The sequence below is a fragment of the Camelus dromedarius genome, chromosome 2 (genome assembly GCF_036321535.1).
Source record: "Camelus dromedarius isolate mCamDro1 chromosome 2, mCamDro1.pat, whole genome shotgun sequence".
Classification (NCBI taxonomy): domain Eukaryota; kingdom Metazoa; phylum Chordata; class Mammalia; order Artiodactyla; family Camelidae; genus Camelus; species Camelus dromedarius.
Window position 1 is genome coordinate 100,676,480 of NC_087437.1, and position 72,089 is coordinate 100,748,568.

At 38.0% G+C, this 72,089-nt stretch overlaps 1 long non-coding RNA gene across 1 annotated transcript; it reads left to right on the forward strand.

Moving 5' to 3' along the window:
- The first annotated feature begins 11,231 nt into the window (after positions 1-11,231).
- LOC135318965 (uncharacterized) lies at positions 11,232-55,776 on the forward strand. The gene is made up of 3 exons (XR_010377450.1): positions 11,232-11,286; positions 15,753-15,877; positions 55,743-55,776. It is a non-coding gene; the product is annotated as an uncharacterized LOC135318965 (long non-coding RNA).
- The last annotated feature ends 16,313 nt before the right edge of the window (positions 55,777-72,089 follow it).

Sequence of the window (72,089 nt, forward strand, 5' to 3'; positions counted from 1 at the left end):
ACATCACAGCCCTCTTCAAATATAAGGCTTACTTTTGTCTTCAGTGTTTCTACTCTGCTGGTCAACAAGTGGTAAGAAACTTTGTTAGAGGTTTTACAAATAAAGTCCTTGTAGTTCTGTCATAGAAGGATATAGTAACCTGCTTATACAAATCTATTTTTAAAATAGCTTCACTGCATTGCAGAGCTATGTGCTGAATACTCAGCTGCTAGCAGAATTTGGGTCTCTAGTTCTCAAAATACTAATAGTAAATTAGTTAAAAAAAATGTGTAATGCTCATTGAAAAGCAGCTTTCCAGACCTTGGATTAGTTATGAGACAGGATGGAAGGTGGCAGGGCACAGCCACTCAAGGAATGACAGCAATTTAACACCAAAATGGTGGAAGATTCACCTCCTAGTTGGCCTTGAGGATTAAGAAGTTTGACTTCTAGTAGACCTTGGGCTTCATTATATGCTCATTGTAACAGCATGATAAGTAACATGCCCGCAGGCGCCATGACAGCCCCAAGGCTAACTGCAAAAGGCCAAAGATTGGGCAGTGGCCCAATCCCTGGGAATCCCAGCTCCTTCCCCAGGGCAGTTGGAATGATTCCACCTTTAGGCATGTGAAGGTACTAAGCCCATAAAAACTGGCAACACCTTGTCTAGTGGCCCTTTTCGCTCCCTCCTCTTTGGAGACAGCCTGCGCTCTGTCTATGGAATGTGTACCTACTTTTACTTTAACCTGAGCACCCAATTCCCACATCTATTTCCTTACCTTTCTCTTGCCTTACGCTGTATGCAATATCTCTCTAAATAAATCTCAACTGTGGCTCACTCTTGAATTCTTTCCTGTGCGAAGCCAAGGACCCATACTTGGCGGGGCATGTACCAGGGGCTCAACAAGCCTGGGACACAGCTCTTCTCATGCTCCACATTTGTTTTCCTGCATCAGTTAGAAGCTTTAGTTATATCTTCAATGGAATTTGTCAAAATGTGCTTAGTGACAAACATTAAATGGCACACAGTTCATCATTTGAAATTATGGTAATCAATATTTTTTAGGGCAAGAATGGCAGTTACATGGATGAAACTTCTCCCACCCCCAACCCTTTTTATTTGCAAAGAGTTGACATTATCTGAAGGAAGGGCTTCAGATTTCAGATGAGGGCTGAGGAGAAAAGCTCTAGCAAAAATGAATTGGAAGAGTGTTAGAAGTTGTGCTCAATGTTGTGCCGTGATGGTGTGCGGGTTGGTAAAAGAATTTACCAAGAACCAAAGACCACGAGGACTTAAGAACAAAGTGGAGGTTTAGTAGATACGCTGCTGCAGACAACAGCGGGCCACACAGACAAGAGGTGCCTGGTGAGCGCTGGGGAGGACGTTCAGGGCCTTTTATTTGGTGTGAGGGGCTGTGCACATGAGGAGTAGGGGGCTACATGATCAATTCATGCACAGCTGCCTGATTGATTGTAAGATCTCTCAGGAACCACTCTGAATAATAGGGTTTGTAACTTGATAAAGGCAGGATTCCAGGCCTTTTCCCCTAGAGTGTTGTGAGATGGGCTGTTTCCTGGGGCGATGAGTTTTGTTAGGGTAAACACACAACAAGAGAGGATTCTTTTATCTTGTAGTAATGCAGGCATGCGGAGTGTCCGGCAGTGAGGAGTGGGGGTTGAGGTGTCAATAGCCTCCTGGCACACAGAAAGCCCAGGGGTGGGAGTTTTATGACTCTAGAGAGTGCCAGACGGCTCCACGTGTAGGAATTTGGTAACATTGCATTTGATAGTTGTATTTCAATGAGAATAAATTTAAATCTATGTAGGATGGTCCAATTTGGCGTATGCCTGGTAACAATTCTGCAGATAGTTTCTTAAGAGACAGAGAAATGTTAATTTAAGGTAACAGATAAGGAAGAAATAAAAAGCCATGTGTAGGGTAAAAACAATCTTTACTGACTGTCCAGACAATTACATGAATGTAACTTTGCAAATGGAATTCCAGCTGCTACGTATCAAGAGTCACAGTCTGCCACCCCCCTGAGGATAGAGAGGCTCTTAGGCTAGATACACATATGAAAAAGTTTTATTTTTATATTCAGTGGTCTTTTAATTTCAAACTGTGTTATATTGGAGTTCATTATAATGGCATTTAAATATGTTATTATCTCCGTGTGTTTTGATGTCTCATTTATTATTAAATTTTATATGTTGATGCTAAGCCTTTGGAAGACTTCTTATCAGTGTATGACCTCTTCAGTAACAATAACATTAGATAAGGAATTACTTGGGGGATGGGAACTATTACAGACCATCTCAGTGCAGCTTTGTGACACTCATCTCATTTACTGTGACTTTAGTCTCTTGATACTGGAGTAGCTATGATTAATACCACACCATGGAAAAAAAATTTTTTTTTTTTGAAATAGTCAAAACATTAGTGACTTTGATCTGGAATACAAGGTTAATACCAGCCTAAAGTTTTTTAAAGTAAAATTAAGGTGAAAATCTGAGAGCAATGCCAAGCAACCAGTTTAAAAAATGACATCCATAAGGTGAATAAAAAATTCAGGAGCAGGTGAAATTGGTTGCACTTTGAATTGGTTTCAGATTGTAGTTTTCCCTTAATAAATGCATCAATTGCAGTCTTCATGAATGATTATCTTTAATCATCATCCATCTTTTGCATCAGTAACATATGGCATGGCAGGAAGCCTTTTTATACTTCCAATGATTATATTACATTGGTTTAAACTTTCAGTACGATTCTACGATTTTTTTCCTCCTTTAAATTATTCACCGTAAAGCAGAAACTTCTTTTTTCATTTGCTTTATCTTTTTACCACATGAGTACATGATTATTCAAGCAGCATTATTTACTTAAATTAAAAAGGGATAAATTGGGAATTCGAGATTTGCAGATACTGACTAATATATATAAAACTGATAAACAACAACTTCATACTGTATAGCACAGGGAATTATATTCAATATATTGTAGTAACTTATGGTGAAAAAGAATATGAAAATGAGTATACGTATGATCATGTATGACTGGAGCATTATGCTGTACACCAGACATTGGCACAACATTGTAAACTGACTATACTTCAATAAAAAATTAATACACAAAAAAAGTATAATATTCACATTGAAATTTCAACTCATTCCTTTCTAAATCTGTATTTTTTAGGTAGAAAAAAATGTCTAAGGATAAAAAAATGGCTTTATCTGAGGGTGTATTTTACTTGGTTTCCATCCCAAATTCAGACACTCCTAATATATAATGTCTTTATTGGTAATTAGTCATTTTTGTTTGATTATTCAATTCACTCATGTGACATATCAAATACTACATTCTTTGCAGATTATATGTAGATTAAATTTATCCTGATGCAGTTTATTGAAGTGATAACCTCTATTTTTAAGGAATAAGAAATTAAAAATAAATTTCATGTATTTGGCTTAGAATCTCATTTTATTTTCTTATGATAAAATTTTAATTTCGTATCACTTAGATGTGGAATTTAATTACTATATGAACTGAAACGTTGAAAAAAAACCTAATTATTTCAATGCCGGAGACAAACGAATCTGATTACTGCTGAATGAACTGCTGGGCTATTGACCATCATAATGGCTGACGGAATTGATTATATAGAAAATAGCCACTCTTTACCGAATGATTGAGTGATGAGAAAGCTCTCATTTGCCAGTCAGGCTTCATGGAATCATCCCTGAAAAGAAATCTTAGCTGGCTGTTTGCATGCCTATTAGAACAATGAGAAATAATTGCTAAGTAACTTCTGACTTAGACACATGTCACTTGTCACGTGAGCAAAGCTTAATAACACAGATTTTAAGCAGTGATCGTTTCAATGTTGGAGTGCTTTTTAAGAATTTCTGAGTTAAATGGTTATGACTTGCTTGTGTTTGCTGCTCTGAGGAACATTAAGTAGCATTTATGTAGGTTTCTTTTTAAGATACTGTAAGAAGTGTGTATGAGACAATAATGTATATATTGAGACATTACTATATCTAGTCTTCAGTGGATGAGATGGAAGTAGATGAACTTATTGTGTTTTCTCCTTTTAAAATTTTAAAAAAATTTTCACTTGACTATTAGATGTAGACACTTGAGGAGGAAAGGGAGAGACGCTTAACTTGTGGTAGGATGAACTATTTTGAAATAGTATTCAGATTTTCCCCTGAAATTTCCTTTTCCCTCTTTTTCTTCCACATCCTATTATTAGAGTTTTCTATGTTTATTGCCTAAGAAAAGAAAAGAATGCAGAGAAAAATTAATCTACTCCTGCCTAAGAAGGAACATGGGAGTTTTCATGACGGGTGAGAGAAAGAATTTCTATTCAAAGTCTAGATTAAAAACACTGTTGACTGTGGGATGGGGGAAGAGAAGAGAGATGTGAGGAGACTTTAAAGAAGGAATGGAGAGTTGATGCATCTGCAGGACCAGGGACCGCGTGTATGTGGGTATGCGTTTTTAGCAAGCGTTCGTTTCTACCCCCTACTATGCTCTCTTCTGGGTAATGGACCTGGAAGTCTATGGATACACTTCTCAGCATCCTTTACCAGCAATGTTCAGCTTTCAGCTTCACCATAAAGAAACTAGAAAAGAAAAAAACTAGAGTGAGACTTGAAAGGCAGAAGAAATGAAGCCGAAGCCAAATCATTGCTCCTTTATCTGCAGGAGGCAGATGTGTGGGCTTTGACAGATGGGAAGCTTCTTATGGCCTCTGGTTGCCGCCCTGTGAATCACTCTCCTGGGAGCTGTAAGCAGCTCTGATCACAGGTTTAGGTTACTTCCAGTTCCTGAAGTGCTCAACCCTGTGAAAGCCAGAAGTCAACTAGAGAGTTTAAGCCACGGTATTTTTTTCTTTTTTTCAGCTTCACTCCTGCAGCCTTTTCAGGAGTTTTAAAAATAACTAATCCACTGTATTTGTTTCTTTCTTGATTGAAATACCTGGAGTGTTTTCTGTTACACTCCAGGTATAATAGAACCTTTATACCCGGCTACACCTTGACTGACACACTTTACATGTATGTTCAATTTTCTCTTACAGTCTCTCTAATGTCAATGGACACATCTGCCCAAATAATTTTCCTAAACCAATTCTTTTATCTGATCAGTACTTCAAGATAAAGTCCAACAGAATCTGACTCAATTTTGACTTCCTGATTTATAACCTGCCAGGCCTCTGTCAGGTCCTTGTCCTCAGTAGGGTCTGCCGAATGGGTTTATCTACAGTCACCAAGTGGGTTGCACCTTCTTATCTGAATCATGCACATTTGTCTCCTCCTGATGGGAACTCTTTTTTCCAACCATGCACGGCCATTTCCATTTCAGGCTTCAGCTAAAACTCCCTTTTTCTTTTCAAGGTTTCCTTAGTTCACCCTCACTCAGAGTGATCTTACCTGCCTTTGAACTTTTAGCATCTGTATCACTCTTTTTTATATCTTCTGCTGGCTGTTTACTGTTATTTTTTATGTGCATGATTTAAAACTAAATCTAACTGCAAGCTTCCTGATAGGGAAATCATGCATCAGTTTATGCTGCAAGCCCTGGAGCAAAGCCTTCCTTTTTCAGGTCCACATCCCAAAGGTAGGCAGGAACCCTTCTATAGCATCTCTGACATTACCATCCAGCCTTCAGTGATGGAAAGCTAATTGCGTGATTGTACTGATGGAGCTGTTAGGAAATTCTTCCTTATGGTGTGCATAAATGCAGCTACCTGCAACTTCAAGATCTGCTTTCTTTAGCTACCCTGAATGGGTCTACGCATCTCTCTTGTGTTATGCTTTCTAAAATTTAACGTCATTTTTAAGGCCCCCACATGATCTCTATCAAACTTTTTTGATTATATTCCCTGAAAGAAATCTTTATGTGGTGACCAATTATGTGCACAAACACCAACACATATATGTGAAACAGATGCTTCAGAAAAAAAATTTACCTTTCCTATGTATATTATTTTATCTTTTTATCCAATGTATTCAATTTTTTTTTAATGTAAATGTTTACTTGATAGTTTGAATTCATCACCAACTAATGTTGCAAAACACTGATTTGGACCTCATTTCCATTCCAATCTTGTCTTACACAATATTCTTCCACGCTCTTCCTGTATCAGCAAAACTGGCCTTTCCTCTGTTTTATGAATGGGCCTAAGTGCTTCCTGTGTCAGGGACTTTATGCATATTCTCTTGAATACCATCATCTCTTAATCCTTGCTATTCTGACTTAGAGAACTCTGGATCTGGTTCAGTTTTTTCATTTTGTAGACGAGAAAATTGAGGCATAGAGAGACTAATTAAATGATCTATATGTATATATATACTAAATCAACATGTATTAGAATTTGATTATCTCTGTGTTGCTAAGCAAGGCCCTATGGGTAATAAGAAAATAGCTTCCCCTCCTCCCCTGGGAACACACCCACACACACAGACACACACACACCCCTCCCAGTTATTCTCATCCCTAATTTCTTCAAGTTTCTGCTCGGATGTCATCTTTGAAATAACACCTGTCCTGACCATTCTAAATATTGACGCTTCTCCCAACCCTGGACTTAGTATTTTCTTTGCTTTGCTCTACCTTTAATTTTTTCCACAGCAGATATCATGGTCTAACATGTTAAATTTGCTTATATATTATGTTCACTTTTTATTTCTGTATCCTTCTGCCAGGATATAATCTCCATGGAAGCAGGAATATTTGCTTTTATTAATGGAGAACAAACTCTCAGCTCTTGGAATGGAGGGAGTAGGTACTCAGTTAATCATTATTAAAGGAATGAATGAACGCAAACATCCACTTTGTCAAAAATCACAGCTAGTAATTAGATGGTTAGAATGAAAACCAGATCTGCTGACTCTTATTTCAAATTTTTTCCTTTGAATCCCACTGACACATTAGTTTTTAAGTGAAGATACATTCCTGTGTTTATTCAATAAGAGTCTTACTCAAATGATATCTCAGATATTGAATAAATATAAGTTTCTCCCTAATACAAGTGATACCCAAGATGAAATAAGTATAGGAAAATAGTAAACTAAAATATTTAAATAATATTTAAATAATGATTTAAATATCTTGATTATTTCATTGAAGCATTATTGACCTCTCTTTATATGTAAATATTATAATTTCTTGATTTTTTTTTACCTCACAGATTTATTCAGTTTTCTTTAGAGCTCTGATTTTTTTTAATGGAAGTATAGTTGATCTACAATGTTGTGTTAATTTCTGATGTACAGCATAGTGATCCAGTTATACATGTGTATGTATATATATATATATATATATATATTCCTTTTCAAATTCTTTTTTGTTATGGGCCGTTACAGTGTATTGAATATAGTTCCCTATGCTATGCAGTAGGACCTTATTGTTTATCTGTTTCTTATATAGTAGTTAATATCTACATATCCCATACCTCCAATTTATTCCTCCCCACTGCCTTTTCCCCCAGTAACTGTAAATTTGTTTTCTCTGTCTATGAGTATGTCTCTGTTTTGTAAATCAGTTCATTAATGCCTTTTTTTCATGTGTGTGATTCCACATATAAGTGATATCATATGGTATTTGTCTTTCCTCTTCTGGCTTACTTCTCTTAGTACACAAGTGGACCTGGAGAGCTCTGATTTATTACTCTGCTCTTCAAGCCTGCTCCTTGCTACAGGCCCAGGGGAGGGCTGATTATCTCCACTACACGCCCCTTCCCACCTTAAACTTTACTCTGAGCATGTGCTGCTGAACTGTGCACCTTCTCTAGGTGTCCATCTACTCTTCCTACAATGTTCAGAGTTGCTGATTCTGAGGTTAATTGGCAGATCACTGATGGAATGATCTTACTCACAGAAATTTCCACTCCTTTCTGCTAACACAAAGTATGTTCCTAAGGATACTTTCATTTATTTCTCTGATTATAAGTCTTACAAACACAAGAAACCACAATATTAAATTCTTATGCAATATGAGTTCCAAACCAAACCAAAACTTTACAAACCTCTTCCTCTTCCATCAGTGGTGCCACAGTGTCTTATGGATTATCCACACTTTTCCCTGAGTGCTCCAACATAGTTATGTGCCAGGTTTGATAGAGTTTATCTATAATGAATTTGTTTTTACATTTCTGTCCCTGTCTGTAAGGTACTGTTCTACTTGAACTTTTATTATTTCTAGCTTGGGCCAGTAATAGCCTCCCAAAGGCCAGATCCTCCAACCTACCCCATTTTCACTCCATCTTTTATCTTGCTTCCAGATTAGACAAACTGAAGCACCGTTCTGATCATATTACTCCCTGGATCCATATTGTTTACTCATTAAAATCAAACTAGAGTGATGATTCTTAAATTTTTCTCCCATTATACCGCCAACTGCTAAGGAAAGTGAAGAAAAATTCTTAAGGGAATGCAGTGGCTAGCTCCATACCTAAAGTGTCTGATATTTCTTTCATGTTTTACATTAAAATTGAAATAAAAATGTCATTATATTCCACTAATGTTTTAAATTCTTACCATTAAATGTCTTACCTTGATGCTTCAGGAATATGTTCCAGAAAGAATGTGAACATCTGGCAAATATCTATATATTTCTGTGGTTTCTCAAAAACTTCGGTTGAGAAGCTCAGCCTTCCGCAACACGATCCTAACTTATTTTCCCAGCCTCATCTCTCACCATCGCCTCCTGTAGTCCATACTCCAGCTGGTGGGTGGTTTGATTTTCCCTTTTCAATTCTTTTGTTCGTTCTGTGCTTCCTGTTAGCAATTTTTTCTCCCTAGTTATTCTCTCATCTCCTTAGTTTCATCTTCCATTTCCATTACTTTTAAATATATAAATACCTTTAGTTTCGTTAGATTCATAATGTCCTTGTTCCGTTTGTAAGCATTAAAGCTTTGTTAAGAGTTCGGTTTCTCTTCTCATCATATTTTTGAAAGTGAGCAGAGACTATGTTTCTCACATTTGATATTGGCTTAAATTGTGCTAGTCATGGAATAACTTGTATTATAAACTTCTTTCTAACCAGTTGCGTTTGTCACAACATCTGAGATATAAAAGTACCATTAGAATCTCATAATGTATTTTATTTTATAATTGAGCACAGGAACATGTTTTACTTTATAATTTGCCCTATCTCTATCAAGCTGTGGTTTGTTCTAGTTTATTACATAATTTTTAGTTTCTACTTCGAGGCTACAGATTGAGCCCAGGTGGAACATATACTTTCTGCCTGAGATTCCATTAAATTTATGATAAAGATAAGAAGCTTTTAAGCTTACAACCATGAAGAGGGTAGGGGGAAGGCTATCAGGATATTTCAACACATTTATTGCAAATAGAAATCAGATGAATGAGTTTATCTTGATGAGCCAAGCACAGGAAACTTACAATGTAAATATTTATGAAAAGTCCTACAGTGGAAGAGGGTTGCAGACTAAGAGATTGTAAGATAAATGAATGGCATGCGTCCTAAGTCAGCCATAACGAAATACTTCACTACTGATACAAAAATGATGGTGGCTAATCAGAATGGACACTTAAACATTAGAGAATGACACCATCAGTGTAAACTGACTAATTATAACTCCTGTGTGCCTGTAAGTGTGACCGTTTACTTCACTTACACTTGAGCACAGAATGGTTAGATGCTTGGCGTTTTACCCTGGCAGAAAAGGGGTAGGGGGAGACAAAAACGTAAAACAAGGGCAAAAGACACGCAGAAACTAGCAGAGACTTCTCTTCTATCGAAATGGAATAAGCTGAGTGGTAATAACTAGGGCAGGTAATACGACTCGTGTCTTTCCAGGAGACACTGGTTCTGTGTTGATGGTCTAACTCGAGAATCACCCCAAGGGTGAAATAAAGATATTTCAGACAATAGACGATAAGTTAGAAAAGAGCGTAATTAAGAACTTCAAAACAATCGAAAAGATATTACATCTCTAACATGAGAACTGTGTGTAAATACACACATAAAAGGCTTTAAATTAGGTGGAGAAAATGTATCATAGGGAGAATAAAAAAGGTCTATAAAACATGAGGAAGAAGATAAAAGATGTCGAGTATCAATTCAAGAGTTTCAAAAACCAGAGGAAACCAAGGCAAGTGATAATACATTAAATATATTGTATTTGAGAATCTTCTTGTCTTGGGAATTCCGTCTTATATAGAAATAGTGGTCTTAAGATTTTTACTCCAGCTTTTTAATTTCAGGCAAGTTAATGAGTGTTTTACGATCTCCCTTTACTGAGCAGTAAATTGAGAATATTGAATTAGAGATGGTGATGGCACTTTTTGTATAGGTTTAATACAATACAATTTTTATTCTGGTTTTAAAAGTGTTTTGTTTTTCTTAATGAGAATCCCCATGGTGTCTTAATTTTCACCCTTAATTTCACCTTAATTTTCTATTTTTCTTATTCTTATCCAGTAGTCAGTTTTAAGATTTTTTTTTTAGTACTAAATGTGTGGAGATTTCCTGTTAATACCCAAAGAACTGGAAGGTAGATATTTGAATATTTTTGTAGTTTGTAGATGTCTGACCTGTGTTTGAAATACATTATCATAACAATAAAAACATGTCAATACTGAAAAACAGATAAGAGGTGAAGCCAACAGCTACATTTCCAACACCATTGTCTATTTCCATTTATCGCAATTTTTTTGCTTATGTCTGTGTTTGTAAGTATGTAAGAAAGTTTGTCATCCAGGGCTAGGGGCACTAATGAAATTACCGTGAAGCTGTCTTTGAAAAATGAGAGGAATCCACATTTGGTTTCCATAATGAAATCTATATTTGCTTGGTCATGGTCCAAATCAGTTTGAAATAGTATACATCTAATTGAGGCAGATGAAGTTGTCCAAAACTTAATAAGGATAAAAAAAAAAAAGAAGGAAAATTTAAGGAGAAAATTTCCAATTACAGATGAGTAACTGTTGATTACTCAGGCCCAAGAATTAATACTGATTAATGTTACATAATTCAGCAGATCTTGCCAGGATAAAGAGGTATTTGTGAGCTCAGTATCATAAGAGGCACAGAGCTGCTTTGCAACTTGCATTTTATGTCTGCTCTCCTCTCCCTGGTCTGTACTCTTGGGGTGAAACTTCACTGCAGTTAAGCAGACCTTCCCATTCTAGGGAGATTATTCTCTACAACTTCTGGGTTTTCATCCTTGTCAATCACCCGAAATAATGCCTAACAGTTTTTTTTTTTTTTTAACCCTTTCAGGATTCTGCCACATATTCCTTTACCTGAATATTTCCTAGATCTGCTCTTCACAGTAAGTTCCTAAATAGTGCCCTAAACACTGAATATTTATGTTTTGTCTGGATTTTTAACTGTACATGGAGACTGAGTGTGTTTGTTACCTACACCATCATCATGACGTAGGATTTGAGGGGGCAGTAGGCAATGTCTACAATGAATAACAGTGTACATGAGAGCCTATTTTTGTTCTGGTTTATTTAGAATGTGCTCTTTTGCTCAGCTTTGAAAGGGCCTTAAAGCAATTAATGATATCTTTTAAAAGGGTGGTTTAAAAAAACTCACTAAAAAGAGTGCAAGGTGTAGTGTGAAGCTCTAAAGAAATATTTATTGCTCTTTATAAGTGTTTAGCTCACTTATGGATTCCATAGTTTTTAGGCAAGTAGGACCAGTCATAAAAATGAACATGAGAGATCAGCTAGGGTCTAAAAGAACGATCAGAAAGAGGAATGTAACATTTTAATTGGAAAAGGTGGAGCTTAATGTTAGTATCAGTGCTCACGGCCATCAGCTACATCACTTTAACATTTGAAGGGGCTTGTGAACATTTTTGCTGATAGAAAATCTTTTTGTAGGTCTTTGCTGAGAAGCAAGATAGAACTATTTAGTGCAGGGAGGGACAAGTTTAGTAAATGGGATACTATAAAACTTAAAGTAAGAATTGGAACTGAAAGTGATGGTATTAATTTCCTTGGCATAAATTTCTGCTTTCTCATCCTGAAGTTTTATTTTGGCATAAAGAGAGCAATAACACTAAGCCCTCCACTGGAATCCAAACTGAAGATAGATGATTTTGTCTTTAAAAATTTCATTATAAAGGACTAAGTATGGAATAGATGAAAAAGTATTTTAATTTAATGATAAAAGTGTCCCTTTTGGGTCAGAGAACCCAGGTTGGAGACAGAGTTGCATTTGTTTGTAGCCTTTTCTTTTATAAAACAGAAATAATAAGATTTACTTCAATGGATGGTTGTAAGAATGAAAAAAATTATGAGAAAGTGTGACATTTTTTAAGCTATCAGATTTTATACAAAAATCAGATATTAAAATAATAGAGACTGACATTTTGTAAATTTAAAAATGAAATAATTTCAAAGTATAAATATCCTAGTCTCTCATTGGAGGCGCTGTGAAATTAGGGGAAGATTATAGGCCTTGATGTTAAAACAGTCTGAGTTTGACTCCTGATTTGAACACAAGTTAGCTAAAGGAATCAATGAGTTTATTTAATGTCTTTTCTGGTTATCTATTGCTGTGTAAACTACTCAGAAACCAAGTGGCTTAAAACAACAACTGTTTTATTATATCTCATGATTTTGTGGGTCAGGAATTTGGGCACAGATGGTGCTTCCTCAGCTCCACGTAGCACTGACTGTCTCTCACGGATGTTCAGGTGGTGGATGGGCTGCTGTGGGAGGGCAGGATGGCTTCCTGTGCATATCTGGTGCCATACTGGAGAGGACTAGGAGGCTGGGGTCTCAGCTCGTCCTGTGGAAGACCATACCAGCGTCTGACATCTTCATCATGTCAGGCTCAGGGGAGCTGAACTCACTACATGGAAGCTAGCTTTTCCTATAGTGAACATCCCAGTGGACCCAGGCAGGAGCCATACGGCTTCTTGTGACTTAAACTCAGAAGTTCCAGACCATCCCTTTTGTCACATTCTTTTCTTTGTGGGAGACATAATGTCTAATCCAAATCCAAGAGGAAGGGGAATAGACTCCAACTCTTAATCTGTCATCGTAGCTCTCAGCCTCAGCTTTCCCCAAAGAGTTGTTGTGAAGGTCCGGTGAGACTGTCTTTAACTGCCTCTCATAGAAACTTACCAAGAAAATTCCCTTCTCTTTTCTTCTTCATGCATCTGGAGATTATATTCCCCATGTCACTAGGATACCTGGGAACCACTGAAGTAAGCACAACAAGCATTCAAACAGCAAAGTCCTGCTGTACAGAACAGGGACATGCATTCAATACCTTGCAATAACTAATAATGGAAAAGAAAATGAAAAGGGATACATGTGTATATATGTATAACTGAATCACTATGCTGTATGCCGAAAATTAACACAACACTGTAAACTGACTGTACTTCAGTAAAAATAAAATAAAAGGCACTCTTATTTAAAAAAACAGTGAAAGTGAATTTATGTACTTTAATCACAGAAAATACCTAAGGCTCAGACCAGGTACAATCTTTAACTTATTATAGGCCAATTCTCAGAGTTACTTGTTTTTGCAGCATATAGCAGATTAGAAAGAAAAAAATTAAAAGAAAGCTGGACTTCTAAAAAGAGACACAAGTAAGGAACTTTGAAGCCAAGGGGAAGAAAAAGTATAAAATACAGGCCACTGCGACTCTAGCATTCTGGGACTTTTTGATGGAATAATAGTCTGTCAGGATCTCAGTGACTCTTGTTTTATAGTCTAAGTTGCCAATTACTGTTTCTTATGACTTCAGTAACACAAATTTAAATTTTGTTTCGTGTCACCTGAAAGTATAATAGAATGTATAATCTCTTTTAGAGAGATTCTAAACCTTGATAGTTAACATTAAATGTGTATCACGTGTGAAGTGTAAGTTTCAAGATTTCCTGCTCACGGAGTTTTTCTTTCCCTAATGGTGCTATATAACTGATGTGTTTCAGTATGATGTTATGCCATGATATGAGAAATATCTGTCGTTTTTTTGGCTGACCAGCAGCTAAACCTTGTTTTGAAGTTTTTGGAGTTATTTACCTTGAATCCGGTGGGATTCAGAGAGTACCTTCCCATGAGAAATTGGAAAGGGCAATATTCCCTTTCGCAGCCTTCTGGGCAACAAGTGGTGTAGCTGTGATGTTGGCTTAACTAGTCATAGTTGCTTCACCTGCGGAACCATGATCCTGTGCTGCAAAGAGCCAGGCAGGGCAGCAGAGGTGGGGCGGCAGCAGCCTCCAGTTCTCACGGCCCGCTGGCCTACAGCAAGCTTCAGTGTACACATCAGACCTGTTTTGTTGCAGGATTTTACTGTAATCCCGCCTGACACCTGCCTTATTATTTGTGCCTTTTTCCAAGCCAGGTTCTCTAGGGTTTCCTGCAATTCTGTGACTTATTGATAATCATTTCACTGTATCTCTTTGTTTAATCAGAGTTGGATTCTATTGCTTGAATTAAGAATGCTGATCATTACAGAACTTACTATCAAAGTGCTTGGCAGACCACAGACCCATAGGGAAATGGTAGCAGTGGTTCTGGATTCTGGCTCTACATTAGAATCCCCTAGAGTGTTTGGAAAATACCAATACCCAAGCCAGCCCAGATCAATCACATTGATCAATGTCCAGGGATAGGACCCAGGTATTGATACTTGGAAAAATATTTAGGTGATTCTAATGTGAGGATTAATATAGAGAAAGAAATTCAGTGACTTATGGAGATGGGGATGTTGAAATGGATTAATTATATGTAACTTGTTCACCTATTCCCAAGTTATATCTCCTAAGAAAGCCCAGGATATACTTCTTTAATCAAGGCTTTGGGTGACTACAAGCATTCTTGAAAACCACTTTTGTAGTTGTTCTCTGTAAGCCAAAAGTGTAGTGGAAACATTGCCACTGAAATGGGATCTCTGACTTTGATGGAATTAACAGGGTCCAAGTTAGTAGTTTTCAACTAGTGCATCTAACTTCCAGGCTCGAAGGAGGATGCAGTTATTGTGATAGTCTGCAGGGCCTCCCTGATGATAACAGTGAGCCGTCCAGCTGGGATTGTTGCTATTGCCAAATGAGTCATGGGCTCCTTAGACTAAAACGGATGAGAAACCTACAGAGTCCCTATTTGATTTGTACAACTGGAAAATTCCAAGTCTCGTGAACAAAAGTCTGACTTGATTCATCTTTTGACAGTCCTAGATCTATGTCCAATTTCCAGCCCTAAGTTCATTTGCACACCCAGAGACCTTGGATGAAAAATAGTACCTCTGAGGGTAGAACCTCGATAACGTAGTAGTTCCAACAGGGTCTATGACTCCTAGCCTTCTTCAGCAGTCCTTGGTTAGTTACCAGGTAGCTCAAAGGTCCTTGGCTGGCACAGGGCAAAGGCTGTACAAAGGTTTCAAAAGGTTTTTGTTGTTGTTGTTACTAGATCTGTGTTAATTCTAATTCCTGGGGACCCAGGATACCCTGAGAGTCAGAACACAAATGGAGTCTTGGTTCATCTGCCATATACCAGGCCCTGTGGGACCTTGACACCACCCTGTGGACAATTTTTCCACACTCGGGTGTGTAGAAGTAAAGGATATGCTAAGCAACAGGAGAATCCACACTTCTACATCCTGCCCTAGAGGGCAAGAGCGATTATGCTAAAAAGAGCTACGAGAAAACCTCTGGGGCTCCCTCTCCTCAGTCAATAGTACGTCTAAGGGAAATACAAGTATCAGTGCCATTTTGAGTCTTGAAAGAAACAGGGATAACGAGCTCTTCCCATTTCCTTTTACTCTGCCAGCTTGCCTGTTGCGTACAGAGGTTGGATATGCCCGTGGAGAATGATGGTGCATTGCTGGAAGCTTCATCTGATGGTTACTCCTATAGCAGCTGCAGTTTCCAGATGCGGTCTCTTGATGGGAACAAGTAAGTGGAAAACCTAGTCCTGGTACACGGCCATCGGTCTGGCTAACCTTTTATTCTCTGCCCCTAAAGCAGACAATATCAGATGCAGTCTGCTTTCACCTTGAAAGTACACATGCGTAGCAGAGGGTAAAGGCAAGTCTCAGAAACTGAAAGGGACTTACAAGCTCTGTGTTAACAGTATTAGGGCCACAGCAAGCCCTGAGAAACAAACTGTGCAAGTGGTTTGGATGTGTCTGTTTTGCTACAGTGCCACCCTCCCCTCCCTGAGTTGCTAGAAAAAGCGGGCCTAGTGTGATGGAAGGGTCCTCTTGCAGTCTGGTAGCTGACTTCAGGGTGTGCTTTGCGGGAAAATGAAAAAGAAAATCTTCCCACTGGACAGAACCCGGAGCAGAACACCACGTTGTCCATATGCTCTGGACAGAGAAATGGCCCAAACTGAGTAGCTATATTGCTTCCTGGGCCATGGCTAACAGTTTGGTGGTGAAGTTAAGGAAGTCAGAAGAAAAATGAAAAAGAAGCAAAATGTATAATGAATATGTGTTTGGTTGTTAAGACTATTTGATTCCACATGAAAGCTCATCAGAAGGGCCCTAGTGGAGGAAACTATAGATAAATGTGTGGGAAATATAACCCTCAAGTAGAAATACAATTACAGATTGATTATTTTAGATGCTACTACTGTATACAATAGATGGTTATTCTGCACTGGGATTTACTTGCTCTGCTTTTCGTGTATTTGCCAAACCTTGAACTTACTGATTTCTTTTTACAGCATCTTGAATTTGCACACAATCTCTCTCCTAACCAAGATCTCGAGTTTACTAGGCAGTTGCCCATCAGATTCATGGATTTTACCAAATACTCCATGATCTACTTAGCTGTTGACCTTTCAAAATGGGGGAATGGTTAAATAATTATCATGTCTGCTGGGAGATCACCATCACATATTTAGAATATTGTCCGCTAGGATGCACTGATACTCTGAGCCAGCAACGAATACAGGGTGTTGTAGCTCTCATGAATTGAGGAACTCGTGGACGGAACTGGGAGTTGCATGTTCTCAACAGCACTTATTATGGCCGGAAGCATTTCCTTTCCTGTCCCTAAAACACTATGCTCTGCTAGTGCAGAGGTATTTTTACTCAAGGGAGAAGTGTTTCTACCAAGGGACACAGCAAGTTCTATGTTGAATTAGAAGGTAAAACTTCTGCTGATCCATTTTGCACTCCTCACGCTGCTGAATTATCAGTCAAAGAGGAGGGCTATGATGCTGGCCCTAATGATTGAGCTTGACAGTCAAGGGTAGTTACATAGCTGATATACATTAAAGGATGGGACGTCTCTGACTAGAAGTCACCTGGTATCTTGGCTGCTCCCTAGTACTGCCGTGGCAAGTAGTCTAATTTAATGCTATTCCAACAGGGCTCTTTATAAATTAGAACTTGGTCACTTCACTAACCAGCTAGCTGATGAGAAAAAATTATAAGAAGGGAGAAAAAGGAAGAGAGTCATAAGAATAAAAACACCTTTATGAATAGCTATAGAGACAAGATTATAGTCTCTCCCATATTTTCCTCTTTGCCATATCAGTGTGTGTGTGTATATCTGTATTTCCTCTTATTTCCTTTTTTCCCTGTCACTTTTTTATATCAAGTAGTTTGGTGATTGCAAAATCTATACAGTTTAGTATATACATCACAGAATATTAAAATTGGATCATGGCAGACCTATAGTTGTAAGAGATCCAGGACTTAAAGCAGAATGTTGATTAAAATTTGGATCATCCCACCTTAAATAAGGACTGCAGATGTTTTCAGCACACAGGTGATAGTTACAGCATTAATTATGTAGCAGCAGTTTTTAAACCTTACAAATTTGAAGAAGGTTGTAAGTATTGTGCAGTCTAAGGAATGAATTATATTAATTATTTGTTTTTTTCTCCCTGTGTATCATCTCAGTCCTCCTTCTTATATTTGGGATTTACCCACCTCATGAGTCATGGTAGAAGGCAGGGCATCACTTTCTCCTTTTATAGAATCTGAGAATCAGATACTTAGTGGTCTAGCCTTTTTTCCAGCTAGAATGGGAACATGTGATGTAGGCGTGGTCTGTTAGATGCCGTCACCATGGGACTGCATGGGTAATTAATGACTCAAGCAAGCAAAAGGGATGGAGATTCTGTTTTGGTAGTGATGAACTTCACAAGCAGTAGTAACAGAATTAAGTTTCCAGGAGCATCTGTGGCAGTGATCCAGGAATGACATCAAGCGTCTAAGGTTGGCACTAAGATTTTTAAGGGACTTTTTTTTTGGCACGACTTTGGCTATGGTTCTGGCTACAGCTTCAAATCTTTTATTTCTGTCTTTTTCCATACCCGTTGCCTGCCATGCGCCACCCCCCTCCCCCCGCCCCCGCTTCTGGAGATTCAGTAAATCTTTCTAGACAGTATTTAGAATATTGTCCTCTAGGGCTGCAAAATACGCTTTAAATATATATATTTTAAATGTTTAAGTCAACAAGACCTTTCTTTCCATTGCATGCGACAAAGATTCTGACTGATTAAGAAGAAATGAAAGGCAGGAAGGAGGAAGGTAAAAAGAGCATTCTTTTCCTGGGTGACCCAAGGTAGCGTTAACTGGAAGGAGCTCAAAATCCAAGAAGTAAAAGGCCAGAGGACCAGAAAACATTCAGCACTCGAGGTGGTTTTTCCGCTTGGTCAGGTAGAACAGAGTTAATGCATTCTCTTAAGGTAGTGTGTGAAAGGAGAGAGGCAGACTGTAGGTAGCTGCAAAGTCAGCAAGGAAGACAATATAAGGTGCTTTCCTGCCAGGTTCTGGGCTGAGAGAACGGTGCTGAAGATGGGCGCTGAGACATATGTGTTGGGCACTGGGGCGTTGTGCACACTTATTTGAATAGTTTGGGTAGAGTGACGGTTAAAGGAGCTTTGCTATTGTTTAAATTTTCCAGGCTTTACTAGCTACATATAGGTTTACAGTAACACTAATAATCCAGTTCCATTGTCATTTGCTTTCTCTTTCTAATGTAAGTCATTAACAAGACAACCCTACTTTATAGTTTTGTGTCATGAAGACCCCAGTCTTCAGTGATGGTGCCTGGCAGGGCTCAGTTCTGGCTGTGGGGATGGGTGGGATGGCCTGGTCCCGCTCTCTCTCTCTCAATGGCTTCTTCCAAGCTTAGGGTTGTCTTTTTATAACATGCTTTAGAATGGGGGTGAGGATGGGGTCTCTGTTGTTTGTTCACCAGTATTTGGAATAATTTAAAATTCCTCATTTTGTAAGTATAAATCATGAGTCATAGTGCAACGAGAACATGGGACAGATCCAAGTAACAGACTTCAATATGCTTAAGATACTCCCTCTCTTCCAAAGACCAAAGCTTTTGGTTTTCATTGCTTTTCTTTACTGAAGTAAACTCATTGTCCCTGGCTCCTTCCTTCTTAGTATTTGTTCCTCTGCATAAGTCCCCTTCGAGTTCTCTTGTCCTGCCCCTAAGTTCTCCAGACACATTCAAGAAAAGTCTGCATCTCACTTAGATTCAAGCTAGGAGAGCTGCCACGCTGAGTGGGTGTTCACGTATAATGTGCCAGGATTAGAATTACAGACCAGTACTGAGCTTCCACTCACCTACACTCTGTGCGTGACAGGGGTATCAAGTGGATGAATTGGTGCAACAGGGCATAACTAGTTCCTAGAGATTCTTGATAGTAACTCACAAAAAATTCCCATTTGTGGAGGGAGACTTTCACATGTTAGACTGTAGATCTTTTCATGCTAAATTCAAAACACCTGGAGATGGAGGCAGGCATGCTGATACAAATTCAATTCACATTTCTGCTTTAATTGAGCAGCCTCAATTAACGTTATGCATCCATTGAGAAGTTACACATATGTATTCGGATATTCTTTTTGTTCATTGTGTATGTGGGCCACCAATCACAAAGATGAGGTTGTTGGCTAGGCCCATGGAAAGCCTACTAGTATTTAATGATACAGATTTTCCTTACAGAAGAGCTAACTTCCCTGTTATTTTCTGTCGCCAGTAGTTATGTTGTCAATTTTCTCGACCATTACAAAAAGACACGTCGGTATCATTTCCTTAAGCCGTGCAGTCTGGTTGAGACACTTTAAGCACGGTCGCGTGGCATTTTATTTCTACACCTTAGCTTTTGTGAAGTATGCGATAGTTCATAATACCCCTTCCTTCAGTCCTATGGAAAGTGGTTCTTCATCAATTACTTCTTTACACTATAATTTAATTTTAAGGAAATCAATTAATATACACTTCATGCCTATAGAGAAGCTGTGCTTTTGTTTCTAATATATTTCAGATTAGCCTGTTCCTTACACTGCAGGTTCCTTGGCTGCCATCAAAAGCAGTCATCTGTTCAACACTGTGAGGCAACTTTATACTCACTCTGGGAGTGAAACTCACTCAGCAAAGCTCTCTCTGTACCCTCAGTCCTTCTGAATCCTCAAAGAAGTGAAAGGCAGCACATAATCAGGTATCCTTTCACCCAAAACACATTTATTGATTTTTTTTTGATGAACACCATGCTAGGTAAAGGCGATGTAAAGATGAAGTCTTTGCCCATAACAGTCTGGTGTGGACACGTGCACATTTGATAGTAACAATACTATGTGGAAATAATTGCTATTAAAGATATGTTTAATGGATTGCAAAAGCCCTGAAGGTTGGTGTAAATACCTCAGTTAAGGTTTCACAAAAAGGCGATGTCTGACCTCAGTATTGAAGGTGCAGTAGGAGTTCAGTAAGTAGATCTGGAAGAAGAGGAGTCCCACTTGCTCCAGTCATTCCAGGCAAGACCCACCTAGAGCTGGTGACAGCCAGCCGCTTGCCTGACATGTGAGTGAGACCATCAGTGTCCAGCTGACAGCAGATATTTGAGTGAACCCCGCTGTGGCCCACAGCAGACTTGCCAGGCTTAACCCAGCCCAAATGGCCTCCCAAATCTTCCTAGGTTAAATAAATGCCGTTGTCTTAAGGCACTAATTGATGGGGTGGTGTGTTATGCAGCAGTGGATAACTGATGCAATTGTATTTGATTCTGGAAAATTAATAGAAAAGTTGCAGGGACGGATTATAGGAGATAAAGGTGAATCAGAGCATTTAAGAAGTAATTGGAAGAGCCCAGGAAAGGCCAACTGCTGTTCCTCAGGAGATGTTGTGCCAGAAGCCGGGAACTCAAAGCCTTTTTCCTGGGTCTTGTGCAAATAATCTGACTCCTTCCAGACTATAGCATCCTCCCTATCATCAAAGGCTGCTGATTTCTGAAATATGAATGAGAATCCTGTGCACAATAGTGCCATTGCTAGTTTACTTGCCTGGATTAGCATCCTCCCAGCGGACCTCCCAACCAGGTCGTGGTGGACTTACGCTACATCTCCAGAGGATCTCTTCACCCTCCTTTCCTTTTTCCATACCCTCAACCATTTCAGTTCCCCTGGGACTTATTCATTTGGAAAACTTGCGTACAGCTAAACTCATGAAGTCTTTCTTTTATGTCATTCTTTACTACTTCTGAGAATTTTAACCCCTGATTCATCTTCTCTCACAGTGCTATTCCCTTCCTCCTCCTTCCCCACAACTCTACCTCCCATTCTGCCCAAACCTTTCCACTCTGCTCTCTATTGTTTCTCATCCATAATGAAGACAAATTCTCTGTTTCTTCATTGAACAGTTCTTCTATTGTCCCAAGCCTGAGGCTGGTTCTATTTTGAGAATACTCCTCCTTCTGGTCTCTGAAATACAGGCTGTTTTATCTTCTACACCCCATAGGTCTTAGGATTGGTAGGTAAAGGCAAGGTCATCCTTAGCACCCTACTCTAACTGCTCTTGAAGAGTAATCAATGATCTGCTGGTTGAATTCAGTGGATACTTTCAGTGGCATTGGAAATTCTTGACCACTGTCTTTAAATGCTCTTTTCCTTTGGATTGCTTAGCATTTCTCCTAAATTTCTAAACTTCCCCCTTAAGAATATTTTGTTTATTCATCTTCTTCTGTCTATTCCTTAAATTTTGGTGTTATTTAAGAGTGTACGAAAAGTCCTCTTTCCTTTTTACATCATTTACAGAACTTTCTTGAGTTATCTAATCTTCTCAAATGTCAGTGCCTAATATGAAATGGTTTTCTCCTGAGATTTGACCCGTCTGGTTAAAGTCACCATGTCCTTTAAACCTGTTTCTCTCGCTGTTTTTTCCTCCCCCCACCCCCTGCCTTAGTTCATTTAGTAGTACCAACATCCAACACAGTTGCCTAAACTCAATCTTGGCTCCCACATCTCTACCTCCACCCAATCACAAAGTCCTATTGAATCTATCTTCTAAATATCTCTATTTTTTGTCCATTTATCTTTATTTTCCTTGCCACCATTCTAGTTCAGATCACTCCATCTCATTTCTAGATTAATTCAAGAGTGGGTTCTTTCTCTTCTTTTTCTGTTGGAATTAAAAGATAGAGAAATGCACCTCATAGACTAAGGGATCCTTAATCAAGGGCAGGTTTTTAAGAAAGAGAAGTTGGAGAGAGGAGTCTGAGATGGACAGTAGGCCCCGGGTCACGGGAGGAGAGAGTTGATCCAGGGTACCATCTAGATGCTACCACCCAGTTGAATTGGGTGCTTCTTGGAGAAAAGCATGAGGGTAAATCTAAAGATACCTCCTGCTAAAGATACGCTCCAAGGATCTGCTGTACAACGTTGTGTCTGTAGTCAACAATAACGTATTTTACACTTCAAATTTGATAAGATGGATCTCATGTTATCCTGCTAGAGAGCTGCAGCACTTGGAGCTCAGCCAGTTTTGCTTCAGGACACCCCTGAATGAGTGACAGTGACAGAAGCATCCTCCTCCTCTGCATCACTGTGGCCTGGCTGAATGAGCAAGGATGCCAACAGAAAGTAGATGGCCACGGGAAGCCAGGGCAGATTCTTCCATTGGGCTTGTATTTTTGTAGCTAGCCAGAGTTTCAGCAAGTAGTGACACTGACTTCCTGAAGGAGTCAGCCATCAAGGCACTAGGACCCAAAAGGAACAGTAACTTGGTCAGGCTATGGCAATGCTCCACGATCAACAGCACAGTGGTGGTGCTATCTGGGCCGCTTCAGAAGCTGTCATAAAAGTAGAAGCTTTGAGTCAGAGCTTCCCAACCTGTGGCTAGTGTTCACTGATGGGTCATTGAGTGCCTCAGCCCTTGGGATGGCTGGACAGAGACTTGAGCTGCTGGAGGTCCCAGGACTGTTGGATCATTTATTCTAACATTTCTAAGAGTATTATTTTCCTTGGTGCTATGATGAGATACATATTGGGAAGCTCTGTCATTTAAGAAATCTCTACCCATCTGCTGGATTAAATGACAATTCCATTCCCTCCATATTGCATACTGACTGATGCCTGATGCAAACCGTAGGCTCACAGCTTGGAGGCTCCTCTCGCCATCTTGGTTTTTAGGTTAATGTACAAAATATAGTCAGTTGTATCTGTTTCCAGTCCTGTGTATGCCAGTGGTATTTTAATAATTCACTCAAAAATGAGTGAATGAAACTACCCACTAACCTCCCCATAAAATGGATTGATGAACAAGACTGATGAATTGTGTATCTTCATGTAGCTTGTATTTTAGTATTTCAGTAGGAGAGAAAAACAATAAACACATGAGTAACTATAATTATGACTTTTTATTAAATATCCAATAAAATAGTGAAATGTGAATTTTAAAAGAAAGAGAGTTGTTATTATGAAATTAAATTGAATTTGGAACATTTCATAAAGATACATTGTTTAGAGATTATGTTAAATTAGCTTTAAGCAAGAAACCTTACAAAGCTGAGAAAATTCTATTTCTGATTCTATATTTGGCTTGTGTCACAGGAGTTTGTATGTTTTCATTCCACTTTAAAGAAACTGAAACCTGAAATCATATACCATGTGTGTTATGGTGGTTTAACATGTAAAAGACAACAGGGGAGCAAGACCCCGTGTCTACATTGAAAACCTGGGGAGTTAATGTGTACTTACATGTTTTTGATTAAAATACAACGTTTGAAGCACATGCATATTTTATGTTAATGACTTCCAGCTTTAATGGAAATTTTTTATTAATTGACTAACTACATGAATTGCTTTGGAGAAGAGAGCATCTATCCTAGTTTAATCAATAAATATTTATTGAGCATCAACTCCTTCAGAGCTCTGTTTGGGGCATTCTGGGAGATGCAGAAGTGAGACAAGCATCCCATCCTTAATGGGCTGGTAGTTTGAATGAGAAGAATGCAAATAACTCAAAGGTAGAGGGTAATAAGACAGCTAATGCCTTTCAGTTACGTCCCTTCTCAATAACGCTAATTAATGACCTCAAATATTTGTCAAAAATCTGATTATTAAGACTTTGTTCTAAAAGTTAGGAACTTCTGTTGTAAATTAGCCTTATCCCCCATTTTTCTAATCATAAATCACTCTTACAGTAAAAGCATAAAGCAATCACCAATAATGGCATGTTTCTGAGATGTTAACAAATGCATCTTAAATGGGTCTTATATTTCATGTAATTAACTTGACACGGTGCCTGTGTGGGACTGACAGTTCTTTTCTAAATAATTAACTCAGGAAGGGATGAAGCAGGCTTCTAATATCACTCAATACAGAACGACTCACTCTGAATTCCCCTAGCACTTGTCTCTGCCACTGCTCAGTTATTAATCGTGTGCTTCCTTTCGTAGCTTTTCTAACTGTCTTGAAAGGACAGTTAACTATACTTCAAATAAACCTTTAGGACATTATGCTAAATGAAAAAAGTCAATCACTGAAGGACAAGTACTGCATAATTCCACTTATAGGAGATATCTAAATTAATCAAATTCATAGAATCAAATGCGGAACGATGGGTGCCTGGGGCTGGGGGAGGGGGAAATTGGGAGTTACTAATCAACATGTATGAAGTTTCAGTTATGCAAAATGAATAAACTCCAGGGATCTGCTGTACAATGTTGTGTCTATAGTCAACAATAACGTATTTTACACTTCAAATTTGATAAGATGGATCTCATGTTAAGTGTTCTTAACACAATAAAATAAAATTAAAACAGAGTTATATGTTCATCATTTAGAAAAATAAGCACTTATTACTACTATTGGTACCTTTTTTTCCCTACAGTTTTCAGACTACCTTCATGTGCGTCTTTCACTTCCAATTTGTTTCTCTCCCCCACGCCCTGGTTTTCCAACCAAGACGGGAGAGTCAGCTTAGTCTACTTCACTAACCACAGTCACCAAACCAGGTCAGTTTTATCTCCTGAATACCTCTTTCTCTCTCTTTTGTTTTGTCTGCTTTTTTTTTTTTTTTTTAACTCTGTGACTATTAAAAAAAAAAACCAAACAGCCTTACTGAAGTGTCATTGACATATGATACATGGCACATGTTTAATGTGTACAATTCGATAAACTTGGACATAGACACGCACTCACAATGGCATCACCACTCTCAATATAATGAGTATATCCATCACTCCCAAGGTTTCCTCATGTACTTTGTAGTCCCTTCCTCCCACCCTGCACTGCCCAGTCCCCAGTCAACTGCTGATCTGCTTTCTGTTCCAGATGCCAAGGCCGGGCTGAAAGATAGTAAGTAGGTAAGGACCCATGTACGGTGGGGGTAACTCCCTGTTTGCTTACCCCATGAGATTATCAGACTGGTTGGAGGCTGATTCAGGGGTTGGCTTCCCATTTCAAGTCCCAATTTCTGACTGCCTCTAGTGTGTGTTCATGGTGCTGACCACAGCTATGGCTGAGAAAGGGGTTGCTTATAAAGTGATCCAGTCATGTAAAGAAAAGGGTAGTGCTGGCTGTATGAAGAGGTAGGTCAAACGGTAGGAACATAGGTCTAAGCTCTGGAACGTGGAACAGAGTTGCTTTAAATTAAGAAGGTGCTCTATAAAAACTGTCAAGAACTTACGAGTAGGGGGGTTAGGGAGAGCTGCGTAATAACAGTGGAGGAAAGAGAACTTAAAGTAGTGATGGAAAAAATAGGAATTTATATAGCTTATAGAATAATATTTGAGTGTCAGAAGGAATCTTGAGTTCTCATAAGTCTATGCTCTTATTTTCGAGTCATGAAAATGAGATATTCAGGGTCATCCAGTTTACTAGTGGCAGACTTGGAGCTAGGACCCAAGCCTCCTGATTCTGAATGTGTAGGATTTTTTCCTCAAAGAACCAAAATTGCTATTGAAAATGGCTAAATAGACCAGGACCTGCTAAAATTAACTGCTGTAATTGGCAGTGAAATCCAGGAGTATGAAAGTCCCAATATTGTGGTTGAAGGTGTTTTTTTCCCCTTCAACTAGGTGAAGAATATTCTCTAGCAGCTTTTTAGTCCTAAAACTGCTGGACAAGAGAATAAATCTGTACTTATGAACCCTTGAGAATAAGACTTGTTTTACACTGTGCTGATGGCATTATTAGAGGTATAAATTATGGAGCTATGTCTAATGTGACATTATTTTCTTGCTTGTGTCAGGCAGACTTACTCTGTGTATAGGGTAGAAGATAGAGTAATAACAGTAATACTGCCTGTGTTCATTCATTTCGTGTGACCATTTGTCTGTCCCCTACATTCTTTTCATTTCCAATCAGACTCGTGGGTCTATGAACTGAAACCAGAGGGAGCCAATTCTACCTTTTTTGACCTCTCCTACTTCAGCTTAGAGTTGTTTAGGTGGTCAAAGTTACTCATAGAAACCATTTATTGGAAACCATAATAAACCTATTTATTGTCTGTACCTTCTTGTTAAAAAAATGTATCTATAGCTACATATATACATATATTTAAATATTTTCTTACTCTGTCCATAGCTAATTATATTTCTTATTTACCTGGTCTGATCAATATTGGAAAAGACCTCTGTGAAAGTCCTGATAATATAATGGCCTTCTCTCTTGATTATTCATCCATTTTAGTCCTGTTACATGTAGGGAAACTAAAATTCTGTACTCAAATTGTATGTGCTTTTCTACATGTGCCCATACTTCAGTACAATCACCACCAAGAAAAACAAAGTGCACCTCACATTTCTTTGGAGCCCAGGAAAGATGATATGATGAGCAACCAGTTATCATTCAGTTAGCTCTAATAAGTCAGGGATTGCATTTATAAAACATTGAAACTTTTACAAGTTTCCCAAATTGTCTCTTATTTTTTTTTATCCTAGCTCACTGGCTATCTTTTCTGTCTTTGGTGATTCCTCCTTCTCTCAGACTCAAACTTTGAAGTTTCCCGGATTGCTCTCCAGAGCCCCGTCCACATCCTCTCTTGACAATCTCATCCATTTCTGTGCTTTAAATACCATCTTTAAGAAGATGACTCCAATCCCTGCTGTATCTAAAACCCTAGACTGATAGAACCAACTGGTCACTTGGCACTACCATTTTTTTTTAACATTTTTTATTGATTTATAATCATTTTACAATGTTGTGTCAAATTCCAGTGTTCAGCACAATTTTTCAGTGATACATGGACATATATACACTCATTGTCACATTTTTTTCCTCTGTGAGTTATCATAACATTTTGTGTATATTTCCCTGTGCTATACAGTATAATCTTGTTTATCTATTCTACAATTTTGAAATCCCAGTCTATCCCTTCCCACCCTCCGCCCTCCTGGCAACCACAAGTCTGTATTCTCTGTCAATGAGTCTATTTCTGTCGTGTATTTATGCTTTGTTTTTGTTTGTGTTTGTTTTTGTTTTTTAGATTCCACATATGAGCGATCTCATATGGTATTTTGCTTTCTCTTTCTGGCTTACTTCACTTAGAATGACATTCTCCAGGAGCATCCATGTTGCTGCAAATGGCATTATGTTGTCAGGTTTTATGGCTGAGTAGTATTCCATTGTATAAATATACCACTTCTTCTTTATCCAGTCACCTGTTGATGGACATTTAGGCTGTTTCCATGTTTTGGCTATTGTAAATAGTGCTTCTATGAACATTGGGGTGCAGGTGTCATCCTGAAGTAGGGTTCCTTCTGGATACAAGCCCAGGAGTGGGATTCCTGGGTCATACAGTAAGTCTATTCCTAGTCTTTTGAGGAATCTCCACACTGTTTTCCATAGTGGCTGCACCAAACTGCATTCCCACCAGCAGTGTTGGAAGGTTCCCCTTTCTCCACAGCCTCTCCAGCATTTGTCATTTGTGGATTTTTGAATGATGGCCATTCTGACTGGTGTGAGGTGATACCTCATTGTAGTTTTGATTTGCATTTCTCTGATAATTAGTGATATTGAGCATTTTTTCATGTGCCTTTTGATCATTTGTATGTCTTCCTTGGAGAATTGCTTGTTTAGGTCTTCTGCCCATTTTTGGATTGGGTTGTTTATTTTTTTCTTATTGAGTTGTATGAGCTGCTTATATATTCTGGAGATCAAGCCTTTGTCGGTTTCATTTGCAAAAATTTTCTCCCATTCCGTAGGTTGTCTTCTTGTTTTACTTATGGTTTCCTTTGCTGTGCAGAAGCTTGTAAGTTTCATTAGGTCCCATTTGTTTATTCTTGCTTTTATTTCTTCTAGGAGAAAATTTTTGAAATGTATGTCAGATAATGTTTTGCCTACGTTTTCCTCTAGGAGGTTTATTGTATCTTGTCTTATGTTTAAGTCTTTGATCCATTTTGAGATGATTTTTGTATATGGTGTAAGGGAGTGTTCTAGCTTCATTGTTTTACATGCTGCTGTCCAGTTCTCCTAACACCATTTGCTGAAGAGACTGTCTTTATTCCATTGTATATTCTTGCCTCCTTTGTCGAAGATTAGTTGACCAAAAGTTTGTGGGTTCGTTTCTGGGCTCTCTATTCTGTTCCATTGGTCTATATGTCTGTTTTTGTACCAATACCATGCTGTCTTGATGACTGTAGCTCTATAGTATTGTCTGAAGTCTGGGAGAGTTATTCCTCCAGCCTCTTTCTTTCTCTTCAGTGATACTTTGGCAATTCTCGGTCTTTGATGGTTCCATGTAAATTTTATTATGATTTGTTCTAGTTCTGTGAAATATGTCCTGGGTAATTTGATAGGGATTGCATTAAATCTGTAGCTTGCCTTGGGCAGTGTGACCATTTTAATTGTATTGATTCTTCCAATCCAAGAGCATGGAATATCTTTCCATTTTTTAAAGTCTTCTTTAATTTCCTTCTTCAATGTTTTCTGTGTATAATTCTTTCACCTCCTTGGTTAGATTTATTCCCAGATATTTTATTACTTTGGGTGCTATTTTAAAGGGGATTGTTTCTTTACTTTCTTCTTCTGTTGATTTATCGTTAGTGTAAAGAAATGCAACTGATTTTTGAACGTTAATTTTGTAACCTGCTACCTTGCTGAATTCTTCAATCAGCTCTAGTAGTTTTTGTGTGGACCTTTTAGGGTTTTCTATATATAGTAACATGTCATCGGCATATAGTGACACTTTTACCTCTTCTTTTCCAATTTGGATCCCTTTTATTTCTCTCTCTTGCCTGATTGCTGTGGCTAGGACTTCCAGGACTATGTTGAATAGGAGTGGTGATAGTGGGCATCCTTGTCTTGTCCCAGATTTTAGTGGGAAGCTTTTGAGTTTTTCACCGTTGAGTACTATGCTGGCTGTAGGTTTGTCATATATAGCTTTTATTATGTTGAGATATGTTCCCTCTAAACCCACTGTGGTGAGAGTTTTTATCATAAATGGGTGTTGAATTTTATCAAATGCTTTTTCTGCATCGATTGAGATGATCATGTGGTTTTTGTCCTTTCTCTTGTTGATGTGATGTATTACATTGATTGATTTGCATATGTTGAACCAGCCTTGTGTCCCTGGGATGAACCCCACTTGGTCATGATGTATAATCTTTTTTATGTGTTGTTGGATTCTATTTGCTAAAATATTTGGTGAGGATTTTGGCGTCTATGTTCATCAGTGATATTGGCCTATAATTCTCTTTTTTTGTAGTGTCTCTGCCTGGTTTTGGTATCAGGGTGATGATGGCTTCATAGAATGTGTTTGGGAGTATTCCCTCCTTTTCAATCTTCTGGAAGAGTTTGAGAAGGACTGGTATGAGTTCTTCTTTGTATGTTTGGTAGAATTCCCTGGTGAAGCCGTCCGGTCCTGGACTTTTATTTGTAGGGAAGTTTTTAATTGCTATTTCTATTTCCTTTCTAGTGATCGGTTTGTTCAAGTGTTCAGTTTCTTCTTGATTCAGTCTTGGTGGACAGTACGTTTCCAGAAACTTGTTCATCTCCTCTAGGTTATCCAGTTTGGTTCTATATAGTTTTTCATAATATTCTCGTATTTCTATTTTATTTGTTGTAATTTATCCATTTTCCTTTCTTATTTTGCTAATTTGTGCTCTCTCTTTTTTCTTCTTTGTGAGTTTGGCCAGAGGTTTGTCGATTTTATTTACTTTTTCAAAAAACCAGCTTTTGGTTTGGTTGATTTTTTCTATGGTCTTATTAATCTCTATTGTATTTATTTCCTCTCTGATCTTTATTATTTCCTTCCTTCTGCTGCTTTTTGGGGCTTTTTGTTCTTTTTCTAATTCATTCAGGTGGTGAGTTAAATTGTTTATTTGAGATTGTTCTTCTTTTTTGAGGAAGGCCTGTATCGCTATAAACTTCCCTCTTACCACTGCCTTTGCTGTGTCCCATAGGTTTTGAGTGGTTGTGCTTTCATTGTCATTTGTCTCAAGGTATTTTTTAATTTCAGCTTTGATTTCCTTATTGACCCATTGTTTATTCAATAACATATTGTTTAATCTCCATGCTTTCCTTTTTTTCTCCTTTGTTTCTCTGTTGTTGATTTCCAGTTTCATGGTATTATGGTCAGTAAAGATGCTTGAGATAATTTCTATCTTCTTAAAATTGTTGAGGTTTCTTTTGTGCCCAAGTACATGATTGATCCTGGAAAATGTTCCACGTGCACTTGAAAAGAATGTATATCCTACTTTTTGGGGGTGTAATGCTCTGAAAATATCCACCAAATCTAGTTTTTCTGTTGTATTATTTAATTTCTCTGTTGCCTTGTTTATTTTCTGTCTGGAAGATCTGTCTAGTGATGTTAATGCAGTGTTAAAGTCTCCAACTATGATTGTATTCCCATCAATATCCCCCTTTATCTCTGTTAGTAATTGTTCTATGTACTTAAGTGCTCCTATATTGGGTGCATATATATTAACGAGTGTAATGTCCTCATCTTGTATCACTCCTTTAATCATTATAAAATGTCCTTCTTTATCTTTCTTTATGGCCTTTGTTTTAAAGTCTATTTTGTCTGAAATCAGTAGTGCAACACCTGCTTTTTTGGCTTTTCCATTTGCATGGAATATCCTTTTCCATCCTTTCACTCTCAATCTATATGTGTCCTTCTCCCTAAAGTGGGTCTCTTGTATGCAGCATATTGAAGGTTCTTGCTTTATTATCCAGTCTGCCACTCTGTGTCTTTGACTGGAGCATTTAGTCCATTAACATTTACAGTAATTAATGATAGATGTGTGTTTATTGCCATTTTGAACTTATCTTTGCAGTTGAATTGGTATATCCTCTTTGTTCCTTTCTTCTTCCTTTTGTGGTTTGGTAATTTTCCTTTGTATTATCATGGATTTTATTTAATTTTTGTGACTCCTTTGTAAATTTTTGGCTTGTGGTTACCCTTTTTCGTAAATCTATTAGCCCATTACTATAACTGTTTTTATTAAACTGATAGTAACATGATCTCAAACCCATCCTACCATTAAAAAAATTTAAAAAAGAAAGAAAAAAATATATTCTATATTTCCCTGCCTCCCTCTCCCACTCTCAGTGATTTGTATGTCTTCTTTTATAATTTCGTGTTTATTTGTAATTCATGAGTTATCACCTTTCCAGTTGTGAGTTTCTCATTTCTGTAGCATCCTGCTGCTTTTCTATTTAGAACAGACCTTTCAATGTTTCTTTTAGCATAGGTTTAGTGTTGCTAAACTCCTGCAGCTTTTTCTTGTCTGTGAAATTCTTAATTTCTCCTTCTATCCTAAAGGATAGCCTTGCTGGATAAAGTATCCTAGGCTGCATCTTTTTTTCATTCAGGTCTTTGAATATATCTTGCCACTCCCTTCTGGCCTGTAATGTTTGTGTAGAGAAATCATCTGACAGCCTTATGTGGGTTCCCTTGTAACTTACTCTTTGCTTTTCTCTTGCTGCCTTTAGAATCATTTCTTTATCCTTGACTCTGGCCATCTTGATTATGATATGTCTTGGTGTGGGTCTATTTGGGTTCTTCCTGTTTGGGACCCTCTGAGCTTCCTGTACTTGGATATCTGATTCCTTCTTTAAGTTTGGGAAGTTTTCAGTCATGATTTCTTCAAAAACCTTTTCAATCCCGTTTGATCTTTCTTCCCCTTCTGGGACCCCTATTACGCAAAGATTGGGACTCTTTATATTATACCATAGGTCCCTTATGCTATTTTCATTATTTTTTATTTGTTTATCTTGTAGCTCTTCTGAATGGGTGCTTTCTATTGTCCTGTCTTCTAGATCACTAATTCGTTCCTCTGCATTATCTAGTCGGCTTTGCACAGCTATTAGATCATTCCTCAACTTTGTCAATGAGTTTACCCATTCTACTTGGCTCTGCTTTATAGCTTCAATTTCATTTTTGACATATTTTATATCTCTAAACACTATCTCTTTTAATTCCTTCAGCACTTTGATCACTCCTTTTTTGAAATCTTGATCTAGTAGGCTATCGATATCTATTTCATTGATCTTTCTTTCAGGGGATTTCTCTTGTTCTTTTAATTGGGAAAGGTTTCTCTGCTTCTTCATCTTGCTCATACCTCTCTGGCACTGTGGTTTATGGAGTATCAGTTATCTATTGTGGTCCTTAAGGAGTTTATCTATCTAATGCCTATTTAGGGATAAGACTTAGGAAAAAAAAGAAAAAATAAGAGAGAGAGATAAAGAATTTTAAAAGAAGGGAGAAAGAAGGTTTGAAAACAGTGGATAATGAATAATAGAAAAGCGAGTTGAAGCAGAGTGTCAATTGGGTTGAGACGTCCTTTTAAAACCTTTAAAAAAAAGGGGAAAAGATGAAAAGATGTATTTGAAACCTGTGTCTAATCAATAACAGCGCATCAAAACCCAAGAGAAAGAGAAATGAATTAAGAAGTAAAAATTAAGAAGGTAATAGAAAATAGAACAGGTAAAAACAGATTTAAAAAAAAAAAAGAAGGGGGGTTGTCGGTGTTCTCCTGGAGTCTGTGTGCTTTTAATGTGAAGTCTTTCTGTCTTCGTCCTGTTTTGGAAGCTCAGCTTGCTGTTTTCAGAGGCCCTCCGTTGGCGCCCTCTTCTGTGCTGCTCTCAGTACCTGTCGGCAAGCAGATCGCGCCTCCTCCCAACACTGGGTCAGGTGCAGCTCTCCTCTGCTGTGGGCGGGCGGGTCACTGCCCCTCCCGATGCCGCAGTCAGATGTTGCAGACTGGCCAGGTAGGAGGGCGGGTCTTGCTCCCTCCCAGCACCTCGATCAGGGGCTGTGTTCCTGCCCGAAAGGCGGGGGGCCGCTCTCCCTCTACCTGCGCCGCCGGTAGCTCCGCTGCTCTGTGCGGCTGCGCGCTCCGCCCTGGTCGGCGCTCCGCAGGTGGGCTCGGGGAAGACCGAGGGACAGCCCTGTCCCTGCTCTGAGCCAAAACCCAGCTCCTTGTTTGTCTTTGTGGAGCAAGTTCTCTGAGGGACCAGGATGGAAGGATCCTATCTGCCTCAGGCTGTAGGCCAGTCTCAGTCTGGCCTTTGAGGCTGCTAAGCCCTTGGGTGCAGATACAGGTTTCGCCCCCGCCCCCGCCTGGATGCTAAGCACCGGAGGATATGGCAGCTGTGCCTGAGCCCCGCCTCTCTTCCCCCGAAAGCTTTCTGGGGGTTTTCAGAGATGGGGGGGTATGCACCCTTCCCCCCAGGGCACATCAACCGTGTTGTTTTATGGAGGGCCCAGATTGTTCTGCCCTGTACACCCACAGCCAAGGCGCGCAGCCCCTTGCGTCCCCCGGGGCTGCCTCAGTGCAGCCGCCCCCGTCCTCCACCCACCTTGTGCAGCCTGGCCCTGCCCGCCGCTGCCGGCCCGCGTCTCAGGCTGGGTGTCGGGGGGGCCCTCTGTGCCCGTTTAACTTAGTTCTGTCAGTCAAGGGCTGCTCCGTATAGATCCGAGCCTCGGAGGCTCCCCCTCCGTCCTGCTGGCCTCTCAGTTGGAGAGGGGAGACCCAGCGAGCGAGCGCCAGTCCTCCTTTGCCGCTTCCTCCCCGCGGGACCCGTCCTGCGCTGCTTTGCCTTTTGTTCTTTCTTTTTTCCTTTTCTCCTACCAGATTTTTGGCATCTTTATCTTTTGAAGAGGGCGATGTTCTGGTGGAGTTCCGCAGGTGCTCTGGTTGGCTGAGTGGGTCTGTGGATGTGAGTCTTGGTGCATTTGTGGGAAAGGGTGACCTGCGAGCGTCCTTCTACTCCGCCATCTTCTCTCCTCCTCTCTGGCACTACCATTTAGATGAAAGATGTATCTCAAATACAACATGGCCCCAAATCTTTCCTGTTCCTCCAAACCTGCTCCTCACTCATCTTCCTCATTTCAGTAAATACCATAGTGCCTATCTCCGCCAAATGACTTAAGCCAAAATATCAAGTTATTTTTTGATTCCTCTGTATTTCTCATAATCACATATCCAACCTTTGGACACAATTTTCTTACTGGTGTGCCTGCTTTGACTCTTTCAGCCCTATAGTCCTTTCTCCTGTAGATCCAGAGTGATCATGTCCCCCTTGTTTTAAGTCTCTGATCACCACCCATCACAATTAGAATAAAATTCACACCTTACCCTGGCTTATCAATCTCATCTAGATTGTGCCAACTTTTACTCTTCTGACTAATTTCAGACCCACCACGCTTCAATCACATTAGACTTTTTTTTTTTTTAACCAGTTTCTGCCTTAGAGCCAGCACACTGGAATGCTCTTCTTCCTGGTGTTTATACCATTTTCTTGATGCTCAACTAAGATTAAATACCACTTTTCAGAGGAGTCTTCTTGACAACCCAATCTAGAGTAGCACACTCTTTAACATCATCTAATTTTAATAATTGCATGGTGTGGTCAGTAGTTAATATTTTTTTCTCATTTATTGTTCTTGCCTACCATCTTCCAAACTGTAAATTCCATAAATGTAGATTTTCTTTTATTGAAGTATAGTCGTTTTACAATGTTGTGTTAATTTCTGGTGTACAGCACAGTGATTCAGTTATTCTTTTCCATATTTTCATATTTTCATATTCTTTTTCATTACAGGCCATTACAAGGTATTGAAGATAGTTCCCTGTGCTATGCAGTAGGACCTTGTTGTTTATCTATTTTTATATATAGTAGTTAATATCTGCAAATCCCAAACTCCTAGTTGATCCCTCCCTCCCCTGTTTCCCTCCTGGTAACCGTGTCTGTTTCCATGAATGTAGATTTTCATTGTCAGTGTCAGGCACTTAGTAAATGCTCTATTTATCAATCAATTTGTTTATCTACATTAAAATAATTGAATTGTTGTGTTATCTCAGGTAAATTATTGCCCTTAAAGAACAACTATCATTTTACATTTTCTAAAAATAATTACTTTGTTTTAATCTCCATTCGTGAAGAATTTAATTTTAGTATGTGTAAGAAACTATGAAGTTTTAAATGCCTAAGCTGTTTCTATTAAAATGATCCTATTTTCTCCATTTTAAAAAATTGATTTATTTTGTTAAAAACCCCAAACAAAATAATATATGTAAGAAGAGATGCATTCAGAACTACTGATGGACATACATTCCTTTAAAAATCTTTTAAAACTATATACTTTCTTACAGTCACTGGCCAAGGTCCATATACTGCATTAAATTCTTGTAAAATATGAGTTTCTTACTGAAGAAAGATAATTAATTTGAGCAGTTTAAACAGAAAGTTAGCATATTGTTGCACCATTTTCTGGAAGAGATTCTCTATGAGCTTGAATGGCTAATTAAAAGGCTGTGCCAAAATGTAGCAACTCAATAACGATGCAAAAAAAAACCCCACCAACACATTTCTGCTCATTTTGGGGGCATTTTAACAGGCTCTGTCAAGGCCAGAGAAAACCTCCTGTGTCAACTTGGATGTAGAAGCAATATCACCAAAGAATAGAACACCATTGAAAGTAGTTTTACCTAAGGATGAGGGTGGTTACAAAAGAGATGATACATGGAGATTAGAAATAAAATTATTAAAACTAATGACTGGATATTTGCAAAATGTATTCATCAAATACATGTACATTTTCTGTCATCTCTAAGAGTGATGTTTCCACTAGAGGCTTATTCATTTACCAAATTTAAGGTGTCTGTCAATTTAAAGTTTCATGAGTGGCTTCATCAATCACTTGATAGTTATTGTTTGGTATAAAGCAACATATTCTCTCTCATAGTTACCTGTTCATTTAATCATCAACTTTTGTGCTTACAAGTTTACGCAGTTTATTTGGATGGTTGTTTTGGTTTCTGTATGAGATTACTGAAAGAAGTAATTGGTTTTCCATGTTGAAGATCCCGTACATCTACGATGCCTGACCGAGCAACACATTAAGAGCCAGAGTCTTTCATGCACAAGACGGCTCATGAGGGTGTATCACAAGCAGTGTGGGGTCAAGCAAAAGATGAATTAAAGATCTCTGCCAGGAGCTTTTCCAGCTGTTCTCTTCCTCCAGGCACCCACCCTCACTGGATGCTGGGGTGTAAGGCCTCAACTTGAAGCTTAGTATTGTGTGCTGCCTTGACATTTGGGGACATCAGGAGGGCTCATTCAGTCCAACTCCAAGTCCCCCACCACTAGCACTCTGCTCCTGTTGGATGAGGTCTCCTAGCCAAACAACCCTCCATATGAAGGAGACCAGGCACAATTCCTGCTTATCTCTGAGTAGCCAGTTTCAGTTCCCTGCCAGCCTGAGGAATTATTCAGACAAGCCAATCACATCCTCCCCCAGGAACTGGAAGGCACCTCACTGTCTTGATAGTAGAAAATCTGCCTCCTAAAACCCCTGGCCATTCATTCTGTTCCTGGGTGCAGTCCTGTGTGACCCTCCATGATATGCACCGTCCTCCTCCCTCCCAGGTGTAAGTATATGTGACTGATACACTGCTGTCAGTCTCATCTGTGCAGGGTCAGGAGTCATGTTTGGCCAACCCCATTCCCCTAAGGCTGGAATGCCTCCCTCATAAAGGGGGTGGTTAGGAGGTGATCAGACAGGTGATATGATGCTTCTTTGCTGCCCACCTCATGGACTCTCTTTGACCCTTCCCCAACATGCTACTGCCCAACATCCTTGGGCATCTTGATATGTTACTGCTAACCTTGTACTTGGAAAGATGCACCTCTTGTATCTTTTCCCTGAGGGTCAAACACATCATCTAGCTGATACCATAAACACCTCTGGTCCTGTGTGCTCAAATGTATTTTAACTATGCCTTTGCAAAAACACGATAGCTACCTTAGAGCTAACCCATCAGTGGGATAGTTTTTTAAGATTAAAAAAAAATTCTAAGCATTTCAATGGTAAGAATTTTAAGTGTACACTATCAGGAGGGTTGTTGGAAAGCTGATGTACCTGAAAGCACATAGAAAGAAATGGTCTGCTTTGCATGCAACCAAACCCTTTGAAGATGTTTTGGACATTTGGTGATCAAACCAGTGGAAGAAAGGTAGAAAAGGGAAAGTGAATAATGTTCTGAATAAATCACAACAGCTAAAATTTACCAAGGACTTACATGTACCATGATCTAAGACTTTTGCATGCATTTGCCCATTTAGTTCTCACACTAAACTTCTGACGCAGGTACAATTATCATAGATTAAAAATAAAACAAAAGCAAAAACCCCAAGACACAGAGAGTTAAATAAATAAGTTGACTGTGACTAGCAAGCGGTAGAGATGAAGTTTGGAAGTTATAAATCTATCTAAATCCAGATCTAGGATCTTGACAGACACACTGCCCTGCAGCAACTATCCATGCACACGCATGTGTGGTGAGTCACAAACCAAGAATGTCACACTGATTTGCAGCTCTACCACTTATGAGTGATGCAGTCTTGAACTAAGTGCCTGCTCTCTCTGAACTGATTTCCTCTTTAATGATAAAAAAATCAGCAAACAAAAAGCACCTTAGAGGGCTGTTATAAGGAAATAATTTAAGTTAATGCACATGGGATGTTTCAGTTGTTAAATGAACGTTTATTTCTAACTTCCTCTTTATTCACTTAGTCATAAACTCAATGAATATTTTCAGAGCCCCTAATATGTGCTGGTTACTTGTTCTGCTACTTAGAGTACATCAGCAAAAAAGCAAAGAGCCCTGCTCTCATTCAGTTTTTACACTGTTCACCAGATAAATTCCGAATGGGTCAGAGTCAAACGTAAAATATAAAACCATATAATAACTAGAAGAAAACATAAGTGAATACTTCTGTAATCTAAAAGTGGAGGGAACATTTCTCGCTGTGATCTGTAGATTGCCTTGGGCAGTATGGCCATTTTAGCAATATTAATTCTTCCAATCCAAGAGCATGGGGTATCTTTCCATTTCTTTAAGTCATCTTTAATTTCCTTAGTCAATGTTTTGTAATTATCTGCGTGTAAGTCTTTCACTGCCTTGGTCAGATTTATTCCTAAGTACTTTATTGTTTTGGGTGAAATTTTAAAAGGGATTGTTTCTTTACTTTCTTTTCCTGCTATTTCATTGTTTGTGTAGAGAAATACAACTGATTTCTGTATTTTAATCTTATATCCTGCTACTTTGCTAAATTCTTTTATCAGCTCTAGGAGTTTCCGTTTGGAGCTTATAGGGTTTTCTTTATATAGTATCATGCCATCCACATATAGTGACAATTTTACCTCTTATCTTCCAGTTTGAATCCCTTTTATTTCTTTTTCTTGGCTCAGTGCTGTGGCTAGGACTTCCAAGACTCTCTTGACTAGAAATGGTGAGAGTGGGCATTCTTGTCTTTTCCAGATTTTAGTGGGGGAGAATTTCAGTTTTTCATTGTTGAGTATTATGCTGGCTGTGGATTTGTCATAAATAACTTATTATTTTGAGATATGCTCCCTCTATGCCCACTTTGGTAAGAGTGTTATCACAAATGGTGTTGAATTTTATCAAATGCTTTTTCTGTATCTTTTGAGGTGATCATGTGATTTTTGTCCTTTCTTTTGTTGATGTGATGGATCACATTGATTGATTTGCATGTGTTGAACCATCCTTGTGTCCCTGGGATGAATCCAGCTTGATCAGGGTGTTTGATATTTTTTATGTGTTGTTGGATTCTGTTTGGTAATATTTTGTTGAGGATTTTTGCATCTATTTTCATCAGTGATATTGGCCTATAATTTTCTTTTTGGTAGTGTCTTTGCCTGGTTTTGGTATGAGGGTGATGGTGGCTTCACAGAATGATTTTGGGAGTACTCCCTCCTTTTCAATCTTTTGGAAGAATTTGAGGAGGATAATTATGAGCTCTTCTTTGTATGTTTGATGGAATTTCCCAGTGAAGCCAACTGGTCCTGGACTTTTATTTGTAGGGAGGTTTTTTATTGCTGATTCTATTTCATTTCTAGTGATTGGTCTGTTCAAGGGGTCAGTTTCTTCTTGATTCAGTCTTGGTGGATTGTATGTTTCCAGAAACTCATCCATTTCTTCTAGGTTGTACAATTTGTTTCCATATAGTTGTTCATAGTGTTCTCTTATGGTTTTTTGTATTTCTATGGTATTGGTTGTAATTTCTCCATTTTCCTTTCTTATTTTTTAATTAATGTTCTCTCTTTTTTCTTCCTGGGGAGCCTGGCCAGAGGTTTGTCAATTTTGTTTACTCTTTCAAAAAACCAGCTCTTGGTTTGATTAATTTTTTTTTTTTTAAATCTCTATGTTATTTTTTTCCTCCCTGATCTTTATTATTTCCTTCCTTCTGCTGACTTTAGGTTTTGTTTACTCTTATTTTTCTAATTCTTTTAGGTGATAGGTTAGGTTGTTTACTTGAGATTGTTCTTGTTTCTTGAGGAAGGCCTGCATCGCTATGAACTTCCCTCTAAGGACTGCTTTTGCTGCATCCCATAGATTTTGTATGATTGTGTTTTCATTGTCATTTGTCTCAAAGTATTTTTTAATTTCTTCTTTGATTTTATGATTGACCCATTGGTTTTTGGTAGCATGTTTCTAGTTTCACGGCATTGTGGTAAGAAAAGATGCTTGAAATAGTTTCTATCCTCTTAAATTTTTTGAGGCTTCTTTTGTGCCCAAGTACATGGTCTATCCTAGAGAATGTTCCATGCACACTTGAAAAGAATGTATATTCTGTTTTTTTGGTATGTAATGTCCTAAAAATATCAACCAAGTCCAACTGTTCTATTGTGTCATTTGGCATCTCTGTTGCCTTATTGATTTTCTGTCTGGAAGATTGTCTAATGATGTTAATAGGGTATTAAGTCTCCTACTATGATTGTGTTCCCATCAATTTCTCCCTTTATGTCTGTTAGTATTTGCTTTATGTATTTAGGTGCTCCTGTATTAGGTACATATATGTTAATGAATGTAATATCCGCATCTTGCATTGCTCCTTTAATCATTACATAGTGTCTGTCCTTCTTTATCTTTATGGCCTTTGTTTTAAAGTCTATTTTGTCTGAAATCAATATTGCTACCCCTGCTTTCTTGTAATTTCCATTTGCATGAAATATCTTTTTCTGTTCTCTCACTGCCAGTCTATGTGTGTATTTCATCCTCAAGTGGGTCTCTTGTATGCAGCATATTGTAGGTTCTTGTTTTGTTATCCAGTCTGCCACTCTATGTCTTTTGATTGCAGCATTTAGTCCATTGACATTTATGGTAATTATTGATAGATGTCTGTTTATTGCCATTTTGAACTTAGTTTTCCAGTTGATTTGGTATTTCCTCTTTGTTCCTTTCTTTTTCTTTTGTCTTTTTGTGGTTTGATAATTTTCTTTTGTATTATCTTGGTTTCTTTTTTGTTTTTGTGACTCTATTGTATGCTTTTGATTTCTAGTTACCCTGTTTTTCAAGTATATTAACCCATTACTATATCTGTTTGCTTTAAACTGATAATCATATAAGCTCAAACGCATCCTAAAAAGAATGAAAAGAAGAAAAAAATCTATATTTTCTTGCTCTCCCCTCCCACCTTTAATAATTTTGATGTCCTCTTTTACATCTTCATGCTTATTCTATTGCAATTCATTGCAGTTATTGCAATTCCAATTATGGTTTTCTCCTTTCTATAGAGGCCTGATTCTTTTCTATTTAGAGTAGACCTTTCAATATTTGTTTTAGCATAGGTTTAGTATTGATGAATTCTTTTAGTTTTTGTCTGTGAAATTAAAAAAAAAATTTTTTTTAAGGGCAGTACTGGGCATTGAACCCAGGACCTTGCGCAGGTTAGGGATGTACTCTACAACTGAGCTATACCCTCCCCCACTGTTTGTGAAATTCTTTATCTCTCCTTCTATTCTAAAGGAGAGTCTTGCTGGATACAGTATACTAGAATGCAGCTTTCCTCAATCAGGACTTTGAATATATCTTACCACATACACATACCACATCTTCTTTATCCAGTCATCTGTCGATGAATATTTGGATTGTTTCCATGTCTTCGCTATTGTGAATAGTGCTGCTGTGAACACTGGGGTGCATGTGTCTTTTCAAATTACATTTTTATCCAGGTATATGCCCAGGAGTGGGATTGCTGGATCATATGGTAAGTCTATTTTTAGTTTTTTAAGGAACCCTCACACTGTTCTCCATAGTGGCTATACCAATTTCCATTCCCACCAACAGTGTAGGAGGGTTCCTTTTTCTCCACACCCGGGATAATCTTGCTTTTGATTGTACTATACATTATATTAAATTGAATTAGCCTTTGCTGTGTAATATACCATTATCACAGGAGTGATATTCCATCATATTCATAGGCTCTGCTCATACTGAAGGAGAGGGGCTTATACAAGGCCAAGGATGATTGGGGTTTATTTTAGAATTCTGCTTACTAAAATTACATTTTGAGGATGCTAGGGAATGAATCCATTTTTAAATCTGATTAAAAAAGAATTAAACATTTATACTACCTTTCTAAATAAATTACTTTTCCACCTTTTTAACAAACTATTTTTTTGCCTAATCAAATATTTGATGAGAGAGAGTTTCTCTTTATGAAAGTATTCCATCAAATAAAAGAAAAAGGAGTGAGAGAAGAGATGAAATCATCATTCAGTAAACTCTAATGAATTAATTAATATAGGAACATATCATCAAACAGTGTTAACATACAAAAAGAGAGACAACTAGACATCATATGCTTCCTGAAGAACAACACAACACACATGAATTGGACTTGCCAAAGAAACTGAACCTGAATTTGATCAAGCTTCTAGGTCTCACCGCCAATACGTAGGAAGTACAGGCACCAAAGAACCATGGCATATGCCATCACAGGGAAAGTTAGCAAAATCTGTTCTGTAAAGAGCTCTAGAGAACTCAACAAGCAAATTGGAAGTTTTGTTTTTAAAAAACATGTTTATTTTTGTTCTGACTCATAGAAAATTTAGAAAATACAAAAAAAAAAAAAAAGATTCCACTTATATGTGGAATCTGAAAAAAAGGGCACAAATGAACTTACTTACAAAACAGAGACAGACTCACAGACATGGAAAACAAACATACAGTTACCAGGAGAGCCAAGTGGTAAGGAATGATAAATTGGGAGTTGGAATTTGTAGATACAAACTACCATATATAAAAGATAAACAACAAGTTCCTACTGTATAGTACAGAGAACTATATTGAATACCTTGTAATGGCCTATAATGAAAAAGAATATGAAAGCAAATATATATATATTTATAAATGAATCACTATGCTGTACACCAGAAATTAACCTAACATTGTAAATCAACTATACTTTAATTAAAGAAAAGAAAATTCACCCACAAGTCCACCACCCAGACACAATGCTTATTAACATTTCTATGTATTTCCTTATGATCACACATACTCTTACAAACACACATACTTCCTTTATGATATGTTAGGTCTTTACAAATAGTGTTAGAATCTGGTTTATTGTTCCTTCAAGATTGTACTAATAGAGCACTGGTGTGATCATTTGAGCTTTAAATACTTTTACAATTTGAGATATAACCCACATGGCATAAAATTCACTCTTTTAAAGTGGATAGTTGTGTTTTTCAACATTTTTACAAACTTGAGCAACCACCACCACTATCTAATTCCAGCACATTTTCATCATTCCCAAAAGAAAACCTTTACTCATTAGCTGTCAGTCCCTATCTCCCCTTCCCAGCCCCTGGCAAACTCTAATGTACTTTCTATTTCTCTGGATTTGCCTATTCTGCACATTCTTATAAATGTAATCATACATAAAGTAGCTTTTTATGCTTGACTTCTTTCGCTTAGCATAGTATTTTCAAGATTCATCAACGGGTGTGTTCATCCATTAGTGCTTCATTCCTTTTGATGGCTGAACAGTATCCCATTGTATAAATAGACCACATTTTGTTTACCTGTTACCAATTGGTAGACATTAGGTTGTTTTTTACTTTTTTTAAAAAACAATTAACATACTAAGTATAATTGGATACTATTTTAGCAGGGGATAAGGTACTAGGACTGCAGTATCTCCTAAGAGGATCAATTATATGTGCACATATGTAGCAAAATATATTTCCACATATCACCTGTTATACACACACACACATATGTACATATATATGTACTTGTATACATATATGATAACATTTTCATAACTCTTATTTGGAAAATTATTTTAATGTTTTCATCCTTAGTAAGGACAATGCTATGGAAATCATTGTAGACTTATAAAACTGTGTAATACTTCTAGCCTTCTAAATGTGAAATGGGATGCATTTATTCTTAATATAAATAATTTAGGCCCTGTTTAATAGTTTTACATCATTTACCTCTTCCATGTGGTGCCAAATTTAGCCACACGACTATATATATATATATATATATACACACACAAATGAAGATATTCGAAATATATTTATTAAACAAATTTGCTTTATATCTTACTGGATTTTCTCTAGTGTTGATTGCTGTATATTGCACAGCATAAGGAATGAAAAAAAGAGAAAACAACACTGGGTTTATTTTAATAAAATTCTAGCTCATAAAACATACTAATAAAAATAATTTTTATTTTAATAAAATTAAGTCTCTTATTAAAACTCACCAAAATCTTGACAAAGAACAGATTTTTATTTTTAGACATGCACCATTACTTTATGAAATTGCTTTTGTTTTATTGTTCTGTTATTCCAATACTAAATTGACATTTTCTGTGACAAGCCTTATTAATTTGCAGGAGTTATTCCTTCTGGCAGCATATATTCAGAATGCACGGTATGAGAAGGGGTAAGGGGGTTAGAGAAAAACGGAAGTGAATTGAATAATTTAATGTATGAAAAAAGAAAATGTTATGCAACAGCACCAGAGGAAATTCCATGAATTTGAATAATAGATATAATAGATGGTGAAGGTTTTTGAGTTCTTTAGAATATTAGCATCTCTGTAATAGAGCTTGAGACTTGGAAAGGACCCTAACAGTTCATCTGGCATTGCCTTACTTTCAACAGAGCCTCAAATAAAGTAACTTCGGCAGAAGTAAAAATCCATTAAAAATCCTCTGCAGCAGGACATTCATCAAACTCTCCCTATGGGCCACTTATCTTTGGGGAAATCATATTTGGATACATTTCTGATAATACTGAAATGGTGTGATGTTCCTGGAATGTGACTGATGAATGCCTGGCAGTTGCAAAGCAAAAATATATATACATCATGTTGGGCAATAAATGAAACTCTAGCATTGTGTGTGTGTGTGCACGTGCGTGTGTGTGTGTGATACAAATAGACCCTGCATTTCTATGGCAGAGATCTTTTTAACTAAACATAATTTGGAAAGCCAAGGAGTTTTCTTTCTACACACAGATTTTCACTGCAGCAAGGAGATGGAATAGAGAGCAAATTGGTATCTGTGTCTTAATCTGTATTTTTTTTCCAGCTATGGTTTCTTTTTTATGTGATCAAGTCCATGATGGGTAGTAAATAACCCAAATATTTACTTAAGTTCTTTTAACTTCAACTTCCTCATTTGTAAAATGAAAATAATAAAAGTATCTTTGTTTGAGGGTTATTTTAACAATTAAGTTAGATAATTATTATAAAATTTTTAATACCATGTCTGGCACATAGGGAGTGCTCAATAAATGTTAGTTACCATTTTTTTTATTATTCCTATTGCTCACTGTCATCCACACAGGTCACTGGCAAGACATCCCGTCTTCTCTCCATCTTTGTGCATAACTGAAGCAGCTTAACTAGTAAAATGGACATTATAACAGCCTGAGGTGTTTCTATACTTTAAATAGGCTATAGAGTAGATCTATGTGATAAAAAGCATTTTAGAAAGTCAGTCTTGCAGCTGAGGGGTGACAAGACTGCTTCCTGGGGACTCAGTCTACCTTCAGGTAAAAATGGATTCATCCATTCATTCAATACTCAACGGTGTGTAGCATGAGGAGCCACACTAGCTTGGCCATAGTAACAGGCATTAACCAATCTGTTTGAAAAAAATCTATTCTTTAAATTAGCTGAGAGAAGCACAAGATCGAATTGTAAAAAAGATTTATGATGTTATCTACACACTCCAGTTTGGCAAATGCTTTTCACATTATTAGGGACAGGTAGAGATGGCGTGGTTCCCAAAGAAGAGTGTTATTTGTCCCAACTATTTACATACTTACTGAATTCTTTCAAATATTGAAACACTTTGAAAGGTTTTTTGTTGTTGTGTTTGGTCTTCCTTGTTTGTACTCCTATTCATTTTGTTAGCAAATCTTGGTCAGCAAGGGCTGCCGTAACAAAATATCATAGACAGAGTGACTTACATTGTAAAAATTTATTTTCTCACAGTTTTGGAGGCTGAGATCTGAGATCAGGGGCCTGCCTGGTCACGTTCTGGTGGTGGCTCACATATTTCTCGGTGTGTGCTCGTGTGCTGGGGTCAGCTCTCTGGTGTCTCTTCTTGTAAGGGCACTAATGTCATCAGACCAAGGCCCTGCCCTGCTGACCTGAGTACCTCCTAAGGTCTCATCTCTAAATACCAACACATTGAGGGCTAGGGCTTCAATCTATGAATTTTGGGAGGATACTGACGTTCAGTCCATAACAATATCTGAAAATAATGAAGTTGCAACATTTGTTGCTTTTTATTTGAGTCATTCACAAGTTGAGTCATTCCAGTGTAAATCTATTCTTAGAACTTTAGTATGCATTACAATTTGTATTTATTTAATGTAACAATAAATTAGAATGTTGAAAGTGCTAATGTGTCGGCTTTGGATAAACAATTGAATTTTCACACAGGGAAATATACATACAGATACCATACATTATATATATACATATTCTTCTTCATAAATCTTTCACTGGTTCTTTAGCACCTTCATGATGAGGTTACCATTCTTTTGTAATCTAGATATGCATGTGTTTCTTTTCCTGATGTTGCTGTTTTTATACTTAGATGATCTCTTCTTCCACTGTCATCTTATGGATCTCTTGGATACTATTGATAAACAGGGGTAACTTCACTTTATAATCTACCCGGTGAAGGGTGGAGGTGGTTTGGTGAGGCTGACACCCACTTCTGCAGTTGTACCTCTAAGTTTATCATCACTTCCTTAGGCCATCTTGCCTTTCTCATTTCCTTCAGAGTAAGCACACTGGACTACAATATAGATAATGCAGATCTCGGAACCAAAGGGCCACATTGCTCTCAGAATGTCAGTACATGAGCTGAGGAACAAATATAGACATGGTATAGACTTAGTAGTCTTCTGTTTTATGAAAGTGAAAATCTTTTCAGACTAAAGCCAATAGTTCCTTTTACCTTTCCTTCCCTCATCAGCTATCCATTTAGATCCATCATGCTGGGGCTCTTATTCCCTCCCTCACGGTGCTTCACCTCTCTTACAAGAGGAGGAGACTCCACCTTAAGTCCTGGAAACTTGGATGACACTTTAAGATTCAGCCCAATACTAATGGATCTTTCTTCTGACTAAGCCATGAGGAGTCTAAGGGAATCTAAGACAGTGTGTTAGTCCTTTCAGGCTGCTGTAAGGATACTTTAAGGAGGATGGCTTATTTATAAAACAACAGAAATGTATTTCTCACCGCTCTGGAGGCTGGGAAGCCGAAGATCAAAGCACCAGCAGATTCAGTACATGGTGAAGGCCAGTGTCCTGGTTCATAGATGGCTGTCTTGTTGCTCTGTCCTCACATGTCAGAAGTGGCAAGGCAGCTCTCTGGGATCTCTTTCGTAACAGCACTAATCACATTTGTGAGGCTGTGCCCTAGTGACCGAATCTCCTCCCAAAGACCCCATCTCCTAACACCATCACACTGTGGGGTAGGATTTCAACACAAGAATTTGGGGGAGACACAAACATTCAATCTATAAGAGATGGGAAGTTGTATTAATTTCAGTTCTGCCACTGGAGGGTGTGAGTCTTTATCAGGTAACCTAAGATGTAAATATAATGCATCGAGGCAAAAGTTTTTATGGAAAAAAAATCAAATTAGGAAAAATGTGGTTTTTTTTTTCCTTAGGAGCCTGGCTTTGATCTTGTTCTGTTTGAAAAATAGATTTTATCATTATTGTGAATACAAAGAATTTTACTTTTTCTTGACCAATCCAAGCAATGCTTGTATTATAAGAGAAATCATACTTAATGTAAGTAAATGATTCTTTCTCTCTCTTTTTTCTATTGGAGTGTGGTGGTATCAGTTCTGATTAGAGTCTTTTGTCCTTATATAAGAGGAATGTTCCATTTTATCCCGTTGTACTTAGGTTCTCATTTAATCAAGTTTACAAATTGTTCTTTGCTAATCCTGTTGATGTAATTTTCTACCATTTTCACACATGCCCTCCCAGTTCCAGTATTTCAAGCTCCTAACAGTTCCTTATTATAAGCCCTTGATCCTTTCTATTTTCATGAGAAATCACTGAAATACAACATGAGATGAAACTCAAAAGAAGAAACAAAAGCAAAGTTGCTTTTGTGGAAGCAAGGAGTGACCCCAGCACTCCACCCAGTTATCTTCTTCCATCTCCAATGCATAGACTGTCATGTTCCTATTGAATCCTCTCCATTTGTCTCCTACTCCGTCATCTAGCCGGTTCCTTCTCTGACGTCAAGGTTTTCATTCTTGGAAGTCTTTTCTCACTTGCAGCCTTTCCTGAGAGGTCACAGCAGTCCAGCCTCCCTCTGTCACAGTACATAGTGCTGCTCTGTTGGAGTGGGTTTTCTCTCACTAACCTAGGATCAGACAGTGTTTGAGAACAGGTATGCTTCATTCATTTTTGTCTTCCTTGTGCCTGGTGTGCTACTCAAGACATGGTAGGCATTCAGTAAGTATTTGCTGAATGAATTAATGGGTGAATGAGAGTTTCTAAAATTCCATCCCTGCCTTAAAGCATATTTTCTGTGTATGTTAGCTTTACTTACACAAATAGAGTCAACTCTTGATTCTCCAACATTATGGAAGAAGAGGAATGAAATGCACAAGATTAAAATATTTTGATTTGGAATTAGAATTCACTTCTATTCTTACTGAGTAATTATCCTTGATTTTCTGGGAAGTGTCAATGTTTAATTCAAAATTGTTGAGCACCATTATAAAGCTGACTCAGAAAGGACTTGTATGCTGTCTAAGTTCACTGTATCCTCTTTCAAAACACTTCCCATGTCCCACACATCCTAGGGATGGGGAGCATTGTCTCTTAGATGAATGCTAATCACTACCCTAAAAGAATCCACCCCTGAATGTTCCATCTGGACCTTGAGACTTTCCCCAGGGAAACAATCATTTTGTTACAAGTTGCATTTTCACTTAGTAGCTTATCCTATGTTGGTGTTCAAGTGTGTGTGTGTGTGTGTGTGTGTGGTGGTGGTGGGGCTGATACATGCTGGGGCAGAAAGTGTGCAAAGTGTAGCTGTGTCAAATAGACTATTTACAGAGGAAGTTTACAGAGAGGCAGATACCCTCAATAAAAAAGTTACACACACACACACATATATATTCCTATATGTATAAACATTTATATATGTATGTATATATGTGTGTGTAAAAAAATATATATATATAAAATGTACAAGTAGCTCTTGTCTAAATTGTTAGGGGCACTGCTATTGACTAAATTTTGTCTTCCCTCAATTCTATGTTGAAGCCCTAGTCCCCAGTGAGATGGTATTTGTAGGTGGAGCCGTTGAGAGGTTGTTAGGTTTAGATGAGTTCCTGTTAGTGGAGCCCTTGTGGTGGGATTAACATCTTTATAAGAAGAGACACCAGAGAGCTTGCTTCCTCTCTCTCTGCCATGTGAGGACACAGCAAGTAGACAGACATCTAGAAGCCAGGAAGAAAGCCCTCACCAGCACCAGACCTTCTGGTACCCTAGTCTCGAGCTTCCCAGCCTCCAGAAATGTGAGCGATAAGTGTCTGTTGTTTAAACCACCCAGTTTATAGTATTTTGCTACAGCAGCCAGAGTTAAGACAAGTGTGTTTTTTAATCTCTTTCAGTGTGATAACTAACCCAATTAGATGTGCTTAATTTGAATTCAAATGCCACTTACTATGAGATACAGAAAAAAAGACTATTTTTTGCTCATCTCATTTCACGTTTGTATCACACTAAATTATCAGTTTTTATCAGCAATGTTTTGTGCTTGCTATCTCTAATACTAAAGGTGAATGACAGATGTTGTGGGTATCCGGAGTAGCCCCAAATCTTCCTCTAACATCTCCTTAAAATAGCTTAAATCCACCGCCCATGTACAGAGTGAAACAGTGCTCTCGTCACTATATCTGAGAATTTTCAAGGAGTTTATGTTGTCCAAACACCTCTAACTCTGAGTTCCTTCTCCTACTCTATTCTTATTTATCTGTCAATTGCTTCTGTAGTTGTTCTTTTCTCTCCATCAGGTTTTCTTTATTATGCCCCTTCTACAAAGAAATCAACCAGAAATAGCTATCATTATTAGCATTTTTAAAATGAAAAGATTCAGAATAATGGATGAGAATTACAATACACCAACGATTTCAGCCTGAATATGTTAAATATCTTATATTTTCTCATGTCTCTGTACCTAGAGCATTTTCAGCAGGCGCCTTTCTCGAGTAATCCACCCCAGTTCTCAAGATCTTTCTCCCTAACTTCTCTAAGTAACCTTTCTCAAGCCCCACAATCTTTATTCTGCCAGGCAGTTTTACTTTCAACCTTCATTGTGCACCAGGTGCTAGGACTGACTTTGTAAATCTACAATGGTCCATTAATAACCTTCCAGTATAGAGTTGTCATCCACCTCTGAAATAAATGCTGAGTTCGCCTGGAATTTGTAAGCACATTTGATTAAAAAATGATAGTAATAATATATATAGATAATATATAGACTGTGTGTGTGTGTGTGTGTGTGTGTGTTCCTTTCTTATCTACCTGGAAGTGCTGGTCTTTCTAGGAGAAATGGTTCATTCAGGTAGTCATTTCTTTAACACTATGAGTGTGTGTGTAAGGACATCTAGCTCTATTATGCACACGTGTATGAAGATACGCAGTGTATACTTTTATGTTTATCTACATTAAGAACATTTCCTTGCTAAACAAAAATCTCAAAAACTCAATTTGTCTATGGGGATTTAGTAGAAAAATTCTAAGAAAAATCATTTTGTCTGAAAACTTAAACACAAATTGAAAGATGTATTGTCAGGCTCATTTTGCCTTTCTTATGAAAAAGCATTTTGTTACAAAGCTTCATCTTTAAAAGAGATTATTTCCCTATATGTAAAATAATTTATATTCTTAATCATCTTTTTGTTTTATATAATAGTTACAGAATTATAAGCAATTGAAAGAAGTGTCCCTCATTCTATTTTCCACTGAAAAATACCCGTTTATTTAATTTATTTCATATCTGTATGTATGTTTAGAATTTAATTACATATAGGTCCAAATTAAGGAAGTGTTTTGAGTCATCTTAAACTTAAAATATGGAACCTTAAAAAACTTTAAATACACTTTAATTAATGTAACACCTTATTATTTTCATAATAATTACATTATTTTCCTGAAATAAAATTGGATCATCATGTTAGAATTGCTCTACCCGTGTTTTTGGTAAGTTAAAATATGACAACTTTTTCTGTTATCACATTTATGGTCATATTGATGGGGATTCATTTTGTTTACAGAATTACATTGATTTTGCAAGTTCCTAAAAGGCTCTTGGAGGGAACGGTAATGGAATGGATGGATGCATTGCCTTGTAGATCAATCAGTGAGAATTTCATGGATTGTAAAGTGAGGACAAATGTACCGAGGTCAGCATTTTTGTTCCTGCTGCTCTTTCTGGAACTGCAGCCAGTGACTTATTAGTACTAGTTACATACTTGCTGGAATAGCAAGTGAACAAGAGCACAATACGACAGGGTTTCTTGGCAGGGAGGTGCGTTCTCTGAGCTGCTTTAATTCTAGTCATTGCATTAGGCGCAGTTCATCTCTGATGAAAGACTCTCGGCCAAGACCTAGGAATATATCAAATAGGAGCTGATGCCTCATTTCTTTGAGCAGGGCTCTCAACTGCAGAGACAGGCATGGATAGACTGCAGTGAAGTTGCACGAGAAATGAAAAAGCTAACAAATAGTTTTTGTGGTTGTTTATTCCCTTTAATGTTATTTCATGGAAGATAATAATGCTACAACCAGGCTGATGTGTGTGTGTGTGTATGTGTATGTATACAAACCTATGAGTAAATATGTGAGTCTGTGTATATGTGTGTGTTCATACCCAAAACTATGTCTGCAACAGTGATGTGACAGTTGTCTCTTACATAAACATGGTTGAATCTGATGTTTAATAGTGTAGGTAGGAATTTTTATTCTCTCTGGGAACTGAAAGTGTAATAAGTCTGTGATAGTGGGATAGGATACAAAGAAGGTCATCAATGGAGGACTGACTGAGTAGGTAAAGGGCCTATGGAGAACCTATAGGAAGTGAAATTGATTCTATTCCTCTCAAAAAAAAAAAAAAAAAAAAGAAAAGAAAAGAAAATGAGAAAACAAATGGCAACTAACAATGAAAGTGATACAGTTCCGCTGCTTTGGGGTGGTGTTATGGAGGTATGTGGTATAAAATTTATTATTGGAATTTGAGACATGAAGGTTCACAGCCCAGGTTATCTGGGAGCAGAACCTGAGCCAATGACCATGACCTCTTGGCTGCATCCAGGATTCACTGTGTGCAATGGAATCCTGGGGAAATTGGGAATTGCATTCTGGTACCCTGAGGTTTTATAAGCCTGTTTAGAAAACGAAAGAAAACATCAGTGGTTACAAATAACAGCAACGTGTTTTACAGCTACAAACATCTAAGAAACTCCAACGTGTACTCCAGGCTATACATTTAATGTTTGCCGTGTATACTATGCAGTGTTTTCTATTAATAATATTTATTACCTAACTTTTTAAAGAATACTATACTTGAATGTCAGGAATTGATAGGAAAAAAGGTGGGGATGGGGCTGGGAGACTATACTAATGTTTAATGTCTCTAAATACTTGGGGAAAATGAGGCACTATCACATGGATTATAGTGCTAAAAATGGCTCTGTTATCTAATTGAATTATTTGTCCCAATCTCTTCCCTGCTCTTTATCTCATTGCACTGTTCCATATTCTGCTACTTAAACTCCCAGAAACAGAATGTTAGTAACTGTCTCCCTTTTCCCTGACTTCCGAGACAATTTAATATCAATGGCTAGATTTCTAGGAAATGAGAATCTTTCTGGAGTCCACTCTCTCAGAACACTCTTCTAGGATTTGAGGGTAAATGGAGAGACTAAAAAGGAATTGAAAAAAAATTTGAAGGCGTGGATAATTATCTCCTTGACTTTTGGACAATTTATTTAACCTCTTTAAACCTCAATTACTTTCTTACAAAATGGGAGTGTAAACTTGATAATCCTCGAAGTTTAAGTCTGTAGTATTTACAGAGGGGACAGTGGTAAACTCAGGACTGCCGCCCTGTCTATATGCTTTTAATTTTATAAGTGGCAAAATAACCTTTCTAATGAACCATTGTTTACTGTTTGACTTTGCCAGTGGCTCGTGAATAATTCCTTTCCCTGATGGCTTGTACAATTATATGAAGAGCCCTTGTAGACCCATTCCATACAGGTGGGGGGGAAGCTGTGAAGCATGAAAGCTGAATATTACTTTGAGGCTCTTCCCACAGTGGCTCATTGCTTGTTCCGGGATCTGAAAATTCCCAAGTACAGGGAAAGGAGAAAAAATAGAGCAAGCAAATGGGACCAGGTAGGAATCTGCTTAGATAGTACAAAAACATTTGACCCTTGAACAACAGGGATTTGAAATATGCGGGTCCACCTATACCTGGATTTGTTTTCCAAAAAATACAAAGTCCTCTGTATCTGTGGGTTCTGCCTTCACAGAGTCCACCAACTGCAGCTTGCAGACTTCATATGGGATTGGAGGTTGATTGAATAAGTGGATGCGGAACCAGAGGGTATAGAAGGCTCACTAAGAGGCTTGAGTATATGCAGAGTTTGGTAACTGTGTGTGTGCCATAACCAATCCCCCTGCAGATACCAAGAGAAGACTGTAATTCATATTCTTGCTGTCCTTTAATAATGTGGAAAGTTTAATGTGGAAAGATGATGAATTTACGTTGGAGATGAAAGTTGGAGGTTTAACCGTTGTGCTCTCCACGTGATCTAGGTATTTTGAAATGTTGAGAGAAGTTAGCACTTGAGGTAGAGATTTGTAGGTCACCTTCCAGGGTATGGTAGCAATAGAATTGAAGGAGATTCTCTGCGAGAAACAGTAGGAAGAAAAATGAAAATGGTAATGTGATGTTGGGGAAAACGCATGTATTTTTGATCAGCAGGAGAAATATAAGCCAGAGAAACAAACACAATGAGGATGAGAATAAAGAAGCATTTTAAGAAACTGCATTGACTTTGAATAGCCCACACGAGGACTTGGGTGGTGGTTGCCAAGATATTATTGATTTACTGTGAATTGACCTAGACTTTGCTTAAAACTTGAGTTCTTCAACCTTATATTTTAACCTGACCATATAGTGGAGAAGATGCCTCCAAAGGACTTGGAGAAACATGTTTGCTTTTTGAGAATAAAACACAAATCTATTGGGAATAGAAATTGTATTCTCTAGACCTACTTAGAAAAATGTAGTTAAGGGGAAAATGGATTGGCTTGTGCAGAGAAAGTCCTTTAAGAGAAGCAAATTTTGACTTTCAGAATAAGCACTGTCCAGGAAGAGAGAGATGACGTTTGGGGGACCCAGTTCATTTATGAACAAGGTGTTTTTTGCTGTAGGCAGATATATATTTTTAGACCTCATTATGGCTCCAGTGAAATATTCACCATGTCAATCCTTGGGCTTTGCCTTAAATCTGTGCCATTGATCAACCTACTGATCCAATTATTTGGCTAATAATATTGGAGGAAATATGGACATTAGAAGAGATATCCTCCACTACAAATTAGTAAATTGGTATTCTTAATTTTACATCTTTTCTTGGTGAGAATTTAGTGAGAGTAATTTTTTTAACATTTTTTATTGATTTATAATCATTTTACAATGTTGTGTCAGATTCCAGTGTTCAGCACAATTTTTCAGTTATTCATGGACATATACACACTCATTGTCACATTTTTTTCTCTGTGAATTATCATAACATTTTGTGTATATTTCCCTGTGCTATACAGTGTAGTCTATTCTACAATTTTGAAATCCCAGTCTATCCCTTCCCACCCTCCACCCCCCTGGTAACCACAAGTCTGTATTCTCTGTGAGTCTATTTCTGTCCTTTATTTACGCTTTGTTTTTGTTTGTTTGTTTGTTTTTGTTTTTGTTTTTTAGATTCCACATATGAGCGATCTCGTATGGTATTTTTCTTTCTCTTTCTGGCTTACTTCACTTAGAATGACATTCTCCAGGAGCATCCATGTTGCTGCAAATGGCATTATGTTGTCGGTTTTTATGGCTGAGTAGTATTCCATTGTATAAATATACCACATCTTCTTTATCACTTATTTCTGAGTACAGTATTATGTCCCAGTTACTGGCCTTGAGACATTGAAGATCAGACTCCAGATCCTGGTAAATCCACGTAGGTCATGATATCCTGTGAGGCCACTGTGCGTCTACTTCCTTCCCTTACTTCTCGACTTTCTACCATCCATTTTCTATATGCCAGATTTCCGAATCTGGAGTTGTCTGGTGTTCAGTGGTCTTTTCTTATTAAATGTGTATGCAGATCTGCTAGGAGAATCATCAGGTGTTACACGATTTTCTGACAAGTATGTGCAGACGCTAGCTGGCTGAATGCCTAGATCGGTATGTGGTAAACACAGCTGGCTGATTGACCAGGATCTACTTTGCATTTGATGGTTGCAGAATATTTAAGTGCTTTGTGTACTTCTACGTTAGGGTTCCTCAACTATAGGAATTCCTGGGGTTTTAGATATCCAGTATAAATAGATTTCAGCACAGGAGAAGTGTGACTGAGCTGTAGTTAACATTCCACTGAAACAAGAGAATTCAGCCATTCTGCTATTCTAATTATTTACTTGTTTTTCTATTTCATATTTTTGTTCTCTTTCAGAGACCGGACTTGATTGACTTCTAGTAAACCCTAGGGAAGAACACCTTATAAATGAACTGATAGTTACATGCATGTAATATTTTTCACAGCACTGAGTGCTGGGAGCACATTCTCCAGGTTAAGCTCACGTAAGTTACTGCAGACATATTGAACAGTCAAGAGGGAGGATGCTAAAGCCCTGTCTATATTCAGCTGAAATGTTTGTGTCAGTTGATCTTTTTTAGTTTTCTCCACTATGTAGTGTTTTTCCAATGTCCGTTTGTCTAACATCTTCAACATAACAAGTAACAGAAAAGTCTCATAGTTTTAATTGTTACGGCTAGTGGTCCTTTTTATATAGATAGATGAATTCTTTTATCTACTTCTGTCAATAGATACTATTTGCAAATGGATTGTTTTAAAAGTTTTATGGTAAAGGGCATTGCATGCATCTGGAGCAAGAAGGCCTGAGTTTGAATGATAGGTTCTCCAGATATTAGCTGTGTGACTTTTGGTAAGTTACTTTAGCTCAGTTTATCCATAAGGTGGGAATAATAATAGCTCCTATGATCTAGGGTTGTTTTGAGATAATATTATTTAAAATACGTAAACCACTTACTATAGTGTCTGAAACATATTAAATGCTATTTAATAGTCGGCTATTGCTGTTATTCAGCGTATTTATTTGCATATTCAGGCAACTTAAAGATTTTTTTTAAACGATAATGTCCTAATTTATGAAAAATTACTTTCTTATGAATATTAATTAGGCTAGCCTTTTATAAAATCACATGGTCAACATTTATTCAATGTAAACAATATTTCCTCCTCTCTACTCTTTTAATATTGTGATAGTTTCATACTATTAAGTTCTCTAACAAAACCTAAATGATTATATTGAGATAACACATAACTAAGATTGTGAGAACTTGCGGAATTGGTCTAGTTATTTAAAGCAGCCTAGATTTGTCTAAAAGATATTTGCTTATTGTTAGTAGGAACCCCTGGGTCTGTTAATAATATTATCTCTGACTGAACAGGAGTGCCTGAAACTAGGTATGTATGTTTCTACATATAGCTTATTTTATTTTCAATTAATGTGATTGTTTATAGTCAAAGGAATCACACCAGATTTATTTGATACCTGAGGAGATAGTTCTTCATATTTGATAATTATTATATTGTATTGCATCACATATAGACATTTTTTTCTGTAAACCTCTTAGCTTAAGGAACTGAAATGCTGTGAAGAATGATATATTAATGTAAAGCAGGGGAAGAATTTCATTTCACTATTAGGAGAATTCATGAACTTTGTTCCAGTTATCACTCTTTATTTCACATACACAGCTAACCTTAAGGCCACGTTTACACGGAAGTTGGTTCACTTTGAACCTGTGTCTGTGTCACTTGCGATGATTTCTAGGCCCCATCACATGAAGCAACTTCAGTAAGTGTTTACCTTGAAGTGGTTTACATTCACGCATAGACTGCAGGGAGCTCACTTGCACGTTCCCTCACACAGCAGGCTTTCACAACTATTTCTCTAGAAAGCACATTTTAGATATATGCGTCTGGTTATATTGTTTAAAATGTATAATTTTCTCCCCACCTCTTCCTTCTCTGAGGTTAGGAAGAAAGTGTAACTTTTTTTTTTTCTCCAGCCTATGATGTATTTTGACTTTTCTGTCTATAGGATTACTGAATTTAATGGGGCAGGGCAAGAAAATTTAGAAAAAGGTAAATCCTGAGGAATTCTGTAGGAGACAAGATTAAAAAGTTTTAAAGAAAAAAGGCTAATTCAGAATCACATTAACACTGTAAAGGTTCAAAACACTATTTTTTAAAGGAAAAAGTATAACTTTGAAGCTTTTGAAGATAAATTATTTGCATGTTAATGATAAATGACTAATTTCATTTAAATTCAGTTCTTCTCTGCAGTAACAAAAACTTATAAAAGCAATCTTTATCTTGTTAAATATCTATTTTTATTTGCTACAAATACGTTTTATGGGCTAAGGGGAAATTTGTAACTCGATGAAGTAGATAGAACGCTTCTGTAACACTGTTGATTAGAAAGCAGCTTTCAGTGCGATGTTGGGATCATCTTAGAACTGTATGTGAAAAGACTGAGTGACAGACATCCAAAAGTTGGTTCTAGGGATATAGATTAAAGGGGAACTGTTATAATGAGGCAGTAAACTATTTCATTCAGAGTTGATGTGCTCAAGAAAACAAGCCTGGGGTTCAGCCAAGTTTTATGAATTACATCATTGTGTTTCTAAAACTTCATAAAGAATCCTAGAAGCTTTCAGCTTGGAGACTGAGAATCTGGTTTGAGAGTGTTTATTGATCAAAGAAATCAGATGATGGTTAATTTTCCTTTCACACTGTGATGATTTCATTGATGACTGAGAAAACTTTTTACATACACGCACACATGCACACACATGGACACTAACTCTCTCATGTCTCTAACCCAGTCCTCAGAGTTGTGTCTGTATGAATCCAAGTGACTGTGCACATTGAGAAAGAACACTGTGCACATCAGGAAAAGTTTAAAAAATGCAGTTTCCTGAGTGCACTGTGCCTTCACAGTGTTGGCTTACATCTCTGATCTCTTTTATATCAAGAGAAGCAGTTAATCTCAGGTTTTTTCTTATTATCCTTTTCTATCAAATGTCATGAAGAAGAATGTCTTGGAGTCTGCTTTTTTAAATTGTCTCCATCAAAATTATTTGCAGCTTGCTGGCTTTTTCTTAGCGTTTCTGACTCGTGTCATTTTGATTAAACCTGAAATGTCTACCTCTTCTTTCCCAATCGCCAGTGTTTGGGGATCTTGGAAGAGGGAGAAAAGTGGCTCATCATTTTTTCCAATCCTTTTCTGATCCTTTTAGCTTCTTCTTCTTGGCCTTATGTTCTCGACTTGGCGAAGGGAAAGAGGCTTCGTGTTCTGACTGATGGAAAATGGTTTTAATATGTTACTATCCTCTGAGACAGTCTTGCTACACAGGTTAATGTTAGTTTGATTTCTTCTTACTCCTGTATTTGAACTTAAAAATTCCTTGGAAGAGGCTGCTTAGAGTAATGTTTTGGTTTGGTTATGAGGGTACAGAGAAGAGGAACGGTCTCTTCTGCAGATTCAGCACGTTCTTCTCTGGAAAACTCTCCGTCATTTTGAAAGTTCCTAGTCTCTTCCACATCCCGGGGGTAGCATCCCTCTCCTCTCCAAATGCTGGTTATGCTGTTTTCTAGGTCTTCTCTAATCCACTTGCATTCCCAAGCCTCATCTCTATTCAGTAAGTAACAGCTAAGTTTGCTTAGTAAAAGGATTTTAAAGTAATAAGTCTTCTTTCTGTTGGTAGTTTATAGACATATTTTCAATTATTTTCTTATCATAATTATTCTAGAACTTTTTGGTCTTGTATAAATCGTGGAAGACTCTATTGATTTATTTATCTCAGGGTTTGGCAAACTTTTTCTTCAAAGGGCCAGGAAAGAAATGTTTTAGGTTTTATAGCCATGTGATTCTGTCACATCTACTTGGCTGTGCTCTTGTCACGTAAAAGGAGCCACAGACAATGTGTAAACAAATGAGCGTGACTGTAGTCTGCTGACACCAGCCTATCCAGCATCTTCACCTTCATGCTTCCTTTCTGAAACCCAGTTTTTTTTTTTTTTTCCAGTATTAAGTTGGTGAGCATATGCTCAGGGAAGTAGGCACCTCAGGGTCAGCGGATTCGTCATGATTGATGTAAACCAGCGAGGATCTCCTTTTGCCAACGGTGGGTTTAGAGATAGGTCTATACCCCATTTCTGAACATTGAAACAAAGGAACATCTGTTGGGGTCCTCTGGTGACTGTTTTGTAGGAGAAGGTCACACAAGAAAGGCAGTTTCCTGAGGCAGCTACATTATGAGGATGGGACTAGAGCATATCTGTTATCATACGATGATGATGATAGTGATGATGATTTGTGCTAATGTCAATTAAGTCATCAGATCTGTGACATCCCCAGATCTGTGACACACACTGGCACCACTCTTTTGGGGCAGAGATTGCAATATTTAAGAATGGATATTTTTAATTTGTTTCACAAGCCACCAAAACTCTCAGCAAAGATAAACTTTATGTCTCTGGAGACCTAGTTAAAAGTCTCATGAGAAGCATAAGTACCTTAACAAAGCTATCTTTTTCAAAGATATCATTGCGACATAACACTTCTTCTAAGATCTCTTAGAGAATGTAACTGCCACTTAATGTAATTTTTATATGTATAGAAGAATATTTTCCAAGATTTAAAAGAAATGATAGAGTAAAATCTAATTAAAAAGTTGGAGATTTCTGTGGAGAATTTATAGATTTTACAGAGGTTTATGGTACTTATGCACACGCATACAGTATTCTTTCATTGGAAAATGGATGCAGTGTGTCTCATATTGTCATTTATGGGGTGTGAGGTTACATAATCCAGCCTCCAAATATTTCATATTTATGTGAATTTCCTTCTCCACAATTCCTTCCTTGCCCAGGAAATACCACTTTATACTACATACACATTTCATCGTATCGTAAAACTCCATTTAATCAAGCAGTTTAGTTGCCGACATTGGAAAACTTTCTGTTAACCCAGAAATAGCTTTGTATTGCAAAAACTTTCCACTTGATCATCAACATTCAAATGGAAATTTATTTCAAATATACTCCAATTTCAATCTTACCTCAAAATGTAGGCTATCAAAAGAAAAAAGTTCAGTTAGAGCCTCCTTTCCCACCTGTTAACCATGGAATAACGACACCAATTTATTTTTTACAGCAGGCTCTTTGGCTTGGCGTGAGCAGTTTTGCCCTTAATAAACTAGCCTTCCCGCTTTCTAATTAGAGAATTTATTTCTTTCCTTGCTGAACATTCTGTTTGAATTTGTTTCCCTGTCCTGTTTAGTTTCTTCCTGATTTGTAAAAGTAAAATATAACCATGAGAGTCAAATTTTGGATTCAGCTTTAATGACATTTGAAGGGAAACACAAGAAAGGGAAAGCTATGCTTTTCAGATGTTCGCTTGTCTTCTTTTATTGTTATTCCATCTGGCAATAATTGGCTGTCATGGTCAGACTCAGGAAGAGGAGTCTCACAGTCAATGGACCATCCTCTTTTATATACTCCTGAGGTCTAATCGCCAATGGAAGACTTTCCTTGAGATGCACACACAGTTGCTCTTGTAGCACCAGTGTTCAAACCAATAGATGTTACAGTGCTCAGAAATACATCTATCAAACATTTACAGGAAAGCTGAATTTTTTTTTTAAACAGAAAAAGTCTCCTGGGTGTGTCTATCTGAAGGTTCTCCTTTTGCTTATGGACAACATCTAAAGTCTAGTCTTTCAACTACCCTGAGCTATTTTAATCCTACAAATTCTAAATAGGCAAAGGGAGTCTCAGACTTCTAGGTGGCAATTTACATCTCATTGGGGATATCAAACCAGTTACACAGGGTCAAAATATTAAAGTCCCTGGAGGAGAACTGCACCTGTTTTGTAAAAATTAATGCCACTACGTGTCCTAAGTGGCTCTCCAATAAGCTAACTTGTCCTTTGATAGGAAGGTGGCTCCCCGGGATGAGACAATATGTATGTAATTCTGTATGTCTCTATGTGTGTGTGAATGTGTATGGTAATGTGTAACTTATTAGTATCATAGTGTAGCAAATATTTTGATGAAGTTTGATAAAATCGGCTGTAGAATGGTTTGGAATACATGAATAAATAATCCATTTGACAAGATAACAGTTGTGTAATACATGGAAGCCCAAAATCAAAATCTGGCTTTTAATCCAAGCTCTACAATTTAGCCACAGTTTTGCCTTTGTAGGGTGACTACCCTCTGTAGCACTGTCCACGAAATGACAGGCTTGGATTGAATGAGCAGACCTACGTAAGTCTATATTAGTCAGGGTCTCACTAGACTGAAATCAACAAGTTGGCTGCAGCTGGATTCTCATTTGGAGCTTGGGGTGCTTGTCCAAGCTCAATGAGGTTGTTGGGAGAATTCTGTTCCTTGCAGTGGTGGAACTGAAACCCCTACTTAATTGTTGACTAGACTCCCTGAGGTCCTAGCCAGCAGCCCTCTCAAAACATGGAAGCTTATTTCTTCCAAGCCAGCAGAAAAATGCCACCCTACTCTGCTATGATGGATTTGACCTGCCTTATATTCATAGGTCCCACCTACATTCAACAGGAGGCTATGTATGCAGGGGGACAGAGATCTTGGGGACCATCTTAGAATTTTGCCTAACATATGAATGTATTCATATTCAGGCTGCTACGATAATTATGATGCCTCTTCTGACAAGAAGTTAGGAGGGTAAATAGCCACTGCCATCAGCAAGAGTGATGAACCCTGATTGGGAGCTGCAACGTGTCCTGACATTCCTTAGAGATTTCTGTATTTATCTTGTTAAGTGTCCCCTGAATGTAGCAGCCTACACAGAACTGATTAATTATTATTCTAGTTAATACTCTCTGTGTGAGTTTTCTATCACTGCCATAACAAATTACCACAATTTAGCAGCTTAAACAATCTACCCATTTATTATCTATTAGTTCAGTAGACTGGGAGTCCAGGCACTGTTCGCCTCAGATGGTACTCTGCTCTGGGTTTCACAAGGCCAAAATTGCAGTGTCAGCAGGTCTGATTTCCTTTCTGGAGGTTCTGGGGATAAATCCTCTTCCAAGCTCATTTAGAGCTTGGCAAAATTCTGTTCCACATGACTGCTGGAGTGAGGACCCCATTTCCTTGTTGGCTTTTGGCTGGGGGTTATTCTCAGCTTCCATAAACTGCCAAATTCTTTGGCTAATGTCCACCTTCCTCCATCTTCAATCCACAATAGCGGGTTGAGTCATTCTCATGCTTCAGATCTCATTGACCTCCCTTTTTGCCTCAGATCTCTCTCCCTCTCTTGCTGTGTATCTCTGACTGACCCTTCTGCCTTCTTTGTCTGCTTTTAAGGGCTCATGTGACTATACTGGGTCCACCTGGGTAAATTCAAGATAATTTATCTGTTTTAAATTCAGCTGATTAATAACCTTAATTCCATCTACAAAGTCCCTTCATACCAGTAGTTAGGTTAGTGTTTGAATGAATAACCAGGAGACAGGGAACTTGGGGAGATGTCTTTGGAATTCTGCCTTCCACATCCTTCATACTGAAAATGAATTAACAAATGTTTATGGTGTGCATTCTATGTTTAATATTCTGCATTCAATATGAGGGCCACAAAAATGAGATTGATGTGTTTACTGCTCTCTGTAGTGGTCAAAAAAGTCAAGTCTGTATAAGAGATGGTGTGATGGAGATATGCAGAGATTGTATTTGGGAGGGATGTGAGAGACAGATGAAAATGATGATGGTGGGCAGACATGGAGAAATCACTGTTGAGGGTACGGATGTGATCTGAGGGACAACCTTGAATTAGTGCTCGGAAGTGAGGGAATTGAGAGAATCTAGCAAATCTGTACTGTGAATTTTCCTGTAATACAGAGTGAAACTGATGTATTTATTCATCCAGTTACAGTAGGGGGAACTATTTATAACACTCCTATTTCCTACCAGAATTTGGAACCAAATGAGAGCATAAAAGCCAGGTTGGAAAGAATAAAACTGATACAAGACACAGGCTAAGTTAGACTTATCCAGTCACAGTCCCCAAGTTTGCCAAGTCTCCAGTCTTAGGAGAATTTGTCCTTGTAAATCCAGTGGCATGGAGAAACCCAGAATTTATGTGCTTGTGGATGCATTGACCACCCCTGCCACCCCAGCCCCAACAAAGTTTCTTCCACATTCCCGTACGGAGAGAAGGGAGTGATAGGGTGGAGTAAGGGACCAGGAGTGTTATTCCACTGAACTTCCTCATTTGTGAAACATGACCCAGAAGAGAAAACGTTCTTTTCCACCAATTCGGCAAACTTTTGCCGACAGCTAGAGGTATTCGTATCCACTCTCAAGATGTCCTCTAGGAGTAATTTAAATATGAATATGATAAAGCACAAGGGAAGCTCTTTGAGGTTTTAGAGAAACCTTGTGGTAGAAATACAGGGCTGCTGAGTTTAGCTAAACCATGTCACCCATGGAAGACTTCAGACAGGAAGTTAGTAGTCTTCTGAGGTCAGCTCTCATTCTGGTTATCGGCACCAGGAAGGCAGCCATGGAAACAATGATCTTGACCAAAGTCGTTCTTTCAGACTGAACCCTTAGGCTTCAGTATTTCAGTCTTGGAGGCTGCTACTGATTCAATTCTAGTCCTTTTGAGTCCAGCTTAAATTGCTAAGCAATGCCAGATTCAGGCCACTTAAACTAAATGGCTTTAGAGTCTTAGGGTCATCAGTCCACTAAAAGGAAATCCTGGAACCAAGTAATTTAAAGGCATTATGAGCATGGAGTACTTTTACTGTCAGGTTAGAGGCCGAGTGCTACTACTGCCGAACTGTCTGTAGTGTTAGATACTCAGAGAACAACAGGGAGGTTCTCTGTTGAAATATGGCCTAACGTATTTCTTTTGACCTTGGACTCTTGGAGGGAAACCCAAGTGACTCACTCTACCTAGAAGATCTGATGAAAACTGTGTCTGGGTGAAAAGACACTAAAAGGCAGCTCGTTTTCAATTAATTTATCTTTAAAAGAACAAAAAATAGTTGGAATTAAAAATTGGCACTGGCCTACACATTCAGGGTTTAAAACTTATTGTTTATTAAAAATAATTTTAATAAAATGAACATTAGCACCCATACAGCTAGTAAAGCAAAATTTGTAGGGACCTGATTTTAAGAGTCTACTTTCCGGGTCAGTGTAGTATCAATAAATTTTAATACTATCCATAGATTTATTGTGTGTTGTTCTTGTTAAATTTTACATGAACATCATATTAAAATGTTTGTTTATGGTTATTAGCCTATTTGTTCCATTGCCCATTGCTGTGAAACAAACCAGCCCAAACTTAGTGGTATAGAACCAGCTTTTATGTGCTTATGGCTTCAGTGGGTCAGGAATTTCTAAAGGGCACAGTGGGGATGACTTGTCTCTGCTCCACAATGCCTGGGGCCTCAGCTGGAAGACTCAATAGCTGGGAAGGGGGTGTAATTTGATGCCTGGGGCCTAGTATCACTGATGGCTTGTTCACTCCTTGCCCATGGGCTGGTAGGACCCAAAGTCTAGGATGGCTGACAGGTGTTCCTACCCTCGGCCTCTCTGAGTGGCTTGACTTCCTCATAGCCATGGCAGCTTACATGCAAGTTCAAGGTTCCAAGTGCAAGTGTCTCAGTGAACACAGTGGAAGCTCCCTTAGAAACCACGTGGTGCCACTCCCATCACTGCCATCGCTTCTCTCAGTTACAAGCACATCACACACCTGCTCACATTCACGGGGGCCTGGACTTGGGCACCATCTCTCAACTGGAGGAGTGCCAAGCTTATATTGTCAAAGCAAGTGTGTGTGAGCCGGAAGATAGGTTGCAGCTGTTTTGGAAAGCGCAGTCTGTCACAGTGTTCATGGTGTGCATGTTAATTATCCAATTGAGAGTATCTTCCTAGCTAGTCTGTCTTGCTTACCTGCCATTATGCACTTGGGACCTATTGAGGGAAAAAAAAATTTTTCTTTATGGTCGAAAAAGAAATGAAACTACATATTCTAATAATAGTGATGAAAATAACAAATATATTGAACAATGATACTTTTATTATTCAGCTCACTGGTAACATTATAGACATATTCCATTAAAAATTCCATTTATACATATCTCTGTGAAGACTTTATTTCTCTTTCTTTAGGCAGGTTGTCAGACAAACAGCAGATGGCCTGCCCATAATGCATTTGGGCAGATGTTCTCATTTGGGCCATAACATGTGAATAAAAAATGTCATATTCCAAGCTATCTCATCATCTGCAGTAATTACTGGATAAAGTCCAATGTGTACACAGGTCTTTTATAGCTATGTGTTGTATTGGATGGACCTAGTATTGGAGGCTTGGCTTGTGGTAACACTATTTTGCTAAGTTTCAGAATGGGTTATATCACTCTATTCAATTTGATATTTATCAAATGATCATAATCTATATACTTTTTTGTATATAGAATTTAAGCATAAGGTTAATAAAATTATTTTATTAGTTCCAATCTTCTGGTTTTATCATTTTTAAAGATTATGTTGCCAAAATAAGTGCCTATAATTATTGTATCTTATAGTGAAATAGAGAACTGAAAATAAACCTATTCTACAAAAGAAGTGGGAAAAAAAGATGACAATAAATTGGGCAATTAGTGGAAATATTGAGATGATTTTACAGTGTGTTTTATTTGAGGACTTATTTCAATCATGTAAGACTCCAAGAGTTTTTTGTTGTTTTTTTTTTCTGAAAATTCAGCTGTTTGTCAATAGTGGAACTTCTAGAGATGTTAGAAGTAAGTTTTGGAGTGGTGGGAGTGAAAATGGAAGACAATTACTCCATTTCATAAAAGAGGAGGACATTCAGAGTCTGACATACAACAGGTTTCTTGTAGAACATTTTCTTTCTTTCAATCTTGAATACCATTCAATCACTCGTATTTTTCTTTATCCAACCTCCACAGTTTGATGAAGAAGGCCCCTTTTGGCATCTGCCTGAAACTTTAAAAGGGGGAACAGAAGGTGCTGCATATAAAAAATCCTTATTGGTGTTGCTTCACTCAGTATAAGACAGAAGCAGAGATTATTCAAAAGACTTAATTAGAAGACAGACTCTCTTGTGTTGCTTTGCACCTGCATCTTCCATTTACATTTTCTATTCACTTCACCTACATACTCAGGCAGTACTGCTGAGAAAATGCCATTTTAAGAAAAGCAAGCATCAGAATATATATTTACTCTTCAACTTTATTAGTGTATTATGCATCTAGGCAAATGATGTGTAGTATATATCACAAGTAGATTCATTTTTTTTACAGACATTTTGGCCGTGTGTTCTGGCTTTTGTTTTCACTGCTATTTCTTAAATGTGACTCCATTAACCAGCGAGTTTGTATATTTTAGTTCAGAGCAGTGGTTCTCCATTGCAGGCAATTTTGACCCACAGGGGACATTTGACAGTGTCTGGAGGCAGTTTTGTTTGTCATATTGGGGTTGGGGGCAGGGGGGTGGGGTGAGAGTGCTCCCGGCATCTAGTGGGTAGGGGTCAGGGAGGCTGCTGCATATACATGCCAGTTACTGCATTTCACGAGAGAGGAAAATTTTCAAGTCTCATGCACAGTAGGTTTTTGTGTAGAACATTTTCTTTCTTTCAATCTTGGAATACCGATCATTCGTACTTTCTTTATCCGACCTCCACAGTTTCTCTGCCAAACATTTGTGTTTAAACATGCTCTAAAATCTTTCTTGCCTGACGTCAATTTCTCAACCATGGCTCTGTTGACATTTCGTGCTAGTTAATTCTTTGTCAGTGTTTTTTTTTTTGTGGGGGTCACTTTCCTGTCCTATATGGGATTGGCATTTAAGGTGGGAAATGGTGATGATTTAACATGGGAAGCGCTCAAAAATTGGCCTAGTTTATTCCCCTCCACCGCCATTGAAAGTTTTCTGCTGTATTGGGATAATGTCTTTTTTTCCCAAAAGAAGCCTCATCAGATATTGAAAATGCTTAGTTTTGCAGGCTAACTTCAAATATTATTGGAGTAAATTTCCACACAAATGACTTGATTGTTAAACCTGACTTGATTGTTAAAAAAAAAAGAACTTACACAGTATTGTATGTCATTTATATCTCAATAAAACTGGCAAAAAATTAAAACATTGGAAAAAAAGAATGAAAATATAAGGGGCCAATTTTTGACAGCTTCCTTATTTGGGCTTTGTGTCCAGATTGTGGTAGGTACGTGGAGGTAACCAAGAGGTCTGTGTTGTAATTCTCAAAACTTGTGAGTCTGTTACTTTAAATGTTAAAAGGGGCTTTGCGCATGTGATTGAGATTAAGGACCTTGCGCTGGGCGTTATCCAGGTGGGCTCTATCTAATCACGCGAGTCTTTAAGAAGGGAGCACCTTTCCCAGCTCAGTTAGATGGATGGCAGTGTGGGAAGGCCCCGACTTGCTGTGGTTGGCTTTGAAGATGGTAAAGAGCTACGAACCAAGGAACGCAGATAGCTTCCAGAAGCTGGACGAGGTAAGGAAATGGATTCTTCACTACAGTCTCCAGAAAGGGAAACTTCCTTGCTTTTAGCCCAGGGGGACCCTCTTCAGACTTTGTACCTACAGGCCTGTAAGCTAAAAAACAAACAAACGAACAAAACGGCATTTATTTAAGCAATTAACTTTGTGGTAATCTGTTACAGTAGCAATAGGGAACTAATACCAGTATTTTATTTATATATCTTATTTAATCGTTTCAGCAGCCCTAGGAGGAAGGGAAATGAATGTCTGGAGAAAGACACACAAGGTCACCCGCTAGCGGGTTGGAGGACAAGGTCTCAAAGGCAGGTGCAGTTAAATTTAAAGCTGATGCTCTTAAAACTGACCTCGAAATTATTGTCTAGGTGAAAGCTGATTACTCCTTTTCTAAAGTACAAAATACTCTATCTTTGGTCCTTATTCTCTTTATAAAGTGTGAGCTCTGTGATTAGCTGGAACAGAGAATTGCTTTCTGGAATTTGGAGAGTTCAGTGTCATCTGGGAAAAGGGAGGGCGTATTTTCATCAATTTATATCAGCTCTTTTTTAAAATGTAAAAAAACAGTACTTAAAACTCCTTGACTTCCAGCGAAGTCGTATTGAGGCCTGCAAAGCTCTGTGGCGTCTTCCCGAGCCCCCGTCGTGCAGCTGCTGCTCATTTCTCCCCATTCTCTCTCTACACGTCACACCTTCTGCTTGGTGCTTCAGCCAGTAGAACTTTTAGTTCCTTAAATCAATCATGCTCTTAATTTTTGCTTTTACTCCCCCTACCCCATTCCTTGACATGCTGTTTGCTCAGACTGCAACATATTTTGCACTCTTTCATGTTACTTTGTACTTGTTCAAGTCTCAGCTTCTTATCATTTGATTCCTCTGGGAACTCTATCCCCCCCTGCCCCCCACCCCCAAGACAGGGTGCTTCTACTGCGCTTTACTGAACCTTTCTTCAGAGGCTATTTTCCCAGTGTAATTTCCCTTTGCCTTGTCTGCTTCTCCCTCTAGGCTGAAAGTTCCCCAGGATCAGATTGTGTCTGCTCACTGGTAAATATTTCTTTAAAAAAAAAAACATTTTTGAAATATAGCTTAGAACTGAAAAGGCACAAATCCTAAGTGTACGGCTGGTTGAGTTTTAAGAAAATAACATACACATGTAACCAGTAACTACCATTCAGATGAAGATACTGTTGACTTCCCAGAAGCACACCACCACCTTCTCCCTCTCAGCCTCTGAATCACCGTCCCCTCCCCAACTGCACTCTCCAAAGACAGTCGCTATCCTGACTTATAATGCCGTGAATCAGTCTTGCCTGTTGTATTAGTTTGCTAGGACTGCTGTAACCAAGTGCCACAAACCGGCTGGCTTCAACAACAGCAATTTATTGCCTCAGTTCTGAAGGCTAGAGGTGGAAGATCAAGGTGTCTACAGTGTTGGTTCCTAGTGGAAGCTGTGAGGGAGGATCTAATCTGTCCATGCCTTTCCCCTGGCTCCTGATGGTTTGCAGGAGCATTGCATTCTTTGGCTTGTAGAAGCATCACCCGGATCTCTGCCTTCATCTTCACGTGGCATGTGTGTATGTATGTGTGTATGTCTCTGTGTGCAAATTTCCCCTATCATAAGGACACATCCTATTGGATTAGGGGCTCAGGCTACTCCAGTTTAACTTCATCTTAATTACATCTATAACGACCCTATTGACAAATAAGCTCATGTTCTGAGATACAGGAGGTTAGGACTTCAACATTATGCATAGGGGTGGGGGCCGCAATTCAACCCATAACACCTGTTCTTGAAGTTCTATTTTAAGTAAATAGAACATATACAATGTGTTCTGGTCTTCTTTGACTCAGTATTGTGTTCATGTGATTTGTCCATATCATCATGTGTATCAGTGATTCATTTTCATTACTATTCTGTGTTTTGTTCACTGCCCACACACATATATTGATCCATTCTACTGTTGAAGGATGTTGGAGTATTTATGGCTTGGGACCATTGCAAATAGTGCTGCTGTGAAAATTTTTATATATGACTTTTGGTACATGTATATAAGTAAGTATTTATTGAATAGATGAGTCCTTATGAGGCAGCTAAAGTATTTTCTTAAAGAGCTTTACTAAATGAGCAAATGTCAGAGTTTGGAAGGGAAAAATCAAGTGTTTCTCCAATTATGTTTTTTGGAATATTACTTCTACAGGATCTTAATGAATGCCATTTTTTAAGAGTTACATGGCCTGGAAATATTCGATTGGATAAAGAAAGACATTTTGTTTGTTCTTCTTAGTTATACTGCAGGATTTCTTTTCTTTTTTTTTTTTTTTTTAGAACTTTAAAATGCTAATACGAGTTGTCTCTCCTAGAGAGTGATGTGAAAGGCAGTATTTCTCAAGTTTGCTTGACAGGAAACATCTTTTTGTTTTGAGCAGGATATAGCTAGGGACCAAAATTTCACTAGGCTCTACTCTGTATTTCCTTACTAAATAGGTTCTGGATCTTTTTTTCCCCAAATGGTATGTATCATGAGCTCTTCTGATAAATTACTCAAACCTTAGAGTCTCAGGAGGGTAAAAATATGGTTTGGATCCTAGTTCATCTACTCACTGAATTTTTATGCTGAGACTTTTGTTTGCTTGTTTGGAGGGTAGCTTAAATTTCTTGAAGAATTGTTTATACTTCAATGATAAACCATATTTGTATAGGGGCTTCTCTTTATTCACAGGTTTTCTGTGATAAAAGAGCTGTCTCGCTAAAAGAGAAGGCTCAAGACTCAGCGAGAATGGTGATCAATCAGCCAGGGCAAAGCACATGCAATAGCTTTACTGATCGGGGTGTGATTAATGCTTAAAAAGGAGAAGCAACCCCATTTCAATTCCCTCCTCAACTTTATTCTTAGCCGCACAAATGATTAAATGCTTGCAGGAGGAGTTGTTTCTATTGTATGTATTTAAAGAATTAAATTTTAATTACCAAATGCATTAAACCTGTACATTAATTAAGTGGTTTCAGGTTGCAGTGGTAGGCATCAGCACTTTTCCTGAGGTCTCATTTTGCTGACTGCAGTCTGAATGGAAGCTCGTCCCAGACAGAGGCAACAGGACCAGGGCTGCCAAACAGCACGGGGGCCAAACAAAAGGGCTTGCACCCCAATTAAGTTAAAAGTCTCTGAGCTTATCCTGCATTCCAGATGGCAAGTAAATTCAAATCTACAGGAGAGATTTAATTAAAATACTTTGATTGCAAGCGTGAAGCCAGGAATTCAATTTCAAGCAAGCACAAAAAAATGCAGTGGCACTTAAAAATGAGTGCAGTCAAAGTAGGATCTAGACCATAGCTAAAAGTCAGGGATCTGATATCCAATAATACTCTTCATTCTGTACTCTGCTATCTAGACAACTTAGAAATCTGTTTCTTTAGGCTGGTGTAGTCATTTCATTTTTTTGTTTGTTTTTCGTGGTTAAAAGCAAAGACTTTGGAATTAGACAAATCTGGTTCCAAGTGTTAGGCTTAGCAATCACTAACTCTATGATTTCACTTCTCCCTGAGCCTCTGTTTACTGAACTATTGGATGAGAGATGATGCTGATGTCATAAGACTGAGGATTGAATGATAAATATTCTAAGTGTATATCACTAGTCCTGGTCTTTTCACAGCTCCATACTTGTCTGTCCAACTTGGATTTGTTGGATTACCATCTCCACTTAGATTTGTGATAGGCACCTCAAACTTAAATTGACTAAAATGAAACTGTTGATTATCCCAAACACAGAAGTCTGTTCTCCAGTTCTCCTCCTTTCAGTAATGGTTCCACCATCCGTTAGGCTAGTGAAGCCAAAAATCCAGGAAGTTATCATTGTTCCTCCCTTTCCATCATCTCTTATAAGCAATTCTGTTATTCTACCCCTGATATGTACTGTTGGCCCTCCATATTCCCAGGTTTCACATCTGTGAGGTGGTGGGCACACTGTTCTAAGCCATTTTATATAAGGGACTTGAGCATCCTGGATTTTAGTATCCTTGAGGTGGAGGTGGGGGGCAATCATCTGTAGACGCTGGAGGATGACTGCTTTGAAGATGCCCGTTTCTTTCCATTGCCATTACACTGACCCAGTGTTTCCTCAAGCTTGGTACTATTGATATCCTGGACCAAATAATTCTTCATTGTGGAGATTGTCCTGTACATTTAA